Raw genomic sequence first — 72089 nt, 5'->3', positions numbered from 1 at the left:
GGTGAGGGGTACCTCGCAGAGGAGCAGGTGCAGGTGTGGGGTACAGGTGGGGGGACGCATCACAGGAGCAGGTGCAGACATGGAGTACAGGTGAGGGGTACCTAGCAGAGGAGCAGGTGCAGGTATGGGGTACAGGTGGGGTGGGACACATCACAGGAGCAGGTGCAGACATGGAGTACAGGTGAGGGGTACCTCGCAGAGGAGCAGGTGCAGGTGTGGGGTACAGGTGGGGGGACGCATCACAGGAGCAGGTGCAGACAAGGAGTACAGGTGAGGGGTACCTAGCAGAGGAGCAGGTGCAGGTGTGGGGTACAGGTGGGGGGATGCATCACAGGAGCAGGTGCAGACATGGGGTACAGGTGAGGGGTACCTAGCAGAGGGGCAGGTGCAGGTGTGGGGTACAGGTGGGGGGACGCATCACAGGAGCAGGTGCAGACATGAAGTACAGGTGAGGGGTACCTAGCAGAGGAGCAGGTGCAGGTGTGGGGTATAGGTGGGGGGACGTATCACAGGAGCAGGTGCAGACATGGGGTACAGGTGAGGGGTACCTAGCAGAGGGGCAGGTGCAGGTGTGGGGTATAGGTGGGGGGACGCATCACAGGAGCAGGTGCAGACATGGGGTGAGGGTGCATGGGATCCAGCAAAGAGGCAAGTGCAGGGTTCCCCAGAGTAGCTCTGTCCAGGGTGTAGGCATAGCCAGGCACAAGGAACACCACCCTGGCCTGCAGGAGCAGAGGTCAGCAGAGCAGAAGGCTGTGTCAGAATGGTGATGGTGAGACTGGACATGGTCACTTTCCTCCTCTGTTATATGGATATAATGTAACAGCCTCCTAGAGGTAAGGTGAGGAGTAAATGTGTTGTATATAATCGCCAACCTTGCCCCCTCCCTCCACTTCTCCTAGGAAAGAATTCCATATTACATTAGAGTTTCCAGGAACAGGCTCTTATTCAACACCACAAAAATGAGAAACTACTTTTCCACCAGCTGTGTGAGCTGATGAATAAGGCACAATTGTTAAATTGCTTTATTTTACTAAAAACAACATATATATAAGGAAAAAAAACTATACTTCTAATTCTCATTCTTTTTTTTTTTTTTAATTTTTATTTTTAATTTCAGTGTGCTTGTTCATTCTTCTTTGTTTGAAGTACTCCTTTTTTGTTGATTTTCTTCTTTCTCCTGCCGTGCTGGCTGTTTTTGATGTTGTTAGTAGAGACGGGGTCTTACTCTGGCTCACTGCTGTTACATACAGGTCTCGAACCTCTGAGCTCAGGCAATCCACCCGCCTCGGCCTCGCACAGCGCTGGGACTATAAGCGTGAGCCACCACGCCCGGCCCTAATTCGCATTCTTAACAAAACAATTTCAATCCTCTATATTACTTGGCTTAAATATTAACATTTATAGAAAGCATAGAATCAGGGAGGAAGAATTTCAAAGGCAGGTGGTCCTCTGTCTCTCTGTATTAAAAGGCTATGGCAGAAACATGTACCATCCAGTTTCAAAAGAATCCTCAGAAAATGTCTCTCTTGTAGCAGGAGCCGATTTAAAATTGATCTCCTATAGCTTGGCCCACTTTTGTATTCTTAGCCACAGATAAAATACTTGCTCTCAATGGTAAGGCAAACCGCTTTGAGGACTCGGAGTTCAGTCGTGTTGCTATTCTCAGGGTTTACTCCTAGTGTTATCGTATCATTCCTTTGTAATCCCATTGTAGAGAGAAGAGATGCCCCACAAGTTTCATTTAAACTCCAGCTCCAAGCCTTCACCGTTAAGTGATCAGAGTTTTGTAAGCAGATATATTTGCCACGTCAGATGTCAATGCTCACACACAAATGTATTTCTGTGTGTATTTAATTATATTGCACAAGAGACATCATGAGTTTTTAAAGACTATTTTTTAACAGCAGTTTTAGGTTCATAGCAAAATTGAGAAGAAGGTACAGAAATTTCCTATATAACCTCTGCCCCCACACGTGTATAGTTCCCCTCCTCATCAACATTCCCCTACCAGAGTGATACATCTGTTACACTTGAACTAACATTAACCTATAGTTTATTGTTTTATTATGGTTCACTCTTGGTGTTGTATCATCTATGAGTTTGGGCAAATGTGTAATGAGACATATCCATCATTATAGTATATTACAGAGCAGTGTCACTGCCCTGAAAATTCTCTGTGCTCCCTTACTTTTCTCTGTTTGCTCCATAACCTCTGCCAGCCACTGGTCTTTTCACTGTCTCCATAAGTTTGTCTTTTCCTGAGTGTCATATAGTTGGGGTCAGAAGGTATGTAGCCTCTTTGCTTGGCTTCTTTGACTCGGCAACGTGTGTTCACGCTTCCTTTGTGTCTCTTATGGCTTGACAGCTCATTTCTTTTTAGCATTGAATAGTAGTTCATTGTTAGGGTTTACTGAGACATCATCATTTTGAAAGAGAATAATTTGGGAGCCAAGGTCAGAGTGAGAACTGACCAAATTGCTCCCATGGTTCCTATCTGGTAAGTATGATATTTACTTTGGTAAAATTTCCCTGAAAACGTTCAAGCATGCCTTTGTCAAGCAGGAAGTTAGAAATTAGCTAAAATACAGCTTCTGCCTTGAGTTTCTTATGCCCCAAGAGAAGGAGAGAGAAGTTATAGACACAGCCACTGTCTAAGGTAGACACAGGTACAGAGGATGATGGGACGTGGAACCAGCTCTGCAGGTTCTCAGGCTGGGATGGGAGCTTTAGGTTTCCCATACAATGTAAGATTCATCCAGGTGTTTGTGGAAGAGAATTTTTTTTTTTTTTTTTTTTTGAGACAGAGTCTCACTCTGTTGCTGTGGTAGAGTGCCAAGGCATCATCTTAGCTCACAGTAACATCAAATTCCTGGCTCAAGCAATCTTCCTGCCTCAGCCTCTTGAGTACTTGGGACTACCAGCACCTGCCATGATGCCTGGCTAGGGTTTTTCTTCTTTTTTTTTTGCAGTTTTTGGCTGGGGCTGGGTTTGAACCCACCACCTCTGGTATATGGGGCTGGTGCTCTCCTCCTTTGAGCCACAGGTGCCGCCCAGGTTTTTCTATTTTAGTATAGGCAGGGTCTCACTTTTGCTCAGGCTGGTGTCAGTCTTTAATTTAGGCTTGTATTTCACTCATAACTCTCATTTGTTCAGGATTCAGAAAATAATTTGTGAAGATGACTGTCAGATAGTTACCTGTTGGTATTCAAGTATTAGTGAGCAACCTGAGAACTTTTGCAGAACATCATAAATGGCCTAGCTAGGTCAAGATCAGTATTGAGAGGACGATAAGAAAAATAGGATGACAGAGCATAGTGACATGTATTCAGGTGGAAAAACCCATTCATGAAGTATCACAATGTACTTTTCAAGGATACATGATTTTTTTCCTGAAAAATATCAAACACATTAGGGTGGTACCTATGGGTAGAAAATAAGTTAGTGAATTAAGGCATTGGAGAATAAAGGTAAAAAATAAATAATAAAAAAAGAAATTGGACTTTTATGATCACAGCATAATATCAACTATGGAGTATGGTCAACTCTGTACCCTCATTGCAAAGACATTTTTAAAGAAATTAAATAAATTATTGTTAAAGGAAATTCCACAAACTAGTAAGTGTAAACACACATCTGAGTCTCTAATTAAATGAGTTCTGTTTATAGGCTAAAGTTCTGAAGTGGGCTCAGAAACCCACATGTCCCGATGAAGTCAGTCTCCTTTAATGTAGAATACAGGTATGATGAGGCCAGAAATCAGAAATACAAATGCCCACAGGAATCAGGAGCAGGCAGTCTATGTGAGGGATGCTGACCCCTATGAGGTAATAGGGAGTGGTGGGGTCTGTGGCAAACTGAAGAGCACATGTCTCCTCCAAAGCAGGCAGTGCCTGCTTCCTCACTTCCTGCTGTTCATGTATGGGCCCCATTACCACATGGTTAGTCATGTTATCAACAAGCAAGTTATCCTATGCTTAACATAAAATCTTCAAAGTTTTTAAAATAATGGACAGAGCAAAAGGTTCATTTCTGAGAGGCAAATCCAATCCCTGGGTCACACTTACAACCTTTGACACAGACCATTCTTTATCTCCCTATCCTCTTCATCTGAAATCCTGCAAACACTCGAACATTTGACCCATTTCCAATGGGTGCACATAGATTGTGATGAAATATCCACTTTAAAGCACCATCAAACTTAATGCAACTAGACACAGTTTTCCAATAAAATTATTTTTCAATATTTTATTGACAATTTTAATATATAAATATACATTTTGAGATATAGGTAATTTACTTATATCTATGTATGTACTAAAATCACATATTGTGTAATATAACACATGAATTCATATTTTTTGCACTCACATTTCAGGAGTCAATTGATATGCATCTTTGATATCAACATTTTCATTATCATTCTTGGACTCATTAACTCACTCTCACGTGTGAGTTTTTGGAGAAACACCAGGCCATAATATACTGTGACTAAGAATGTGACTGCAACCTTGGTGTTCACCAGCATCCCATCAGGGCAGGTGTCATTATTTCCTTGGGCCTGTAGGTACATGTATATATGTGTAATGCAACTAATCACTGGACAATAGTTTCATGGGATAATGTAATCACATGTTCACAGAAAATCCTCAGGGCATTACCCTGTGAGGTCAAAACTTCAGGGACACATTGAATGGATTTGTTTCTTTTTTTATATTTTGATTCAGTTGACTTCATAAATTTCTAAATCCAATACAGTGGAGCTCGATGTAGGCTGAAGTGTCTTCCTTAGCCAGTGAGTGCTCTGTGAGTCAAAATAATGTCATCATGACGGTACCCCACAGTATTGTGCGGCCGTTCTGAGGAATGATTTCTGGGGAGCACGCACTCACACACTGGATACAAACATTCTTGCATCTCTACACATCACAGCTGATATATTTGGCCCCAGAAAACTCTCAATTTCTTTTTTGATACCAGCATACTGAGATTAGGTCCCATGATTCCCTGACCTTTGAGTGTCACTCATACAAGACTTAGGGGCAGAAAATGAAGCTTAGAAAATCTGGATCTTTGGCAAATATGTTTCCAGTGTTAGGAAAAGGCCACTTGCTCACGGGTACCATATGGTCGTGAATGCATTTTCAGAAGCACATGCCTGATGTATAGTGACAAGCCCTGTATTGCCAGAAGGCACAGTAAGGCTCCTAGTTAATGCCCAGTTCTGGGGGCAGCTGAGTTTCTTGGGAACCTCTGAAGCTCAGCTACCCATACAATTTTTCCCTGAAATGCATGGATGCTCTAAGCATCTAACTATCTGGTGTCCACAGGAGAAGACCATGTCTTACTGAAATTCTGTCTCTTCGTTTTTTCTTTCCTCCTCTCAGCACCCAGTGACTGGGAAACTGTCATAGTTAAGATTTTCATGCTGTGAGGACTTTCTTGTGGATAGAGATCAAATAGAAGACACAGGAATTCCTTTTGATAAACTTTGATGTAAAGTTTACGCTTAAATTATGAGGTGAAATAAATCACTCATCATATTAAACTGAATTCTGAACATTACCAAACAAGACACCTGTCTATAGTGTATGACCCCTGTGTGGCTATGTATACTTCTGAGTATGTTCTCTCTATGCTCTAAGACTTGTGTAAGAGCTCTATATTGTAGAAAAAGCCCTTGTTTCCTGCCAAAGCCCCTCTCGGAGTCTATCCAGCCATATGGTTCTCTTGTGCTAGGACACCAGGGGAGCTTTAAATAAAGAAATCCAACACAGACGCCATGGGAAAGGGTCCCAGGGGTGAAGGATAATGAGGAAGCTGATTTTCTTCACGCAAAGACAAAAGTGACATCTTCTTAAAATTCTTAATTCAATTTGAAGGGAGAAATAATTACCTCCTCTGGCCATCATGTTGAAATATCCATAGAGAGGAAAATGGACTTCACCCTCATTAACTGTATGGGTCAGAGCCAAAAGCTGCATTAGCCAAAAAGGCTTTTTCAAGGGCACAGTTACCCTAGATCAAAGCATTTTCTTGAGAGAATAGACTATGAAGTTTTGTGGGTAACTCCAGTTAGAATTCGATAGGGGAATTTTCTATTTTTAATGAATCTGTCTTGTATTCTAGTAATAAGCAGGTCCACAGTTGGAAACTGGGCAGAGCAAGGATATGGCAACTGAAATGATTTTCTGCGTTCTCATTGATTCTATCCTGTGACTGTGGCTGGCAGCTGTTCCCCTGGTGTTTGTTCATCTTGGAGGCCTATCACACCATTGGCCCTACAACCTTGGTAACTTCATCTTTACTCACTGCTGAGGATATTCAGATGCTTATGCCTTTATTCATTTGTGGCTATAGATAACACCTGGCCAAATTCCAACATTCAAATCCCCACTGATCACAGACAAAGTTAGAAAAGTGCCTCCCTGTACAGCAGGGGACATCCCAGCCTAGGAACACTGTCTCGTGGGGACTAAAGAGCCAATGCAGGGGGGAGGGAGACAAGATGGCGGACTGAAGCCAGCTTTCAACAGAGGCTCCCGTCCAGAAGGAGAGTTAAGGGACAGGAATTTAGTAAGTATCCTGGTGGACTTGAGCCTCACCAAGAGAGAAGGTTGAAGAACGCACATCAACACTGCTGAGGCAAGTTGTGATCACAAGGACGCAAACAAAAGGTACAAAATCCACCACCAAGCAGATGGGAGTCCTCCTCCCCCATGAGACCGGCTCAAGAGCCCCACAATTAAACAAACAGGCAGAAATTAAAGGCCCTCCCACTACACTCCACGGGAGAGACCTTCTAAAAACTGGACCTACCTCCCCTACTGGGGTGTCGTGGCGTTCTCCTGCCAGGCATAAAACTGAATAAAACTTTGGGAATCCTTCGCCAGCAACCCTCCCGGCGGTCCCCTCCCACCCACTGAGGTCTGGAGGCCTGTCCCCCAGGAGTTCGGATCCTTGGGTGATTTCTCAAGGGGAGTGGACAGTCCCCGAGTTGCGACTGGTCAGCATTGACTCTGAGGCGCGGGAGTGAGGAGAGGGCACCGGGCTGAGGGGGAGTCACGCCTCGCGGCACTTCCCTGCGGTGCAGTGCAACAACCCTCCCCGGGCAACATTACGGGGCATAAGACTGAAAAAGACTCTAGCTTCCCCACTGAGAGCTGAGAGCCCCTACTCTCACTCGGGGTCTGAGGGCCTATCCCCCAGGAGTTCGGATCCTTGGGTGATTTCTCGAGGGGAGTGCACAGTGCCTGAGCCGCGTCAGGTCAGCGCTGACTCTGGGACATGTGAGCGAGGAGAGGGCACTCTGCTGAGGGGAAATCAAGCCTTGGCGGCACTTCCCTGCGGTGCAGTCAGGAGCCCTCCCCGGGCCGTAGTGTTGCATAAAACTGAATGAAACTCTAGCTTCCCCCCCCCACTCCCAATCGGGGTCTGGGGGCCCATCCCCCAAGAGTTCTGATTCTTGGGCCATCTCTTGAGGGGTGTGGACCCAGCACAAACTGCGGCCACTTAGTGCTGACTCTGGGGCATGGGACAGAGAAGAAAAGGGCCGGCTGAGTGCCCACACCAGAGCAGCAGTTCCCTGGAGGTAGATCAACAGCCGTTTTTTCTTTAACGGCAGAACGCTCACTTCTGGATATTCTGAGGCCACACCCCCTGTCTCCCTGGGCAACCAGAGGAGGCCACCGGTGACACAGCTCACAAACCCGGAAGCCTCCAGGGCGGGGCCGACCCAGAGAGGTGTTTGGACGCAAATCTCCAGCAACAAAGATGTTTGAACTCAAAACAGCCCGTCTTCTGTAGGCGATTTCCACAGGAACAGAGACAGAACCCTGCAAAGTTGTCTGTTCTGTTCTGTTCTGTTCTGTTAGCAGCATCCATCAGGGATGGGGCTAAGCCTGAGTGAACACCTCCTTCCCATCACCTGCATCAAACACTCAAAGATGTCAGGCCCCATCTCCTCCTGCTAGATAGCGGCAGTCTGCGGGGGCCTGGCAGACTTCCTTGCGATTCAGGCAGGTGCAAACCCCTGGAGTGTCTGTTCACTGCAGGCAACTGGGTTAGCCATCTGCAGAGATACCAGTGACTGGGTCCGACGGAGGGGCAAAGTGGGGAAGGAGACGTCAACCTTCCTAGACTGCTCTGTTTGCTGGGTGGCTCCTCCTGACTCCACGCTGCACTGGGGTGAGCCGTGTCAGAGGAGTCACCAGGCCCCTGTGATCCAGTTCCCAGAGACCTCTTGAACTCTCCCACCCGAGACAGGTGCCGATTGAGACAGTTGATTTGGACCTTTTGAACTGGGCTAATAGACTGAGGACTTTTCAGGCGGTGCCCTGGGCGTGCGATTGTAGGAAGGTTTGATTCTCCTTTTCCAACTGGGGCCAGAGGTGGGCAGGCGGGGTGACTTAATTGCTGATTTTTCCACACAGCTGAGACTTCAAGCCAGAGTAGAAGTTGCAATAGGATCGAACAGAAACCAGCTGAAAACAAGACAGAACCACTTTGCTCCACCACACCAGACAGGGCCCCAGTTTCTCAGGCCACAACACTGTACGGGCCCTCGATAAAACCCCAGGGGAAAAACCAAAGGGAGTAAAATAACCATGGGGTGGAATCAGCGGAAAAACTCTGGTAACATGAATAACCAGAATAGATCAACGCCCCCAAGAAAAGATACGGCAGTGTGATGGAAGATCCCATTCATAAACAACTGGCTGAGATGTCAGAAATCAAATTCAGAATTTGGATTGCAGACAAGATTAATAAAATGGAATTAGGAATTCGAGGAGAAATTCAAAAATTGTCTCAAGAATTTAACGAATTTAAAGACAAAACCACCAAAAACTTAGACACACTGAAGGAAGAACTTACAGCCCTCAAAGATATGAAAAATACAGTAGAATCCCTCAGTAACAGAATGGAGCAAGCAGAAGAAAGGATTTCTGACATTGAAGATAAAGTCTTCGAACGCTCCCAATCTCTCAAAGAGGAAGAGAAATGGAGAGCAAAAACGGATCACTCACTCAGAGAACTCTCAGATAATTCGAAAAAAAGCAACATAAGGATTATAGGAATTTCTGAGAACGATGAAGTCGCCTCCGAGGGCACAGAGGCCCTTCTGCATGAAATTATGAAAGAAAATTTTCCAGACATGCCTAGAGAATCTGAAATTCAGATAGCAGACAGCTTCAGAACCCCAGCACAATTCAACCCCAATAAGTCATCCCCCAGACATATCATAATTAGCTTCACTAAAGTTAACATGAAAGAGAAGATTCTCAAAGCAGTCCGGCGAAAAAAAGCTATTACGTACAAAGGTAAGAATATTAGAATAACTGCAGATCTCTCTGCTGAAACTTTTCAAGCCAGAAGAGGCTGGTCATCAACTTTTAATCTCCTAAAGCAAAAAAACTTTCAACCCAGGATCTTGTATCCAGCTAAACTGAGTTTCATCTATGATGGAGAAATTAAATACTTCAATGACATTCATATGTTGAAAAAATTTGCCATAAGTAAACCAGCTCTTCAGGATGTTCTCAGACCTATCCTCCACAATGACCAACCCAATCCTATACCACAAAAGTAAACTCACTCAGAAACTTCGGATCAAACTCCAACTTCCACACTGGCGAAAGGATTAAAAATGTCCACTGGACCTTTGAAAAACTCGATACCCAAAATTCCACCAGACTTATCAATACTCTCCATCAATGTGAATGGCTTAAACTGTCCTCTAAAGAGGCATAGGTTAGCTGACTGGATACAAAAACTCAAGCCAGATATTTGTTGCATACAAGAGTCACATCTCAACTTAAAAGACAAATGCAGACTCAGGGTGAAAGGATGGTCGTCCATATTTCAGGCAAATGGTAATCAGAAAAAAGCAGGTGTTGCAATTTTATTTTCAGATACAGTAGGCTTTAAACCATCAAAAGTAAGGAAGGACAAGAATGGTCACTTCATATTTGTTAAGGGTAATACTCAATATGATGAGATCTCAATTATTAATATCTATGCACCCAACCAGAATGCACCTCAATTTATAAGAGAAACTCTAACAGACATGAGCAACTTGATTTCCTCCAGCTCCATAATCGTCGGAGATTTCAACACTCCCTTGGCAGTGTTGGATCGATCCTCCAGGAAGAAGCTGAGCAAAGAAATCTTAGATTTAAACCTAACCATCCAATATTTAGATTTAGCAGACATCTGCAGAACATTTCATCCCAACAAAACTGAATACACATACTTCTCATCAGCCCACGGAACTTACTCCAAAATTGACCACATTTTAGGTCACAAGTCTAACCTCAGTAAATTTAAAGGAATAGAAATTATTCCATGCATCTTCTCGGACCACCATGTAATAAAACTTGAATTGAGTAACAACAGGAATCTGCATACCCATACAAAAACATGGAAGTTAAATAACCTTATGCTGAATGATAGCTGGGTCAGAGATGAGATTAAGAAAGAAATCGCCAATTTTTTGGAACAAAACGACAATGAAGACACAAACTATCAGAACCTCTGGGACACTGCAAACGCAGTTCTAAGAGGGAAATTTATAGCACTGCAAGCCTTCCTCAAGAGAACGGAAAGAGAGGAAGTTAACAACTTAATGGGACATCTCATGCAACTGGAAAAGGAAGAACATTCCAACCCCAAACCCAGTAGAAGAAAAGAAATAACCAAAATTAGAGCAGAATTAAATGAAATTGAAAACAAAAGAATAATACAACAGATCAATAAATCAAAAAGCTGGTTTTTTGAAAAGGTCAATAAAATAAATAAACCTCTGGCCAACCTAATCAGGAAAAAAAGAGTAAAATCTCTAATATCATCAATCAGAAACAACAAAGACGAAATAACCACAGACTCATCAGAAATCCAAAAAATCCTTAATGAATATTACAAGAAACTTTATTCTCAGAAATATGAAAATCTGAAGGAAATAGACTATACTTGGAAGCACGCCACCTTCCAAGACTTAACCAGAATCAAGTGGAAATGTTGAACAGACCCATATCAAGTTCAGAAATAGCATCAACTATACAAAACCTCCCTAAAATGAAAAGCCCGGGACCAGATCGCTTCATGTCAGAATTCTACCAAACCTTTAAAGAGGAATTAGTACCTATATTACTCAACCTGTTCCAAAATGTAGAAAAAGAAGGAAGACTACCCAACACGTTCTATGAAGCAAACATCACCCTGATCCCCAAACCAGGAAAAGACCCAACAAGAAAAGAAAATTATAGACCAATATCACTAATGAATATAGATGCAAAAATATTCAACAAGATCCTAACAAACAGAATCCAGCAACACATCAAACAAATTATACATCATGACCAAGTTGGTTTTATCCCAGGGTCTCAAGGCTGGTTCAATATACGTAAATCTATAAATGTAATTCAGCACATAAACAAATTAAAAAACAAAGACCATATGATTCTCTCAATTGATGCAGAAAAAGCTTTTGATAATATCCAGCATCCCTTCATGAACAGAACACTCAAGAAAATTGGTCTAGAAGGGACTTTTCTTAAACTGATAGAGGCTATCTACAGCAAACCCACAGCCAATATCATATTGAATGGAGTTAAATTGGAATCATTTCCACTCAGATCAGGAACCAGACAAGGCTGCCCATTGTCTCCATTGCTTTTCAACATTGTAATGGAAGTTTTAGCCACCACAATTAGGGAAGAAAAGGCGATCAAGGGTATCCATATAGGGTCAGAAGAGATCAAACTCTCGCTCTTCGCAGATGATATGATTGTGTATCTGGAAAACACTAGGGACTCTACTACAAAACTCCTAGAAGTGATCAAGGAATACAGCAGCGTCTCAGGTTACAAAATCAACATTCATAAATCGGTAGCCTTTATATACACCAACAACAGTCAAATTGAAAAAGCAGTTAAGGACTCTATCCCATTCACAGTAGTGCCAAAGAAGATGAAATATTTGGGAATTTACCTAACAAAAGACGTGAAAGATCTCTATAAAGAGAACTATGAAACTCTAAGAAAAGAAATAGCTGAAAATGTTAACAAATGGAAAAACATACCATGCTCTTGGCTGGGAAGAATCAACATTATCAAAATGTCCATACTACCCAAAGCAATATATAATTTCAATGCACTCCCTATTAAAGCTCCACTGTCATATTTTAAAGATCTTGAAAAAACATTACTTCATTTTATATGGAATCAGAAAAAACCTCGAATAGCCAAGACATTACTCAGAAATAAAAACAAAACAGGAGGAATCACACTACCAGACCTCAGACTTTACTACAAATTGATAGTGATCAAAACAGCATGGTACTGGCACAAAAACAGAGAAGTAGATATCTGGAACAGAATAGAGAACCAAGAGATGAATCCAGCTACTTACTGCTATTTGATTTTTGACAAGCCAATTAAAAACATTCAGTGGGGAAAAGATTCCCTATTTAACAAATGGTGCTGGGTGAACTGGCTGGCAACCTGCAGAAGACTGAAATTGGACCCACACCTTTCACCATTAACTAAGATAGACTCTCATTGGATTAAAGATTTAAACTTAAGACATGAAACTATAAAAATACTAGAGGAGAATGCAGGGAAAACCCTTGAAGAAATTGGTCTGGGTGAGTATTTCATGAGGAGAACCCCCCGGGCAATTGAAGCAGTTTCAAAAATACACTACTGGGACTTGATCAAACTAAAAAGCTTCTGCACAGCTAAGAACACAGTAAGCAGAGCAAGCAGACAGCCCTCAGATTGGGAGAAGATATTTGCAGGGTATATCTCTGACAAAGGTTTAATAACCAGAATCCACAGAGAACTCAAACGCATCAGCAAGAAAAAAACAAGGGATCCCATCGCAGGCTGGGCAAGGGATTTGAAGAGAAACTTCTCTGAAGAAGACAGGCTCACGGCCTTCAGACATATGAAAAAATGCTCATCATCTTTAATCATCAGAGAAATGCAAATCAAAACTACTTTGAGATATCATCTAACTCCAGTGAGACTAGCTTATATCACAAAATCTCAAGACCAGAGATCTTGGCGTGGATGCGGAGAAAAGGGAACACTTCTGCACTGCTGGTGGGAATGCAAATTAATACATTCCTTTTGGAAAGATATATGGAGAACACTCAGAGATCTAAAAATAGATCTGCCATTCAATCCTGTAATTCCTCTGCTGAGCATATACCCAGAAGACCAAAAATCACAACATAACAAAGATATTTGTACCAGAATGTTTATTGCAGCCCAATTCATAATAGCTAAGTCATGGAAAAAGCCCAAGTCCCCATCGATCCACAAATGGATTAATAAATAGTGGTATATGTATACCATGGAATACTATGCAGCCTTAAAGAAAGATGGAGACTTTACCTCTTTCATGTTTACATGGATGGAGCTGGAACATATTCTTCTTAGTAAAATATCCCAAGAATGTAAGAAAAAGTACCCAATGTACACAGCCCTACTATGAAACTAATTTGGGACTCTCACATGAAAGCTATAATCCAGCTACAACTTAACAATAGGGGGAAGTGGGAAAGGGGGTTGGTGGGTAGAGGGAGGGGGATCGGTGGGATCACTCCTGTGGTGCATATTACAGGGGTATTTGCGAAACTTGGTAAATGTAGAATGTAAATGTTTTGGCACAGTAACTGAGATAACGCCGGAAAGGCTATGTTAACCACTGTGATAAAAATGTGTCAAATGGTTTATGAAGCGAGTGTATGATGCCCCATGATCATATCAATGTATACAGTTATGATTTAATAAAAAAAAATAAAGAGCCAATGCAGAAACATCACTGCATATACTATTGTGTATACATATTCAAACTCTCCTTTAAAAGAATTCTGCATTTTGTAATAAGAAGTTAATTCCTGCAAGGGGCATGGGTATCATTTTATTTTTTCAAATGCTAGAAAGCAAGCATCCATTTTTTATAATATAGTTTTAGGATGACTGGCATTCATTTGGCTCAAACAAGAAATCTAAATAAACTTCTATTGATTTCAATGATGCTTTCTTGTGACATCTGGTGTGCCCTATTTTGTATGTGTCAAATATGAAAATAGTGAATAAGTTGATGTAGACACATGCTTAATGTGAGGCTCAAATGGCAGCTGGGTGCTTGCAAAGGAGAGTAAGAAATGGTGCCTCCTTAACCTATGTATCCCCTGGGGCACCAGCACAAGCTTCCTAAATATTGGCTGAATAAAGGCATCAGGATGTAATTTAGAAACCAGAAGAAATAAAAGAAACAAGGGGGGAGACACGAGAAAACAGCACAGAGAGGTGTTCTAACGCTGGTTTTCAGACTAACTCACCCTGACCTCAGATAGTATCATATAACCCATCTGGGCTTTAGCTAAATCCTTTACAAAGTGAGGGAACTAGCTCCATGCCCTGGGGAGCTCTGATTCTGGTCTCATGCCTTGAGTCTTGAAGACACCGAGAATCTGTGTTTGGAATATAGAGACAGTCTGATTTGATCTGATTCAGGTAATCTTGTTCTATCATTGCTTTTCAGTTTACCAAAAATCAGGAGTCACTTGGATGCAGACAAATTCCCCTTGTTATTTGCTCAATTAAGAAAGCATCAATGAAAGACAAAGTATATACCACTGGCCAATGGGAAGCTGGCCTGGGGGTCAAGGTGATGATGGCAGAAGATTTCCACTGGGGATAACAGATCCTGGGTTCGTGGAGAACACAGATTAGTAAAGAGAAATAAATCCATCTATCCATTCATACAGCAGCATTGATTCAGCTTCTACTGTGTACAATGAAAAGATGTCCCTCAGTTCTTAGGCAATGACAGCAGCAGATTTTCAGTGGGGAGCCCTCTAATAAGGCATAGTGAGTTCCAGGGATTTCAGAGTTGATCTGACCATATGACCACAAGGTGGCAGCTGCACATAATGAGTTTATTAGGGCACCACTTTGACAGATTTGCATGTAGGAAAAGTCCTCACTACAAGAGACTGTCCAGAGACTGTCCAGAGGCTGCAGTGTAGGGGCCACTACCTACAAGGGGAGAAGGGCAAGGAAACTTTTTACCATCATGCTGAGACATTGCCTTGACACATCAAGGCATGATGGTGGAAAGTCTCTGAGTCAGAGAACTCCAAAAGGCAGGAGCTGCTTGGAACCTTTTATAGTCAAAGAGTTTATTTTGTCTATGATTAGCAGACATTGAACACACTGTTGGGGGGTACACTAAGCAGGGAGGCTCTTTGCAACTTTTAACCAGCATGACTCATAACAGAAACATTAGCACGTATAAATAACAGACATTAGGGTAGAAATTGTTATCTGACCAAAAGGCATTTGTTATTTGTAATAGAGGATAAACAGCATGGTAAGTATCCTGAGAAGGAATGCAAATGAATGTTCTCTCAGCCAATGTTTTCCAAGTGATGAGAAGATTGGGAATGTTGGTATAATAGGGATCCCTATATTAAAGATGAGATTAAATACCTTTAATAATACAATGAGGAATACAGCTGCTTTTTAAATTTACTGTCTTCAATGGATCTTCCATATGTTTCTTGTTGAAACCCCAACTGATACCTGCTATTTGTCCCAAGTAATGCCACCTTCTACTTTTCAGTAAAGTTACAAATGTCCCTTTCTAAATGAATATATTCACATTTTGCATTATCAGACAGGCATTAACCAGAGAAAAGAATCAGTAGGAGATAAAATAAAATATTATTGAAAAAAATTGGCTTATATGACTTGCAGATGGCTAAGCAAATCTGAATCCCTTAGGACAGGGCCTCAGAATGTATAGGCTCAGATTCTTAGTGTGGGAAGAAACTCTTGCTCATAAGCAGAATCTCTTCTCTTTGTGGAATCTTCAACTTTGCTCTTAAGATCTTTCAAATGATTGGATTTGAAAATGATTGGCCCCAGCTAGATTATCTACCATAATCTTCTTTCCTTAAAGTCAATAGCTTTTGGATTAGAATCACCTCTGTAAATCACCTTTATAGCAACGCCTAGGTTAATACTTGCTTGAATAGCTGGAGAAAATCGTTTAACCAACTGTATGCATCCAACATATCGGCACACCATACAGAAATATGCCCAGATATCTTAACAGTGGTTAGAAAATGATAGATTTAAAAACAATGACTTAGTCCAATTAGTTAAGGGTTGTGAAGAAGGATGAAGATATGTACAAGGTAAGCTAGAAAGTTAGTGGTCATTTGACACAGTCAGGACTAGAATGAAACCCTCATGCTTACTAGTTTTTAATATATTCTGTGTTTTTAATTCCAGCCTTGAAGAGATATGCTAGAAAAAAGGTCTGTGTCACCAAACAAGGGGTGAAAGATCATACCAATAGGTTATTGAAGATATTTGTGATGTCTCACAAAATACACTTTTACAAGATGAACAGAACATCACTTATTTTTCATTGTTTAAAAATTCCTGCTTAGAACAAATACTTGTCTCATTTCCCAGGGACACTACAGAAAGCCAGAAAATCTGGAAAACCAGCTCGAAGTCATATCAACAGGAAAATGGGGTACCTTACGGCAGTTTCAGAGGACAAACAAGGCAGCTGAGAACTTTGGTTTCCCCATGAGAGAGAATTCATGGAGCAGAAATCCATAGCTTTCAATCTTAATTGGCTGCTAACACATCTTCTCCCCAATCTTATGTTAAAAAATATCTCCTACCAGGAGACTGTGCAAAAGTAACAAATGAATGGTCAACAGCCAGAATCAGCCTTCAGCCTTATCTTCTTGGTCCATGCTATTTTTTTTTTTTTAACTGTAGCAGCCTTAGTAGCTAATACTAAAAAATTGGAAATATTCACAAAATCTAAATTTTTACAGTCCCTTGAAACTGAAAGATCTATTCCCACATGAGAACAACCAGCTGGGACTAAATGGCTCAATGACTTTACATGTGTAGCAATCTACACCTGAAGCTTTATTTGAGGTTTTCATTAGGTTTCTCTATGCATATGAATTTGAGACCCCAGTAAAAGGAGAATACATGAAATGGCTTGTTGCTCATCCTTTGATCCCTCAGATTCTTGAAGCTCTTGCAATGCTCAGCTCTGGCTAATGATCCATGTTGTCATCAGACCCAGAGGGTGGGTATGTCACCTTGGATGTGCTCTGCTCGGCACCCTTCCTTGTCAGTAACACCCTGGTGGAACATTGCTTCTTTTAGAAAACTTCTCTCTTAAATTTTATCCCTTTCCTTAATAATTGCCTCCCTTTTGTTCTACTTGAGTGAATCTAGTACAATTTCCTAGAACATCTGTAAAGTTAATTCACTCTGTCACCTTATATTTTGAACCAAACCAAAAAACTACACTAATCTTTAATTTATAACAAATCGGTGGTGCATGAATTTCATTAAATCATGTGGGACTGAAGACAGACTTTGTTTTTATCCCAAGATGTATTTGGTGAAACTTACTTAATAGCGCATTTGTTTAGTGAGTTGAATAAAACTAGGTGCTCTTTTTGCTACTGGAGGTATTAAATATACACCTAGTCTTTTCAACGTGTTGTTACTTTTTCCTAATTCTCAGCCGAGAAAACATCTCCTCTGTCAAAAAGAAATATTTAGATTAAATTAATTTCCACCCAGAAAAACAGATGAATTAAAACTTATTTTATCTTGGTGTGTAATTAATTGCACACAATTTACAAATTGTAATAGTTATGTCCACCCAACGATGTGACAGCTGAGTCACGGCAATTATAATCATTACTATAAAACGTTAGGTATTTTATCAGGAAAAATTCACTTCCCTAAAGGTGATCTGTTTCATGAACAAATTGCCCTGTTTATAATGAACAAATTTTGGGTGGTGAATCACAGGAGGCTGAGTTTTAAATATTTGAATCAAGGGCAGGGCCTGTGGCTCAGTGAGTTAGGGTGCTGGCCCCATAAACAGAGGGTAGTGAGTTCAAACCCAGCCCTGGCCAAACTGCAACAAAAAATAGCTGGGCATTGTGGTGGATGCCTGAGTCCCAGCTACTTGGGAAGCTGAGGCAAGAGAATCGCCTAAGCCCAGGAGTTGGAAGTTGCTGAAAGCTGTGACGCCATGGCACTCTACTGAGGATGACAAAGTGAGACTCTGTCTTTAAAATAAATAAATATTTGAATCAGTATATTTTACTATTGCTATTCAGGAGTGAGGACTCCATGGAGGGGGTTAATTGCTAGTCAATCAATTCTCTGCAATGACAACTGGACTTGTCCCCCATTGCTGGGTCCACCTTTGCCAGGAATGTAAGTGTCTCTGTGGTTGACAGAGAACAAACTTAAGGAGTGCAGCTTACATTAAACAAACTTAAGGAGTGCAGCTTACATTAAACAAATAGCTCAGGAAGAAGGGCATTTCTGAAGTCCAAACAATACACATAGGAGACCCCCATGTTTGCTAAACTACATTTTATGACCAAAATGCAAGTAAGTGGTGGCCCTCACTTAACTCTGTCATGAGATTTCAGTTCATATGCCCTGTGCTCATGGTTGCCAGATAAAATATAAGATAAAGGATGCCATTTGGGATATAGCTATTCTAAAAAACAGAGTGGCTGGATAAGATACAGAATAGGCTGAAATTTGGGACATAATTACACTAAAACATATTATTCATGGCTTATCTGAAATTCAAATGTAACTGGATATCCTGTACGTTAACTTACTAAATCCTACAACCCTACCAACACTAGCAGATGCTCAGCCCCTATGTCTCAGCTGGTCCTGGGACAACTTCCTTTCAATGACAAAAGAAAACAGCAAATCCATATTCCATACAGGCTGAATGTTGAAAGGGCTTAGGTTTCTCTTTGTGTGAGAAATAACAGAAAGTAGCTCCAGACACATTCTAAAGCTCCTAAATATGACCTGCATGGATCAAGGAATGGCAACCCTAAACTTTCATGTTTTGAGGAATGTATGGTTTAATTTCTATCACATGGCATCATTGTCTAGTCTCGTGGTTAAGGATATAGTTGAATATTCTGCGTTCTATTTTGTGTCAGTTCATGTGTCAATATGTGTGTTGAATATTTGTCTATGTTTGTGTGAATGGGTGTCTATTTTCAAAGTGTGCATTGAGTGTGTGCATATTTGTGTGTGTTTGTCCATGTGGGCATGTATATATGGGTAAGTGTATGTGTATGTGTGTGCATGTGTGTACATGTAAGTGCACAGTGCATGCATATACACGTGTACATGCATAAATGATTTTGTGTAGTATGTGTATTAGGGTGTGAGCATGTGCATGATTCTTCTGTTTGTATATGTCCATATTTATTTGTGCATGTGTAAATGTGAGTGTGTGTGTGGGCAGTGGTTAGGAAAGAGGGTTTATAGTCAGCCTGCCCCGGGTCAAAATTCCTTTTGCTCCTGACCACACATATATTCTACAGCAGCCACATCAAATGCTTGTGCTTGGATTGTCTCACGTGTTAAAGAATAACAAGCATGTCATGGCATAATTGAAAATATTTAACAAGTTAATAGACCTAATACACTGGTACATACAAAGCACTTAGAACAGTACGTATTACATAATAAATCCTCCATGAATATTGGTTTCATTATTGCTGCTGTTGTTATAATTGGTACTATCAAGTTCGATGAAAATTTTTTCCTCCTGGAAGTCAGTTAACCTCTCTCTACCTCAGTTTTTTTTTTTTTTAAATCTAAACATCAGAGATAATAACAGTACCTACCTCACAGGATTGCTAGGAAGATTAAATACATTAATATACATAAAGCATTTGGGGATAAATGGGAGATATGAATTAGGGCTGGGGACTCTGGAGCCCAGGTTGATGTGTGACTCTTATCAGCAGCATGGGCCTGGGTGACCCTCTGGACCTCTCTGAGCTTCCAGATTCCACATATTAGATATGCAGGGGCAAGGAGGCAGTGCTCTGTGACATCATTCAAAGACTTCCTATGTCGTAGAGTCACAGAGTGAAATGTAAGGCATGAAAAGAGTTAAGGGCAAGACATGATTGCAAGAGGGACTTTACCTAACAATTGCAATCAGTGTAACCTGGCTTATTGTACCCTCAATGAATCCCCAACAATAAAAAAAAAAAAAGAGAAAGAAATGGGAATGATGTAGCCTAAACATGTGTACCCTCATATTCTCATGTTAATCTGAAATAAAAAATTAAAATCTAAAAAAAAAAAGAAAAAAAGAAAAGAGTTAAGGAGAGCACAAAGCTCCAAGGAGAGCACCCCTTCCCATCCCAAGCGCTCCACCAACCCCCCTTCTCCTAGTCCTGTGAGGCCAAGTCTAAGGAGCAGGAAAACTTCTGATGTCTCCAGTGCTAACAAACATGAGCTCACAGGGGCGCCTGGTGGGTGAGACTCCTCCCCTCAGATCCTCAGGTCTCCCCGGACCACACCCATCGGCACCCACCCCACCCACACTGACCCAACTCCACCTTGTCCTCTCTTTTACACTTCTTTTGAGGACTCTCTAGTAATGTCAATGTTCTTTTCAATCCGCAGTGTGGGTGCCGACGTTTCATCTCAAAGATACCAGGTGATGATGACTCACCAGCAGGCAGAGGAAGTGGAGGAAACAGTTTATGTCTCTCGGAACACGAGGTCCTCCCAGTGAGAAGGCTGTCTTCTTTATCAGAGTGTTTTGTTTGGTATCATATGAGCTCAGCACTGCTGCCTGGCGATGAACTTCTCAGAAACATCACCTCCCCAGGGGGTGGGATCCCATATTATGGAGCTAATAGGATGTTGGGGGGGGCAGGGGCGGCGGCACGAGGCAACTTGTTTTCTTTGAGATATTCTTTGCTATCTCTATCAGTCACAGTCTGCTGGCTGCTGTAACAAAAAAAAAAAAAAAAGGACAGAGAGAGAGAAAGCAGTGGTTTTCATTCATAGAGATTTATTTCCTTTACATTACAGTTTCAGGTTGGAGGCAGTGAAGCAGTACTCCATGAAACCATTCAAAGACCCAGGTCTTCCCATACTGTGATGTCACAACACAGGGCTGCCATGGTCACCCTGGAGTCTGGCTGAAGTTCTGCTGCCAGACTCACACCATCTTCATTGGGCAGAGTCAAGTCACATGACCTCCACTAACTGCATGGGATCCCGGGCAAAGTAGTCCAGTCCTGTGGCTGGCAGGAAAAGTGAACAAGTTTGGTAAATGTATCCTTCGTGCTATCACCCAGACTAAATATCTGCTTTCCTATCCAGGTATTAGACTCTCTTGTCTCCCTTAAGTATCTTTGTTCAGGGATGGTACATTTTATGTGTACATATGTACCCTTAGGCTAAGGGTCAGCAAACTGTGGCCTGTGAGCCAACTTCAACAAGCTGTTTGTTTGTTTTTTGAAACACAGTCTCACTCTGTGCCCCAGGGTAGAGTACCACAGTGTCATAGCTCACAGCAATTTCAAGCTTTAGGACTCAAGAGATCCTTCTACCTGAGCCTCCTGAGTAGATGGGACTACAGGCCTGTACCACCACAGCAGGCTTGTTTTTCTATTTTTGGTAGAGACAGGGTCTCACTCTTGCTCAGTATGATTTCAAACTCCTGAGCTCAAGCAAACCACCTGCCTCAGTTTCCCAGAGTGCTAGAATTATAGGTGTGAGCCACCACACCCTACCAGCTGCCTGATTTTATATACCCAGAGGACAGGGCTTGAGTGGCCCAACACTTGTGACTCAGCACTTGTGGCCCAGCACAAACTCGCCCCAATCCCTTTCCATTCTCAGGGCCTCCATCTCAGCTGGCAGCCTGGCACCTGGCTTCCCAGAATTGATGTATTTCAATAATCCATTACAACAGGCTTCATTTTTAAACCTCAAACTTTGCCCACAAGTGCCTTTTATGAAATATTTGTGTTTCTTTAGCATTGCTTTCTTAAAAATTTTTAATTTTTACAGGTACATAATAGTTACATATCTTTGTAGGGTGCATGTGATGTTTTGACACAGGCATACAATGTGAACTAATCAAATCAGAGTAACTGAGGTATCCCTCACTCAGACATTTAATATTTTTATATTTAAAAAATAGTCTTGCTTTCCCAGAAGTATCAACAAGTTGCTGTCACCTTTCCACTTTATTTCTGCCCTAAGGCTTAGAATCAGCCTTAGGAGTCCTAAGGAGTCCTAAATTCTTTCGGCTGAGTTAGTGTTGGAGACCAGAATGTTCAGATCAGATGGGCATTGGTGATGGCTAAATGGATTGCTGATATTACTGGAGAAATTTATTAATTTAGGCTAAAGGTTTACCCTGAAAATTCAAGTTCAACATACTAGGTTTTGTAACCAACTTCCATGTTGATAATGTGAGGAGCTATTTGGTGCCCTCTTGAGAAGCCCAAAATTACATTCTTAGCAATCTCTTAGATTAATTGTTGTCTTTTCTAGTTTTCAGCAGCAACAAGAAGGTAATGTTTCTTATCTAGTAGAATGTCTGGACCACGCATTATTTCCAGAAAAATGCAACCTTTTCAAAAAGGTTCCAACACCTCTCTGAGTTTCTTCTTCAGGCTAAGAAGAGCTGAGAGCCAAACTCCCTTCAGGAATTGCTGCAAAGGAAACACTTTTCAGTTTTATGGAGGGAAGTGGGATGATAAAGACCCATGTTTTGTTTCTTCTCTGCTATTTTCTGATCTCCCCCGGCACTGGAATCCTAACTGCCTTCTTATTCACCCACTGTAGGGATTCTGGCTTTGCCTCTGACCTAAAGACAGAGATCGCTGCTCAAAGGGTTAAAGTGGGTAAAATGGGAAATTACAAATATAAAGCCATCTCTGGAGGAGACTTCCCAAGGCATAGCAGATGCAAAACCTAAATGTAAAGCCAAAGATGTCATAATGGAGGACATCAGTCGTGGAAACCACCTGCAAAACGGTGGCTGTGGCTGCTGAGTTGATTGAAGTGACTCTGCTTCACTGTTCCCCTTTTCTCTTTCTCCCATGGTCCCGTGAAAGAAAGCTATTTCCTCATAAGATTTCCTCAAGCAGAGAATTGGTTCTTATTTCTCCTGGGGAATGTTTTTCTCTTACAAGAAACATGGCTCTTTTCTACTGGAGGGATTTGCAGGGCCACAAACAAGTAACAAAAAGGTATAAACAGACTCCTAAGATTCACTTTTAAGCAGCTTCTGTGGATCCAAAATTAACAAAAAAATTTCCATAAAAATGTGTACTTGGATTCTGATGGCCATTCATCCTAATAATCAGGGGTCTAGGATGCAGACGTTGTGTGGTATGTCCAAAGCTGAGTCAATAGACTCAGAAAGGTTTCATGTAATATTTTTTATGGATATTCACCCTTTGTACAAGAGCACCTGGTGAGAATTTAGGCTTTCTAACAAGGGTGAAGAGAAGGCTGGTAAAGGCAGGGAGAGGGATTTTTACTAGACCACTCAGCAGTAAACCCTCGTTTTGTCTTGCTGATATAATGTGATTGGGAGGCAACAATGCCCACTCACAGTAGAAGGATTTTGGTTGACCTCTTGAGAAGCCCAAAGTTACATTCTTAGCAATCTTTTAGATTAACTTTTGTCTTTTCTAGTTTTCAGCAGCAACAAGAAGGTAATGTTTCTTATCTAGTAGAATCTCCTGACCACTCATTATTTCCAGGAAAATGCGACCTTTTCAAAAAGGTTTCTTCTTCAGGCTAAGAAGAGCTGAGAGCAAAACTCCCTTCAAGTAAGTGCTGCAAAGGAAACACTTTTCAGTTTTATGAAGGGAAGAGTTCTGGTCTCCGACACTAACTCAGCCAAAAGAACCTAGGACTCCTTGGAGAATGGCTGACTCTAAGCCTTGGGGCAAAAATCAAGTGGGAAGGTGATAGCAACTTGTTAATGCTGTTGGAAAGCAAGAATATTTTTTAAATATAAAAATATTAAATGCCTGCAACCTGCTGGCTGTACAAAAGGAAAAAGCTTCATTGCTGATAACAGGGAGATTTCCGGTCAATGCCACTGATAATTAAGCAGCCTTGTCAGAAAGCTGAGATATACACTGATGTGATGTCCACACAGATCCCTTTTATCAGACACTCATTTTCTTGGCCTGTTTTTCATCCAGAGGGGGAACGTCTGCTGAGGAAACCTTCAAGATGAAAGCTACCTTGTCATCAGCTTCCTTCTTGTTCAAGACACAGGTGCAATGCTTGGAGCTGCTCCCACCAGCTTGTCACCATGGAAGAACAGCCAAGAGGAGGCAAGAAAAGTAGAAAGTGGTTGAATTCCATGTGACATCATATCCCATGTCTCATTAACAACGTCACAGTTCCCTAAACATACAAATTCTCTGTGAAGAAAGCAATTCATGATGCCTTTTCGACTAAAGCCACTGTTGGTTGGATATTTATCATAGTAGAGTTGAAACACTCTTAGATAGACATTATTTTTACTGTCTTGTTATTTTTACCAGAAAGCAATACTTCATAATTAGCAGAAACAGAAAAAGGAGGGAAAACCCCACAACTGATTCTAATTCCATAACATTTAAGCAGTTCTTCCTTTCATTCTGATCATTTAATATTCATGCTTTATTAATCTTTGTTCTCCTGATAAAGCAGAAAATACACTTAGTCTTTAATCTATCGCCTCCATCCTCCCCCTTCCCAAACTCTCCAACTCCAAAATTAGAAAACAAAACAACTTAAAACAAACACGTTAGTGTAACTCTCTTAATCCTCTTCCAGTGGATGTCGTCCAGTGGGTGTTAATGTTTCTGGCAGTTCCCAGCACACAGCGGGGTACCAAGTAGCTGCTTGCAGATTAAATAAGTGGAACATTGGACTGTTAGTATTTTTTGAAGAGTAAGGCTGGAGCCTGCCTATGCTTATTTAAACTTACAGAAAGTCACTTGTTTGCTTATCTCTTAAGTTTCTTGCACAGTCTCTTTGGAGGGTTGGCATGCTGAAAGGACCACAGTTTAATAGCCAGATAATCCAGTGACAATGACAAGCAAACCTTCAGAAAGACGAAAATCTCCCAGCACTAGAACTTAGCTCTGAATACCAATTAATATCCATGCAGGAAGCTTTTCAGAGACCTGCTGGCTGTACAAAAGGAAAAAGCCTCAGTGCTGATAAGAGGGAGATTTCCAGTCAATGCCAGTGATAATTAAGCAGCCTTGTCAGAAAGTTGAGATATATGCTGATGTAATTGGGAATATTTTGATTTTCCTAAAAAAGATATAAAAAAACTCAGAGTAATTTTTTTTTAAAGGATTTTAAAGAATTGCCTTCAAGATTATTTTGATGTCAATCAAATTTAAAATACATTGCTACCAAAAGACACTCAATCCTTTATTTTGAGACCCCCTTATGAAAATGTGGCTGGGCTTGACAAAATCTTAAATTGTGCTTTTTTACATTTAAAAAAGGTCTATGTATGTGTGCTGTTGAATTGATTGTTAGTATGTAAATTTGTGTTTGGTAAGGATGAAGACTGCTTATTTTGCAAATGTAGTAATGGAACATTTAAGACAGAATAAAAAGGCACATTTGGCCAACATGAATTCATGTTGATGACAGAAATTGCTTTGTCACTAGACTAGATTTGGGAAACCATAAGTGAGGTTAATAGACAAATGACAAGTTCTTAACAGAAAATGATCCTTGTGAAGTCTGGAATTAGCTGATTAATTAATTTCAAGCATTGGGGTCCTTATCAACAGTCTTTATTGTGATAAATCATGCTTAATAACTAGGAAACATTAGTTCAATATTTTTCTTAAGAATTTGCTGGAGTCTAGGCAACTCTCATAGTAGATTGTTTACTCTCTGTGGGTAAACAATAGTGGTGTGGGGTTGATTAGTCAGCATGAGTGATGTTTTGCTATGGTGACAAACAACCCCATAATCTCAATGGCTTCACATACTCAAGAAAGGTTTGTTTCTCACTTACACTACAATTCCTTCTGTGAATGAAGGATGAAGTCCCCGAGGTCAGGCCCAGACAAAATATGCTCAGGAAGACCCGAAGAAGAAGGGCTCATGTTTGGATATGTAAGGTAAGAACTATGTCTAAGGACTTTTTACCCCCACCCCAAGAAGTCCCACTTGTGATATCAGACTCTTGTCAATTTAAACAAACAAAAGACATCAGAGAAAAATATCTCCATATGTGTTGAATTTGTTCAGGTATAGGAAAAAGGATTATGATACTTTTATGGCACACTAGTGTTGCCTGTCAGTTTGGGTGACTGGATGAGTGGGTCCGTGTTTCTCAGAATCCAGCCACGTAGCATAGTTCGTATGGAAGAGCAAAAGTGGACAACCCCCAATGGCAATCATCTTTCAGTCCTCTGAGTGTACGGCATTTGCTGCTGTCTCATTGGGCAAGGCAAGTCACAACCAGAATAGATTCAAATAGTGGAGAAAGACTTTACCTTTTTTTTTTTTTTGCTGGGGCTGGGTTTGAACCCACCACCTTCGGCATATGGGGCTGGCGCCTTACTCCTTTGAGCCACAGGTGCCGCCCGAAAGACTCCACCTTTTTGATGAGAATAGTTACAAACTCATATCACAAGGGCATAGCTAAGGAATGCAATAGTCCTTTATAACATCCCCCCAGAGATGCATTGGAGCATGGCCAATAGTTTTTATAATTTGAGATTTATCTTTATTAGAAAGCGTGCAAAATTACAAATAGAAAAATGGAAAGAAAAGCAAATATTTATTTAAAAGGCTAGAAGAAATCACATCAAATTAGAAATACACAGTCAACTTTCCTTCCTGAGGATTGAGAGCTCTAAACTCAAGCATGGAAAACCTGCTTCTGTCCAGGTCTGGGAACCCCCAGCAGCTTCACGCAGACTAATTCCTTCTCCGCATCTTCTTCCAGAGGTTCAGCTGAGGAGCAGCCTGGAGGTCTTTTTCATTCCTGTGGTCTTCTCCTCCCCCAGGCAGTTGGAGTAGGCACTATTTTTGAATATGCAAGTCTTTCTGTGTTCATATTAGTAATAAAAGTACCCGATTAAAACTCTGCAATCTTATTCCTGTTTATGTCTTCACAAACTCGACTTGGGTTTTAGGGAAAGCATGTTAGCATCGGGAGGCATCGCAGCCTTGTGAAACCCTGCAGTGGGTGGCACAGAGCGTGCACTCAGGAGCCAGACTGCCTGTGTTCCAGTCTTTGCTCTGCCCCTGGAAATCTGTATACACCCAGACAACTTTGTTAACCTCTTTGGGTCTCACTTTCCTGTTCTGTAACATGGGGATGACAACAGAGCAGTTGCAAGAGTTGAATGAGTCATTGCATGCAGAGAACTTAGCACGGTGCCCAGCCCACACTAAGTGAGTATGTGGTAGATATCACTGTTCCCTAAGATTCAGGCTTTTGTAAGTCAAGTGTCAAAAAGGACAGGGTAATTTCTGTTTTCTTTTTCTTTCTTTCCTTTATTTTTTATTTATTTTTTGAGGCAGAGTCTCACTATGTTACCCTTGGTAGAGTGTCATGGTGTCCCAGCTCACAGCAACCTCAAACCCTTGGGCTTAAGCGATTCTCCTGCCTCAGCCTCCCATGTAGCTGGGACTACAGGAGCCTGCCACAACATCTGGCTTTTTTTTGTTGTTGTTGTTGTTGTAGTTATAGTTGTCGTTGTTTAGCAGGCCCAGGTTTGAACCTGCCAGCCCTGGTGCATGTGTCCAGCGCCCTGACCCCTGGGCTACGGGCACAGAGCCAGTATTTCTGTTTTCTGCTCTTCTTAATGCCTTCCATGAGGCAATGAACAGACAGCCTACTGTTGGGCAGCAAGGGAGAGAAAAAAGAGAAATGACAAGGAGAAAATGAATTTTAAAAATGTTCATATTTCAGAATGCTATTTTAGCTGCAGATAAATGAAAAAAATTCCAACGGAATTTTTATTCTCGCCCACATGTTACCATGCATGACGTTCCATTTTTATGAGAAAAGTTACTTATGTGTCTTGTATTTCCATATATGAAAAGAAGTAAACCAATGTGTTCATTGACTACCTGGGGTGTCTGGGGCTTTTGAGCAACCCTGAGAATTCTTTCAGGGAATTATCCCTCTCTCCCTTTCCCCCTTATTTTTCCTTTCCTTTCTTCCTTCTCCCCTTCCCTCTTTTCCTTCTTCTCCCTCCATGTTTCCTCCTCCATGTCTTCCTCTTTCTGTCTCCCGCTTGCTTTCTTTTGCTGCTATCATTTGATATTCTCCAAGACCCAGTAGTGCTGTCATGAATGCACAGAACAGATTCTTAGGCTTTTTCTCCTAAGACATGATAGATAGCTTTTCTCTCCTCAGTGAAAATCAGAAATTGAAATAGATGAAGCACATCTTGAGCAGTGTGTCATGGCAAAGGCGACTGGCTTGCAGAGTATCTGTCTCTGGACAAATTTGGAGAACTGGGTGGGGGTGGTGTGGTCCACAGCTGTAGGTGAGGCTGTGTCAGCTCTCCCAGGTCTGAGGCACATGCAGAGCTCTCTCTTAATAGCACCCTAACTGCTCTACATGATATTTTATTGGGATTTTGCATTCCCCCCAAAAAACTCATGGTTTGGTTAGTGATAAACAAGTCAATTCAGCGGATTCAGGGAATTTGTAAAGAGAATGGAAGGGGAGGTGTCATCCTCACTGGGAATCCATAAACCAATACATTGTCCAGAATGTTTACTGAAAATGCTTGTGTAATTGCAGATGCAAAATCTATTTCTCTTGGGTGTAACAATGTACTGTGTGTCCAACAGGTACCATGACTCACACAAAAATGGAAGCGACTATCCCAAGACAAAACACAACTAAATGAATTGCATAGCCATGTTCTCTACTATCAGTGTCACTAGTGTCTGATCCCAGAAATATTTTCAACATCCGCTGTCTTGGAGACAGGGTCTCACTCTGTTTCCCAGGCTGGAGTGCAGTAGCACTGTCATGGATCCCTGCAACCTCAAACTCCTGGCCTCAAGCCACCCTCCCATCTTCACTTACTAAAGTGCTGGGATTACAAGTGTGAGCCACTGCAACTTCAGCAGGATTTATGGAGATATTGAGGCAGCTGTTCCCTTGTTTCTTTGGAACCAGTTGTTAAAGACCCGAGATACTGGGCTGGCAGAAGAAATGCAGGTCCATCGGTATACTCAATCCTTAGTAGTTTCCATCCTCTCATTTACATATTACAACTATGTGCCATAATAAGTGAACCACAAGATGTTCAGTGGAGATAGCCTAATAGAAGTTTGTCACTCGTGGAAAGTCCAATGTAGTGTTTTTGTTAGGTGAGTAGATTCTCTAAGTATTGATGGAGAGACCGAGGCTTTGCATGTTGTGTTTCCTCCTTTAACAAGCACCTTCTGAGACTGCAGGTACAGGGCAGGGAGGACCCCCAGCAGGAGGTATTGCAGGCCAGCCCTGGAAGGGATGCCATCATCTCTGATTACTTTCCTCAGCTAGGACCCAGTGACCCCTCTGCAAAGAAGGCTGGACATAAAGCAAGACCCCAACTTCAAGAAAAAAAGGTAATGGATTTTGTAAGTAGCTATTCTCCAGATAGCTGAATAGCTAGTTAGTCTCTGCTGTTATAGTTATAAAAAAAAAATCATGCACAGTATCTTCCAGTAATTAGGGGATGATTTTAGACTTTCAAAGAGATAAAGGAAAAGCATAAATATCTGCAGCCTTATTTCTGTCTGGGTTATGCTATTGAGAACCACAGAGAATAAGCTCTGTTCATTAGGTTTTAGTAAAGAAGCATTCTACATAACAAGAAAGTTACTCATACTGTATGGCAAAAAAAAAAAAAAAAAAGCGCCACTTTCTTTTTCTAAGAGGGAAAGATAAACATAAAATATTTCAAAAGAATTTCCACTGATACACAAAGTATCTTTCAAGGTTCTCTTTTCTGTTACTGCTTTTTCCTTATTCTACAATTACAGACAGCAATATTATTTAAGAAGGGACGATGTGTATATCAACCAAAAATATTGGGAATGTTAAAATCTTCAGCAGGTCCAGAGCTGGTGGTGATTCGGAGGGGCTATGTGGAGTTTATATCATTGCTGTAATGACACAGTAGCATAAGCATGAAACAGAAAATATGACTACTGTATACTGGGCACCATGCCAAGAGCTTCACCTGCGATGTTCCTAACAGTTCTGTGGAACAGGTGTTATTATAATCCCCATGCTACACATGAAGCAATGGATGATGCAGTGAAGTTAAGAAAATTGACCAAGTTTGCACAACTTGGAGGAGAAGTAAGATTGAATATTGTACCTTCTCACCTTACCCCTGACGGGCAAGATGTCCCTTGACCTGGCTTTAGCTTTCCATAGCACATATCACTTCTAACATATGTTCACATTTTAATGTCTGTCTTCTTTGATAAAACGTAATTTCCACATAGACTGAGGTCTTGTTTGGTCCACTTGTGTATACCAGGCTCATTGAATTATTCCTGGCCTGTAACAGTTCCATAAATGTGTAGGAATGCAGGGGCCAGTGCAACCTAATCCCTGGAGATGCTCTTTTCCAACCTTTTCTCCTTCATTTACATTTTGCTTTCACTCTCTGAGTTTCCCCACAGCTTCGGTTATGTTACTTTTCTAAGTAATCCCCAATTGCTTCCTATTTCTTGCAACCAAAGACTCTGAGTGATATAGGAAAATGTATACTTTAAATGCACGGTATATCACTATAGATTTATAGTATAGTCTGAGGTCTGGTAGTGTGATTCCTCCGGATTTTTTTTTGTTTCTGAGTAATGTCTTGGCTATTCAAGATTTTTTCTGGTTCCATGTAAAATGAAGTATTATTTTTTCCAAATCTTTAAAGTATGACAGTGGAGCTTTGATAGGGATTGCATTAAACTTGTATATTGTTTTGTATAGTATGGACATTTTAAAAATGTTGATTCTTCCCAGCCATGAGCATGGTATATTTTTCCATTTGTTAACATCTTCAGCTATTTATGTTCTCAGAGTTTCATAGTTCCCTTTATAGAGATCTTTCACATCTTTTGTTAGGTAAATTCCCAAATATTTCATCTTCTTTGGTGCTACTGTAAAAGGAATAGAGTCCTTGACTGTTTTTTCAGCTTGAGACGCATGAAAAAATGCTCATCATCTTTAATCATCAGAGAAATGCAAATCAAAACCACTTTGATATATCATCTAACTCCAGTAAGATTAGCCCACATCACAAAATCCCCAAACTACAGAAGTTGGCGTGGATGTGGAGAGAAGGAAACACTTCTGCACTGCTGGTGGGAATGCACACTAATACATCCCTTCTGGAAAGAAGTTTGGAAAACACACAGGGAACTAAAAGTAGACCTACTGTTCAATCCTGCAATTCCTCTACTAGGTATATATCCAGATGACCAAAAATCACTTACAACAAAGACATTTGCACCAGAATGTTTATTGCAGCCAAATTCATAATTACCAAGCTTTGGAAGCCGCCCAAGTGCCCATCGACCCATGAATGGATTAACAATTGTGGTATATGTAGGCCATGGAATATTATGCAGCCATAAAAAGATGGAGACTTTACCTCTTTTATGTTTACATGGATGGAGCTCAGTAAAGTATCTCAAGAATGTAAGAAAAAGCATCCAATGTACTCAGCCGTACTATGAAACTAATTTTTGGTTTTCATATGAAAGCTATAACCCAGTTATAACCTAAGAATAGGGGGAAGGGGGAAAGGGAGGGGAGGGGGGGAGGATAGGCAGAGGGAGGGGATTGGTGGGATCACACCTGCGGTGCATCTTACAAGGGTACATGTGAAACTTAGTAAATGTGGAATGTAAATGTCTTAGCACAATAACTAAGAAAGTGCCAGGAAGGCTATGTTAACCAGTGTGATGAAAATGTGTCAAACGGTCTATAAAACCAGTGTATGGTGCCCCGTGATTGCATTAATGTACACAGCTATGATTTAATAATAAAAATAAAATAAAATATAAAAGAATGGAAAAAAATACCCAATGTACTCAATACTATTATGAAGTCAATATATAATCACCTACACTTTCATACGAAAGATGAAACATAATTGTAGCCGAGAAAGAGGGAGAGAAGAGGAGGGGGGCAGATGGGTGAGGGGAGGTGATCTTGGTGGGACCTCACCTACCGTGCATATTGCAAGCATACATGTCAAATATAATAGTAGAGTATAAATGTCTAAACACAACTATTAAATAAGTGGGGTGAAGGCTGTGTTAACCAATTTGATGTAAACCTTCCAAATTGTATATAAGATCAGCACATTGTACCCCATAAATGCAGTAATGTACACAGTTACGATCTAACAACAACAAAAAAAGACACACTGGTGAAAACTACACACAACAGAAAAATCAAAGATGGCTTAAATAAATGGTAGACTCACAAAAAATAAATAAAATGATGAATTTATAGTGTGTTTTGCAAGCATCTGATGAGATGATAGCATCTCGTTGGCTTTTCACTTTCTTTTATCTTTAAAAATTAATTAAGCTACTTTCTTGTTATATGTAAAATTTATAATAAAATGTTTTTTGAAAAATAAACTTTTAAACATTGCACCTATTCTTCGTGGGGGAATGGGTCATTAATTATAGTATAGTTATAAAATGAATCTCCAAATATATGAACTAGAGCCAAATATATCAACATAATAATTGACTGAATGAGACAAGAAAAGCAAGGTGTCATTTGAAAAAAAATTGCATGGTATACATCACTGGGTGTTGTGAACAAAGCCGCTTTCTTTGTGGGCAAGATCTTAATTATTCACAGATTCAGTATGTGCAAATTTGCTTGCTTGCTAAAATTTGTTTGTCACACCAAAATTGATGCTACTGTGCTTTTGTGCTTATTCATGGACACAAACTAAGCAGAAAAACAAACGTCCCCACCTGAAATCCAGCCAGGTAGTATTCTGTTTTCTTATTTCTGCCTTCGTGCTTTTGTCATCTAATGACAAAAATCTTGCATTTTTGTGTTTTTCATTGGTGATTTTGCTGTTCAATATGGTCTGAAAGGTTAGTGGTAAAGCGTCTGCTGCAAGAAGGCAGTGATGCATCTGACAAAGAAAACACGGAGAAGCTTCATTCAGGCATGAGTTACGGTGGTGTTGCCATGAGTTCAACGTAAATGAATCAACAACATATTGAATAGTACCTTAAGAGGAAAGACATACAATAAAAGACCAGGCAATTATTGACTGATGAAAAATACTGTGACAAGAGGCTTGCAAGAACTCATATTTTTCCTAGGATAAAAAAAACGTTCAGTATTTGATAATACAGAGTCAAAGTGACACTATAATGCCAGACGTGATGGCTCACGTCTGTAATCCTAGCACTCTTGGAGGCCTTGGAGGCCGAGGTGGGTGGATTGCTTGAGCTCACAAGTTCAAGACCAGCGTGAGCAAGAGCAAGAACCTGTCTCTAAAAATAGCTGGGTGTTGTGGTGGGCAAGAGGATTGGGCTGCTTGAGCTCAAGAGTTTGAGGTTGCTGTGAGCTATGATGCCACAGAACTCTACCGAGGATGACAAAATGAGATTCTGTCTTAAAACAACAATGACAACAACAACAAAAACCAAAGTGACACTATAGAACATAACTACCATGGGGGTCGTTAGAGAGGTTGGGGAATTGTTAATCAAAGTTACAAGATTTAAGTTAGGAGGAACGAGTTCAGGTGAACTATTTATTGTACAAGGTGGTAACTGTAGTTCATAAGAACATATTGTTGTTCAATTTCAGTATTCTTGAAAATTGCTAAAAGAATAAATTTTAAACATTACCACCACAAAATAATATGTATGTGAGATGAGGGGTATATTGATTAGTTTTAAGTAGTGTACATTCAGAAGAACATGCCATATGGGATAAATGTATATAATTTTTATATTTTAACTATAAAAGTAAATTTTAAAATGCCTAAAAAACCTCTAGATGGTATAATATTAATGTAAAGAAAAGAAAAAGAACTTCTGCAGGTAGTAAGAATTAAATTCTACTTGGGCAAACAACGAATGAGATTATTTTTCTCCACTTCTGCAGATTTTTTTTAATGTAAAGAAATGTTACATAAAACATGGTAGTGTTAGAATTTGTCTCTACTCTTTGGTGGATTCATTCTTTTCAATACTTTGTTATTCCAGACATGGCTTAATTAACAATGTAACAACAAAGTTATGAAAGGTAATTCTATTTCCAGGTTTATGGATAAGATAACCTGTCTTGATCTTGGATGCTTGTAATATTTATCGTTCTTGGTCTGTTGTCATTTTTATGATGCTGTGATTCAAATTTTATAGCAGCTTTATTGGGCTAATTTTCCATGCTTCATTTCAGCAGCCCATCTCAGACACCCATCCAGTTAACTCCCCTCCCCTCTGAATGACTCACTGTGTGATCTGTGCCCCCTCCGCCACAACCAACTTCCAGAAACCCTCTGTGCACCAGGTTGCTTCCCAGTAGTCTGGAAACAGAGGTCAGGGAGGAAAAACCATGCAACATAAGAAGTTTCCCCAGACCTTTTCTCATATAATGACTGGAAGGGAGGTGGGGAAATCTCTCTTTTCATTTTAACTTTTCCAACGGTTGTACCAGCTGTAAAGACTGCCTAAATTAATGGAATAAATGTTAAATTATGCACTGGGTCTCCAACATGATAAATTAACGTGGACAAATTAATAGTCTCTTCTCTCCTGATAAAGGTCCTTTGTTAAATCTCACTGAGATTTGGCCCAGAGTGAGTAGGGCTTTAGGCTTAGGTCGGGAGGCAGAGAAAGGACCGTGGCATTTAGTTCCCAAGTATTTCTCTCAACTCCAAGCCTTGGTGAGCTCCCATCTTCCTCATCGACCTCAACCTAATGAGCTCATTTATTTTTCAATCACACTCTAGTTTGAACTTTGACTATCACTGTCCAGATAAAACAGGCTGGGCTGCTTCTTTTGAACATCTCAAATTCCATTTTCTCTGTTGGAAAATAGTTAAAATGGGGAATTGTAAGCAGTAAGCCTGATCCCTGTGTGTCTGAATGTTTAAAATTTGAACTGAAAATGTCATAAACCTCGGGCGACCACCACCCCTGTGGTCTGGGGACCGTGGATCTTCCTGAGGTGTGTGTGTGTCGGGGGCTGAGGGGTGGTTCAGTGGGAAAGCTGGGAAGACTCAGACAGACGGGAAGAGGTTAGATAGACTGTGAACCCTCCCCTTACAGTGCATGTGATGAGGGCAGCCCATCTTTCCCATCACAAGGGCCGGGGTGGAGTTTTAATGACTGCAGAGAACACAGTTCAATCTTATTTTAAATTCAAGTTCTACTGCAGGCAAACTTGTGAAGGAAGAAAAAAGGTAAAAAAGGAGGAATTGCTTCTCCCTATGCCTCACTCTGCACCATCAATTTCCATCCTCATCTCCTTCTTCAGAAAGCCTTCTCATTATTTTGTTCAACCATCATTTATTGAGTAGCACCTACTATGTAAGAGACAGGTGTGAAACTGTGTTGAGCCCATGTACCGGGCAGAACTCATGTGTCTGATTCCTCCCCACGTCCCTGTTTTTCTCTCCCTCCCATCTCTCTCTGTTTCTCCCCCCATCACCCCTTCAATCTCCACCTCCATCCCTGCCTCTCTCTCCCTCCCCCTCCCTCTCTCTCCCACCCCTCAATCTCCACCTCCATCCCTGCCTCTCTCTCCCTCCCCCTCCCTCTCTCTCTCTCCCACCCCTTTAATCTCCACCTCCATCCCTGCCTCTCTCTCTCTCTCCCACCTCTCTCTCTCCCACCCCTCAATCTCCACCTCCATCCCTGCCTCTCTTTCCCTCCTCCTCCCTCTTTCTGTCCCACCCCTCAATCTCCACCTCCATCCCTGCCTCTCTCTCTCTCCCCCTACCTCTCTCTCTCTCCCACCCCTCAATCTCCACCTCCATCCCTGCCTCTCTCTCCCCTACCTCTCTCTCTCCTACCCCTCAATCTCCACCTCCATCCCTGCCTCTCTCTCCCTCCCCCTCCCTCTCTCTCCCCCCACCCCTTTAATCTCCACCTCCATCCCTGCCTCTCTCTCTCTCCCCCCCTCCCTCTCTCTCTCTCTCCCACCCCCCAGGCTCCATCTCCATCCCTGTCTCTCTCCATGTTCTCTGTGTCCATCAGTCACACATTCTCAAGCTACCTAATCAACTTATCATTTGTCTCTAGCTGGGTTCAGTCTGATGGCACCCAGAATAATCTCATCAACTTTGATGAATGTTAGGAAACACACATTGTATCTGTATAGCACATTGTTTAGTCCTATGTGACCTATTGCTTAATAAATATTCAGTGATAATACATATGTATTTATTAATATGCGTACATTTACATACGTGTATCCCAGCTATACTTTGTCATTCATTTAGAGATGACGAGAAGGAAGAATCTCTTGTTCATGGCGATACCTCAAGAAAAATGGTTCTAACCACTTCAAATCCATATTTTTGAAAGACAATACAATGAAAGATTTATTTTTCAATAAAAATGATTTTCTAAACAATAACAAAAAAGAAAACTACACTCAATCCATCCAGTTGTGATTCTCCCACCTCTTTCTCTTGGAGTGGAGTCTAAACTCCAACAGGCTCACATAGGACTGCGGGGGGGCAGAAAAAGAAGTTCTCAGCTCTTTTTTGTCTGATGCTGGTGTCCACAGACACTCTACCATGTCTGATTTCTTCCCTCCTTAAACTTTCTGAATATGTCTGCATTTCTGTCTGGTCTCTAAATATCATTACATTCGCCCTATATCCATATTGATGTACCTTCATCTCAGTCACAAGGCCCCACCTGTGCAACAGCTCTGGGTGCACAGGACACTATTTGGCTTAGGACTGGGTGGTCGCCCTCTGCTTTGAATTCACATGGGGCCTCATTTATTCTACTGTCTTCAGCCAAGGTGGCACGAGGAACTCTATGACAACCAGATGCGAAGAGGGACCCAGAACTCCTTTATTCCAGATCTGCCAACCACCTGGGAGACCTGTGACCCCATTGTCACCACTTAGGACCCAGCTGAGCAGGTGGGAAAGATTTGCCTTCACCTGTTTTCCTTCCAGACATGCTTTACGCTCAAGGACCTGGGGTCTTTATTCCAGAAAAACTAGGAGAACACATTCTGATAGGTCACATAATTTCTTTGCCCATTGTTTAGTTCAGAGTTAAACTCATAAAGTTTAAGGTTAAAATTTAGGATCTTGTGATTACAAATCTTTTGTTTTTTTGTAAGAGCAGTTGGTCCCTCAGGTTTCAACATTCTACTGTGAAATCCCAAAGCTGAGGACAGACTCATTTACTTTTTTTTTCTTTGCATGTTTTTGGCTCTATCTTTGGCAATAAGACAGAAATTCCCTAGCTCCTAGGTGAACACAGCTACAATGTGTATTAAATGTGATAATACACATTTTTTCTTTTGAGAGAGAGAGTCTCCCTTTGTTACCCCTGGTAGAGTGCTGTGATGTCATAGCTCACAGCAACCTCAAACGCTTGGGCTCCTGCATTCCTCTTGCCTCAGCCTCCCAAATAGCTAAGACTACAGGCTTCTGCCACAATGCCCAGCTATTTTTAGAGACGGAGTCTTGCTCGTGCTCAGGCTGGTCTTGAACCTGTGAACTCAGGCAATCCACTTTGCCTCGGCCTCCCAGAGTGCTGGGATTACAGGCATGAGCCACTGCACCCAGCCCTGGTAATACTCATATTACCCTAATGTGTGGTATGTTGTATGTTTCTGCCTGTATGTAGACCTCAAGTATGTGTGTCAAAATGTCTCCAGTTCTGACTTTCAATACCCTCCTCTCCAGTATCAAGTACAAAGTTGTTTTGTCCCTGGTCTACCTGGGGCTTGGGTGACTTCATTGTGGTCCCTCCAGGATAGGAGGTGGTGCAGTAACTGATGATTGATAAACCAAGAGAGAGAAAACCAACGCTGCTCCTAGGAAATCAACTAGACATAATTAAATAAGTGTCTTCCTCCCCCAGTGAATGTGATATTTAAATATTTACTTCAAGCAAATATATTTAAATAAATTTTCTGTTAAAGTTAAATCAATCCATTAAAACATACTTAAGAAATGAGAAGTGTAAAATCTGCCTCTCTGGCAGCTCCCAGGTCTGTGACTGACTTGTGTTGGGGAAATAAAACTGTTCCACCAACAAAATAGCCCCGCATTCCAATATAGATGAGAGAGAACACACAATTAATTACTGCATTGATATTATGCATTTACATGGATGTCAGTGTAGTGCAAAAACGTCTGCAAAGTCTGGGAAAAATTTTAGACAAACGTATAAAAGTGGAAGAAAGAAAAATTAATACTTCTTTTACATTCTTGGGTAACAAATGAACACCCCTGTGATTGTCTTCTGTGTAACGTATCTTGAGAGAGACCGTTGAGGTAATTCTTGAGCTGAATGCAAGTCCCATGAATCAGAAGGCTCATGACCTTGTCTTGTGACAGCAAAATGTCGGGCATTCTGTTGGGTTGATTATGTTTTCAAGGAGGCACCTAAAGGGAAGGCAGGAGACTGTCACCTCTCTCCTCCTTATTAAACAAAGAAGACTTTCACCTTACCCTGACTCTTTGAAAGCTTCACCATATCCCCTTATGCTTGAAGTCAGGTAAAAATAGTCCCTCACTATTCCTTACTGCCTATGTGAGGAAAGGGGCTCTTTTCCTTGGCACGGATGACTCTTCTGTGCAAGGCGTTTTAATATCCTGCACCCAAACAATCCCAGCAACAGTGTAGGTAGTGAGTGAAGCAAGCGTGATGGTTTCCACTTTTCTTTTTTTTTTTATTTTATTAAGTATTTTGGACATAGATCATAAGTACATTTATGCCATTTTAAATGTGTTGATTATTTGTACAAATTAGAGTGCTTACATCATACTAATCAACATAGCTTTCACCTCATTTACCCAATTATAGCATTAGGACATTTGTGTTCTACACATGATGGAACCAACTTGTACTTGCAATGTGCTCCATAGTTGTGGTCCCCCTACTATCCCTCCCACCCCTCACCTCCTCTCGCCCTCCCCTTCCCTCCTTCATCTTAGGCTAAAGTTGTGTTTCACTTTTCATATGAAAGTGTGAGTTATTATAAATTGGTTTCACAGTAGTGCTGAGTACATTGGGTACTTTTTTTCCATTCCTGAGAAACTTTGTTAAGAAGAATATTTTCCAGCTCCATCCATGTAAACATAAAGGAGGTAAAGTCTCCATTTTTTTTTTACTGCTGCATAGTATTCCATGGTACACATATACCACAATTTATTAATCCATTCATGGGTCAATGGGCACTTGGGCTTCTTCCATGACTTGGCAATTATGAGTTGAGCTGCAACGAACAACCTGGTGCAGATATTTTTATCGCCAAATGATTTTTGGTCCTTTGGATATACACCTAGAAGAGGAATTGCAGGATGAAATGGCAGGTCGACATTTAGATCCCTGAGTGTTCTCCAAACTTCCTTCCAAAAGGAACGTACTAGCTTACATTCCCCCCAGCAGTGCAGAAGTGTTCCCTTTTCTCCACATCCATGCCAACATCTGTTGTTTTGGGATTTTGTGATGTGGGCTACTCTTACTGGAGTTAAATGGTAGATCAGAGTGGTTTTGGTTTGCATTTCTCTGATGTTTAAAGATGATGAGCATTTTTTCATGTGTCTGTAGGCCATGCGCCTGTCTTCTTCAGAGAAGCTTCTGTTCTTGCCCACAATGAAATGGGACCACTTGTTTTTCGCTTAGTAATAAGTTTGAGTTCTCTGTGGATTCTGCTTATTAGACCTTTGTCAGTAGTATAACTTGCAAGAATCCTGTCCCATTCTGAGGGCTATTTGCTTTACTTAGTGTGTTCTTGGCAGTGCAGAAGCTTTTTAATTTGATCGGATCCCAGTAATGTATTTTTGATGTTGCTTCAATTGCCTGGGGTGTCTTCCTCATGAAGTATTCTCCCAAGCCAATTTTTTGAATAGATATAGTTTAAAGAATAGTTATAGTTTCGTGTCTTAAGTTTAAGTCCTTTAACCAGTAAGAGTCAATTTTTGTTAGAGGAGAAAGGTGTGGGTCCAGTTTCAGTCTTCTACAAGTTGCCAGCCAATTCATCCAGCACCATTTATTGAATAAGGAATCTTTCCCCCAATTTATATTTTTAATAGGCTTATAGAAAATCAAATGATGATAAGTGTCTGGGTTCACCTCTTGGTCTTCATTTCTGTTTCATACATCTACCTCTCTATTTTTGTGCCAGTACCATGCGGTTTTGATCACTATCGATTTATAGGTTGGTTTCCACTTTTCAAGAGAGAGATGCACTTCAGAAAAGTGAGAGAACTTGCCCTGGGATGCTCACCTCATGACTGGTGGAGGTGGGAGGGAGCACACGTTTCACAGATCCATCACACGGTGCACCTGTGTTCACTTACGTGTCCCTGGGTGATCCATTTCAGGAAGATTGTTTCCAGAATCTTTTGTATCTAGATGGTTCCTCAGGTGATTCTTTGGCAGTGGAGAGCCTGGGAAACTAGCAAAGGCAGCCAGTCTTCTGATTCATTCTATGCCGAGACCTCTGGAGAAGAGCCAGGGAGAAGCCAGGGCTCTGGCCCCTGTGCCTTATGTCCTCATAGCCCCGTGTAGCCACAAGTCTTTCCCAACAACTTCTTCTTTTCTCAGATGCCCAGCCATTGTGCTGTGGGTCTTGTGGGCACTGTGTTGACTTTCCTGTGATTAATAATTCTGAAACTACGGTATTTTTGAACTAAGGCTGTAAAAAAACCTCAGTGTGCATTTCTTTTTCAGATTCTGGTATTTATTTTTAACTTATAAAATTAAAAAAAAATGGTTACAACATCTGTTGTTTGCTTACTAAAAGGGTACCACCGTGCATAAATGTATAGATAGTGAAATGTCTCCAATGATTTTGTTTTCCCATCACACATCCTGATGAAGTGCTTGCAATGTGGAATATATCCTTTCAGAGTGGTGTGTGTGCACAGCAGGCGTGTGCATATTAATAGGGGTGTTGTGGGTGAGTGGTCAAATACGTTGTTTACCTCGTGTTTATGTGACTGTCTCTTGGTTCAGCTAACCCTATTACGTTTGTTCTAAAGACTGCAATGCATGCTGTTTTGCGGCTTTGCCATAGGTAATTTCATTAATTTAACTTACCTCTAGTGATACACATTTTGTGATGAGCCAATTTATCTTTTCCTCAACAGTGCTCCCACAGACATGGTTTTGCATACAGCTTTGTACATGTCGTCACAAATAACAGCTGAAGAATACATTTCTAGAAGTGCAATTGTGAGTCCAAATAATATGACAATTTGGTATACATCACATATACATATATTTAAATAATCATCATTTTGACCTCCAAATGATTGTTAGTAGTTAAATCCTATCAACACCGTCTCCCTCTACAGGCTGGGTGAAAACAAGTAATCGCTGTCTGTGTTTACATACACCTCTTGCATGCTAAGCCATGAAGCCCTCCTGTAGCCCAGGTCACGGCATCATCAGCCCTTCAGCCTGCAGCCCCTGTTACCCACACCTCCATTCATGCTGCACCCATGTTTCTCCCTTTATGTTTTCAGCTTTCCTGGGTATTTTCTTTCTTTCTTCCTATTCTCCTTCCCACCCCTATCTTTCCACCTTTGCCCATGTTAGTACCTAACTGCTCCTCACCTTTCAGGCACCTTCTTAAAAGTCACTCTCCCAGGGAACCTCTCCTCCATCTATAAGCTGCATGCCCCGTTATGCACTCCACACCCCATCATACCTGCTTTTTGTGGAATCCAATATACTCGTATTGATTTGCTTGATGTATCTGTCTTCTGTACGCAACATGGGGACAGAGACTGCCTTCAATGGACTTTGATTAGAACACGTGTGTCTGTAAGGATAAAACCCCCCAGAGGCCACTGCAGGTCACATGTGTAAGGGATAGGTGCATGACCATGTCTGATGAATTGCTATCAGTCCTTCCAAAGTCTCTCATTGACTCTCTATCACATTTGGAAACAACTTAAAAGGTTTGAATTTGGATATTTAGTGAATAAAATTGGTAACCTAAATAATTGACAGAGAGTCTTCAGTTTATTGAGAAGTAAACAGAGGATTGGCAAATCTGGGACACACAGGCTGTGCAGACCACAGGCATATCCAAAGAGGCTGAGGTCACGAGAAGCTTTTAAAGGTGAAAAGAAAAAGTACGCATGACTGGTTTTGAAACAAGGAGAACATTGGCTGCCCAGGCTTAGCTCAGGAGTTGACACCAGTTCATTTGTGGAGACAGCACGTCAGGCAGGTGCTTTTGTGCACCCAGCTGGCTGTCCTCGGGAGTCATGTAGTGATCTGCAGTTTGAGAAGTCTTTGGTAAAAGTTCCTGGTACAGAGGTAAGTGCTTAGGAGCCCTTTGGAGAGTCCTTGTCATCGTTCTTGTCACAGACATATGTGTGAGTCCCTTCCTTCTGAGCATCCCTGCTTTATTGGCTTATTTAAATTGTTAGGGTTTGATGAAAGTGACTCCCTTTGGATTCCGACAACTTTCACATGAGCTACTAGCCAAAAGGCCTTTCTGGTCTCCCGTGATAAACACTGACCTGGTCTGTGCTTCCCTCCTGCAGTAACATTTGTTTGCTACCTCATAGGAGGTGGTTCCAATTTGGAATGGAAGCTATTCACTGTGTAGAGCTGAGAGTCTGATTGGTTGCTGGTCCAGGAGTCTGCCTCCAGTTCCTGGAGAACCAACTCAGTCACATGGCAGCTCCCTTTCTCTCTGGAATCTTCTGTTTCCTAAACTAAATACCATAGAGGTCAGTCTTCCTATGACTTGGCCCTGACAATATGAATCTGGGCGGAAGCCACCCTAATTTGGTCAAACCTCACTCACATGTAACACTCGGAATGGCTGGCACTGGACTGTCTGGTCATCTCCACTGTGGTGGACATTTGCTGTTTGGTGATAGTCTCAACAGTGGTACTTTCCTTTAGTATCAGACTCAGAGGAAATGGTGCTTTTCTGGAGGAAACACTTCTCTCTTACTCTTTGTGGCGGTAGGAAGTGGGGGAGGGTCTCTCCTTTCTGTTTGGGAGAAGGATTATGTAAACCTGGCCTGGCCAATCAGAAACTCAATTCCTTGGGCTCAGTGATTAGCTTATGAATGGAAACATAATTCCATCAGGATTAAAGAGTAAGAAAAGGTTTGTGTGGAAATGTGAAAGGTGGGAGGACATCCTTTTATTCAACAAACTAGAATATGTAAAGGTACAAAGCTGGAACCACTGTAGTCATGACGGGTTCTCTATAGATGAAACCAACCAGGGAGAAGGAAATGGAAACAAGAAATGGAAAAAGAGAATCCATGTTGCCTGGATCAAGCCACACCCGAAACTATTCCTGGCAGTTTCTGGCAGATAACTGACCTTTATACTTACCACTTATAACCAAGAAAAAAAAACAAAAAACAAGAAAACCTCTAGAAATGTTTTGCCTTGCCTCTCTCGCCCTCCACCCAACACTTGTATCATGAGCTTTGTGTTTTGTACTGTACAACAAAAATGGCAACCAGGAGCGTGGCCAACAACGGCGCCATCATGCATTTGTTCTAATAATACACGGGCCCACTTGCTGGGTCTGCCAAATGTCAGTGATGGGCAACTCCAGGTCCTCACTTGTTCCGTTACCACATTTCTGACACTACCAATGCACACAGACAGTGTGGGCCACATGGGTTTGTGATCCTTTTGTCCAGTGACAGTGGGTGCTTCTCTTTGCTCTGCAAAAAAAGGCATCTACCTTCTCTTTAGTCCCCAGTGGGAAAGCAAATTCTCTCTAAGCTAGACTAGATACCATAATAATAGTCACCATCTGGATTCAAGTCAATCCCGTAAAGAAGATGATTAAATGGTGAGAGTAATCCCAAGAAACTGGTGATAAATAGGCAGAGTTGGTACCTGTAGGAAAGTTTATTTCTTCTCTAAGAATATGGTTTAACCTTTTCCTTGGTGGGAGCAGGGGTAGCAAAGTGGTTAAGAGCTGAGCTCTGAGATCAGAGGAGACCTGGGTCAACTTGCCACTTTCTAGTAGGGAGTTCTTGAAAAGGTCACTTAACCCAAAGCTACTTAACCTCTCGGAGACTCAGTGTCCTTATTCTCAAGAGTTTCTGGCTGAGGAGTTACTAATTTAAGACTCAACCACCTTCAAAGCTTGGTCTCATTAGTGGCTACATTTGAACAGACTCGGATGGGCACAACTTGTTAATATTCTCACTCACATACTTTGGTTTTAAATAATATATGATCTTGAATATTTCCCAGGTAATTTTATTTTGTAATCACATATTTTATCCAAACTTCTTTAAATTATTCAGTTATAATTAAAATGGCAGTAATCATGCCGTTTGCCTCTTCTTCTTTTTTTTTTTTTGTATCTTGAATTATCTATCTTAAAAACTATCTCCAATAGGTTTTACCCACAACAGAAATAAATAAAAGGTCATATATAAAATTTAGTTCACATCAAGATTTTCTGACCTAATACAAGTAATGGTTGTTTAAAAAAATTCCTTCCAAGCAATTACAAGTATGTCAAAATAATGTAAAAGTGTGACATTTGAGATTAAGTCCAGGGTAATCATTTGAAAACAGTTATCAATGTATTATATTTATAATCAAATACATGCTTAAATATATATGCTATGATAAACTGAAAAAAGCAAAATTTAATTTTGAGAAACTCTTTAGAAAATAAGGGAATGGTTTGCTAGGCAAGGTTTTGAAGGAGATCGGGAAATTAAACACAATAATAATAATTACGAAAATATGAGTTTCATCGAGTTATGGGAAATCATGCAGGGGGCATCCCTTCCAGCTCTCAAATTCTCAGATTATGGGATTTGTCAGACCAGTCTATGAAGCCCTTGGGTTTTACATTTAATATTTATGGATTCATCATAATGACAATATTTAAAGTGGGATTAATAAAGAAAATTTCCATGTCAGTGAATTTTAACACACAGTGCAACCCTTTGTCTTTCATGAGTGGCGGTTAGGGGATTTCAAGGGTCATAATTTATAGAAACACCTATATGCTATAACTTTTTATTGAATTTCTTACAAATACAACTGAAATATAGCCAACCTTTTCTTCAGTGCCCATGAGAAACTAAAGATTTTCACTCTATTCATGCCCCGGCTGTACCTCACAAATTCATTTTTTAAAAAAAAATTTCAGATCACTGGAAGAGTACATACGATTAGATTATATTGTTTGCATTTGTTAGGTAAAGGCCAAGTTGTAGTTGAACCCTTTACCCCTTTACCTTAAGGACATTTGCACTAGAATGTTTATTGCAGCTCAATTTATAATCACCGGGATGTGGAAATGCCCGAAGTGCTCAAACTTACGAATGAATAAATAAATTATGGTATACATATACTATTCAGTCATAAAGAAAGATGAGACTTTACATCTTTTGTATTTACCTGAATGGATTTGGAGAACATCCTTCTAAGTATCGCAAGAATGGAAAAGCAAGCATCCAATGTACTCATTACTAATGTGAAACAGATTCTTATCTAATTTATGAGGAGAGGAGTCCAGGCATAGGGGAATTCGTCAAGTTTCCCAGATACCCTGGGCTAAGAACCACTCCTGGTGACAAATCCCTGTGAGCTGGGATGACTCCACTGAGAAATTATCTGTGCCTTGTTTTCTCAGCAGGAAGTTGATCCTGAGCAAATGGAAGATGTGTTTTGATTCTCTCAAAACACAAGCTCACACTGTAGCTTTCTCTCCTAGAAGAGTACATTTTTCTTCCCTCAGAGAATAGATAAGAAAAGATGTCTTTCAAAAGTCTAAATTCTTGGTGGTGGATTTTCCTAGAAAAGGAGGCTTCTAGGTGTGCAACTGAGGGGAGTGGCCACCAGGGTGGTTTTCATGGAAAGTGACCCAATTGGAGGAGGACGAAAGAGTTGTGGATAGGGTGACCCACCTGTCCGGGTTTATGCAGGAGTAGGAGGTTTCTTGGGAAGTTGGGCTTTTATGATGAAATAAAAATAGTCCTAGGCAAACTGGGATGGTTGGCCACTTACTCTCCCAACTCCAGGACAGCATCCTAAGGGGCAGGACGGTCATCACATGGGGGCAGGTGAGAACCTTCCCAGGCACAGAGGGCACCAGGTCTGACACAGCCTTGCTGAGAGGGCGGGGCCTGCCACCTCTGAATGGATCTTGTGAATATATTTTGAGAGCCCATGGAGCAGGAGCTGGGATACACTGGGGACCTCAGTTTTGGATTTTGCAAGAACCAGAAAGTTCTACGATGGGAGGGTGATGGTTAAGAGCCTCTAGAAAATTATCAGGATGGATTTGCTGCCAAACCGGATGATTAGGTGACACTAAGATAAATCAAGAAATGTGAAATGTGTTTCCCTTTAGTACACTCATAAGACAAGTAAGCCCTAAATACAGCTTGTATGGGGAAAAGAGAATTAACACGCTCTCCAAAGACAACTTAGAAAACGAAATGGAAGAGAATGCAACTAAACCATCCTAACTCCTTCTCCCTGTGTTAAGAAATCCTGGGACAGAGCACAGTCATTGTGATGCTTGTTCCCAGAAAGTGCCTGTTCTTGAAAGATAAGTCTGTGAATTGACTAAACAGCTTACTTATCACGACCAATACACAGCCTGCCCAGGGAGACCTGCTTCTGGACCTCCCGTTGCTGTGCCCACCAGTCCAAAGTTATGACACTCTCAGGACTCCCAGAGCCATGATCTGCTTATTCTTGGGTCTTAGTGAGGCCCGTGCTGGAATTATCAATGAGCCTATTCTTCTCTGAACAGCACAAGGGCTTGGGAAATAATCATTACTTATTTTCTCTTCATTTGACTGGAACTTAGGGAATAAAAGACTCATTGAATTCAACTGTATCATGCAGAGAAATGATACAATTTCATTTTCGTTTTAAAAGAAGCTACAGAAATTTTAACTTTTGCTTTTTCATTGATACGTAATAATTAGACATATTTATAGGGTGCGGGGGATGGTCTGGTACTGACATACAATGTGTAATGATCAATTCAGGGTATTTGGAATATGCCTCACCTTAAACACTTATTATTTCTCTGTGTTGGGGATATTTCAAATCTTCTACACATTTTGAAATATACAATAAATTATTCTTAGAGACGGTCACCCTGCTGTGCAATTGAACACTAGAATTTATTCCCTCCATCTAGCTGTACATTTGTACTTATTAACCAGCCTTACTTCATCCCGGCTCCTCCCCAGCCTCCGGTGACTATCATTTGCTCTCTGCAGTTTTAGCTCCCACATGTGGGTGAGAACATGTGATGTTTGTCATTCTTATTTAAATAATACTCTCTAGTTACATCTGTGTTGCTGAAAATGACTGGATTTAATACTTTTTTCATGGCTAAATAGTATTCCACTGTGCATATGTACCCTATTTTCTTTATTCATTAATCCATGGAAGGACACTTAGGTTGTCTAAAATGGCATAAGGACATATGTAAAGGTGAAATTACTGGGGATTATATTATAATGTTGATATCGTTTTTTTCTTTATGACAGCTTTGGTTTCTTTTCCATTTATAAGCCAAAGTCAGATTCCTGAGCTCATTCTGTTTTCTTTTCAATGCTGAGACAGAATTTATTGCACAAAGTTTAGATGAATGGAATTTTGATATGCTAGTGAGGCCAGTCTGACAACAGGTCTAGGAAATTTATTCCTGTATCCAAATGTGCTTCCTGACTGAGCATGGAGCCAGCACTGCCTATTTGAATTTTCATATGTATAAATCATCCTGGTTTTGCACAAGCATGTGATGATTTATTGATTTTTAAAATCAGCATTGAACTTTAAAAAGAAGCACTGACTTTGTATTTAATTATCTGCAACCTCCTATGTGTGTAAAAAAAAAAAAAAAAAAAGTCTTGTATTAGTTACTCTGTTTCCCAGGCAATCTTTTTATCTTTTTGCTACCATTTTTTACTGCATTTTAAGTCCTGTCTGGGAGAGAAGCTTATAATTAAAATGATTGGTAATTGCGTTTTTAATTAGCTATTGCCTAATGAGAAATTGCAGAATAATTTGGTCCCGGCAGGGAGATGAGTGACCAGAAAATAATTGCTATTTGGGGGCAGTGTTCTTTAGTTTCCGTCCTAAAAACAAGAGCTCAAGTTTATATCAATTAAGCTTATAGCCTGTTTAGAAAGAGAATGGGTAAAAGCAAGAAAGGAAATAAGGCAGTGAGGTTTTGACTGCTGGTTCTCAAATTTAGAAAATGCCAGGAAAACCCAAAAAGGGTCTGTGCCATCTGCCTGGGGCCCAAATTCAGCCTGGTCAGTCACCCCCATGCAGATATTAGCCCCCATAGACACCTGGAGACAGTGTCAACAAACCAAGTTTCAGAGGTCATTTGAAGGTCATGTTTGAAGGTGGTTTCTTGGCCTTGTTGGTTTTCTGTACTGTTACTAACACTATAAAATATTTGCTTCGTTCTTTTAAATGTTCTCCTTCCCAGCCAGCAACAGTCCTTATTAGCTGGGGTCCTTTCCTATAAGATGATAAATGAGAGGAGAATCCATCTGAAATGAATGAACATTATCAAGACACACAGCATTTAATGACTCGCCTACAAATGTGTGTCTGTGCATGCAAGGCCTTCATTAGAGGAGTCAGTTTAATTTAGTCTCGTCAATACAAGAGTCACACCTTACCTACCAAGGCAGAAAGAGATCCCAGGTGGGAATTACTGAGCACCTGAGGTCATCATGAGTCCTGCCTGATTCCCTGGAGGTTTCTGTCTTCTGTGGACCTGGCCACAGTCACTTTTGTTAAGAGCAACATGTGGGTTGCATTCTGTCGTGCTGTTATTTTAATTACTTGCTTGTGAAGAAACTGTCATTGGTGGTTCTCACATCAGAGTCACCTGCAAGGCTTTTGAAACCAAAGTTTGCTGGAACTGGGGCCTGGGAAGTTGTGGTCCACAAGCTCCTCTGTGTGCTGCTGCTCCAGGGACCATCCTGGAAACCACTGTTACAGATTGTAGAGGATGTTTCTGGAAATTGTGAATTATTCTTTCTGGCAGATATGGGAGCTCCAGTATTTTTTTTTTTTGGCTATTACTATTGTCGCAGATCTAAAAGGAGTATCTGCAGCTGTGATGAACACAGCCTGTTTTAGGTGGGGATATATAAGAGAGGAGAGAAAAGGCAGGGAGGCTGGTGTTTCTTGTAGGCCTTCAAATTTACAAAAGGCAGTGGCAATCGCCAGTTAGTGTTTTGTGTACCACAGAGAAAGATGAGTGGGAGGTGCCTCTTAGGCTTGGCTTGTGGATGTGGTCACAGGAGTGGATTGCCATTTCCTGGAGTTGCCCACCACTCTAATTCTGAAATTTGAGATCCAGTGAATTGGGAAGCTCTGATTTTGCCCAGGTGGAAGGTGGGCGAGGTGAGGGTTTCTTTGGACAGCAGTAAATGGTTATTTGAAGACCCATTGTTTTATTCCTAGTGACTGATTTTCAGACCACAGTTGTGCAGAGTTGGGATAATATCCCCAGTAAATCCTTCTGGGCATTGCAGTTCTCTTCATGGCTCTAGACACAGTCTGTTCTTGCTGGGATTTTCCTATCTTCTCCACCCTCCATCTGTGATGCTATTTCTTTCTGCTGTGGGCACCTACATATGGTTGCCTTGTGTGCTCTCCACGCCTTACACTTGTATTTACACATTTGTGTGTCCCAGACCACAGAGGATACTGTGGGGAGAATGTGCATTGATTAATAGCAGTAGCTTCATACCAATATTTTATTCTACTTAATTTTTCTCTCAATAATCTTATTGGCCATTTATTCATGGCCAGATGTGCAGATCTGATTTATTCCTTGTGGGGGCTGGTGATTAACACAGACCCTGTGGGTTCAGATGTGTTATGGAGCCTAAAAGCTTCGGAGTTTAGGCAGGTAATACATTCCTGAACACAACCATTGGTTAATTGGGGTAGTACTTCATAACCCCACACATTAATTTTGGGAGCAGAAATGTATATGGCAATTTACACTCGATGGCCTAAATAATGACAATAAATAGCCTTATGCTAAGTCAGGTCAGATTTTGCTACCAAATGAGTTTTAGCATCAAATCAAAAGCTCCAACCCCTTCTGGTATTCAGAGATGTTTGAAATTAGGAGAGTGAGAAGGGATTGTAAATGTCTATTTCATTTTATGTTTGTCCCACGTTTTCTTCAGGCCCCTGTTGATGGACAGGCATCTGCTGGCCAGAGTTTTGTCATCGTGAACAATGTGTCAGTGGACACGCTCATGTCTGTTGCTTCGTGTCCCTATGGGTGGGGGAGGGGTCGTTCTCAGGGTAAAACTTCAGGTCTCACACAGGAGCTCAGATGGGTGACTCATTCCTGTATACAGTAATTTAAAGAGGAGAGTAATTTAGGGTTTTGGTTTTGGTTCACAGCTGTCTATTGTAACTTTTCATGGTGATTATTGGAGGCTGGGGGTACCTGTTCCCTGAACCCCCTTGACCTGGCTGGATTACTCAGCTGATCTGAGTAAGTTTAACCCAGGCACTGCAGTAACCACAAGCAAAAGTGACTGGAGCGGCACAGGCAGCGTGGATAGAGAGCAAAAGTAACCTGAATAAGTTTTAGGGTAACAAAGATTTTATTTAGGAAGAACAAAGAGAAAATTTAGAGTACTTCCAAAGAAGAGTTGGAAGTAGGTTCCTCTCATGAGGGAGAAAAGGTGAGAGAGAAACAAGACACAAAGGCCTGCAGGGGTATAAATATTCTATTTGAAATTGGCTCTCAGTCTTTCATTGGCCTCTCTGCGCCTCCGGGCAGTATTGCCCTTTTCTACTGGTCATTGATCCTCTCTTTCTATTGGTCGTTGGTTACCTAGGTTACTTCACATCCACATTCTGATAGGTGTTTCAGACTTCCTGGTTCAGTAGGCCAGATTTTCCTCCCTTCCCTCTTAAAACCCCTTTCTTCTGTCCCTTCTCAGTGATGGAAATATTTTATTGTCTATCCTGTCTAATATAGTAACTACTAGCCACATAAAACTATTAAGCCGTTGAAATGATGCTAGCTTAATGGAGGAAGTGAATTTTTAATTTTATTTAATTTGAATCCATTTAAATTTAAATAGCCATATATCACCTGGAACTTTTTCTGTATGAAAGAATATATTATATATATATATATATATTTTAAGTGAATGGAAAAATAAGACTATTCTGAAAACAATGCAAAGCTTTAATTTCTTATCTAAACTTGAAAGTGGAAATTGATTCTTTAATGAATAATTAACTGGGTTGGGGAATCCATCTTTCTCTTATTTAGAAAAAAATAACTCCTTGACACCATAAATAAATCCAAAGATTAAAAAGAAAAAATAAAGTTTAAATCCAAGGAGTCAATTCCATCTTAGTGTCAATGAATGTGTTGGTACCTACCTCCCTTGCAATACATATTCTATAAAAAGTATTAAAAGAAAAATATTTCATAGTGTAATTTTCAGAAAATATGACATTTTTTGTTTTAACAAAAGTCACTGGAATTGCTGTTTGAATTTTCAGATATGATGATGTGAAAGATGTTCTTGAAGAAACTTTCGGAAACCCTCAAATCATATCCAGCAGAAAACCACAAAATCTGACAAGGAGCACAGAGAAAATTTGCTGAAAGGAGATTCCTGACCCATAATGTGAAGGTCCAACAGAACTGAACATAATAAGAAAGTGGGACAGGGGTTCTAGAGAGAAAGAACAGTGACCAGCAAGGTCTTAGATATGTCCCCACATTCTGGGCATAGCAAAGCAGTAGTGAAAACAAGAGTCTTAACACAGGAAAGTAAGAAGAGACATTCAGTTTTTGATCAGTGTCCCCTCCAAAATAATAAGTATACACTGAGCTGTGCACAGTGGTGACACCTAAACTTGGCCTCCAATGTATTGGCAATCTTTTCCTTTTGTGGATCCATTCCCTTTCAAACCCTACCCCAACATTCAGATTCTCAAGGGACATGGGCCACTAGCATACTGATTTTATGCAAAATCTTTATTCCTGTCCCAATATCCATCAGGTCTTTCTATAGAGATGATCTGGTGCAGATAATAAATTATATCTTTTTTAACTAAATCTGGCTCCCCTGGAGAATGCCTGGGGGCTTAGCCACTTCCATATTCTTGGGGGAGAACAAGAGGGAAGAATGAAGTTTGATGTTTCCCTTCCTATCCACATACCACTCACCTTCCAGCCAGGAGCCAGTCTTTTTGCAGGGGCTTATTCAAAGGCAGATTTTTGCTTTTATGCTGAATTACACAGAAGATCTATGGCTGTCAGCAGGAAAAGTGAGAATTTAATTAAGGAAATGATATTCATTCCTTTGAAAGAATATTTGAAAATAAATAGGAAGAAGGTAATAGCATATCAGCCCTGGATTTGCAATGGAATTATCTCATGGATCTGTGAATCAGGTGGGTCTATAAACTTGATCAAAGTTTTAAGAAATCTTCAGTCCCAGTTCCTACTATATAAAATAGAAATAATAATGTTATCTATGTTGTAGAAGTTAGTGTTGGTATTCAATAAAACACTTTGCTTAACAGATAGTAAGAGTTCTAGAAAAGTTAGGTAAAATCAGTATCATTATAATCCAGATACTAGGAGGAAATATAGGCAAATTTGTTTATAAACTTGAGAGTTAGGAAGGCTTTATAATATTAGTGAGGAAAAAATTTTCTATTACAAAGTAGAAATCTATTTATTCCAGAGTACATAGGAAAGATAATTTTTGGATAGATTTTACTTGGTTTTAAAATAGACCATTTATTTACTTACTCAACAAATACTCATTAGTCACATAATCATGCTAATGAATAAAAAAATACACAAAGAGATATGTTTTCTGAACAACAACAAGATAAATGAAGTTCTTTGAGTATTTACAATATGGGAAAAATGGCCCATACAAAGGGTGAGATTTTCTAAGAATAAAGTACAAAAGAGAGTGGCATTGACGAGAAATCCTAACAATTGGTGGCTAATTACAGGTGGGTAAACCTGCAATTTTGAACCTACAATTGAGATCACTATGTCATGGCCTAAGAGTTCAGGAAAAACCCAAGGGAGTAAAAATTAAAGTATGTGTGTGTGTATGTAATGTTTTAAGAAATTTGAAAAGGATGATCATAAACTTTTGTTAAATGCTATTAAAATATAACATAAATCTTGATTTGATTGAAATATACATTTTGGATTTGGCAACATGGGAATCTTAGCCAAGAGGAAGAGCTTCAAGGAGTGGGGAAGAACTGTAGTAGCCAGACCACAATGGCTTGGGGAAAGAGAACAAGGTCAGGAAATGGAGAAACACTGTGCACAAATTTTTGTCCAGAGGTTCATTTGTGAATGGGCAGGAAAAAAAGAAAAGCAGATGGACAGGGGACATGAAGTTTAAGATAACTTACAGGGATTTGTTGTTTGCTGAGAATGGGAGAGATATTTCAGATGGGAAGGCTTGATTGAGAAGGAGTTGCTGACCACAGGATAAAGGAGGAAGGACCATACTGTCAGCTACAAGGGAGGCAGTAGGGGATGGAAATCCTTAATCTGAATAACTAGGTCTAGAGGGAAGGAGAGGTCCTTTTTATTTCAACAGGCAGAACAAAAAGGAGAACACCGACTTTTGAAAGCCAGTTCTCTCTGTGCAACAAAAGCAACACTATCATCTGCCAAGAATAAGTGAGAAATTGAGGTTTTCAGAAGAAAAGAGAATTAGTTGAAGTAGCTCTTGCAGAAAGTTGAAGAGCAGAAAAATATAAACAGATTTCAAAAAAGTATTGAAAGTCCAGTCATTTAAAGTGATACTACCTCTCTGTTGTGGAACTTTGTCCAGAATGTTTTACTGCTTAGGTATTGACAAAGAAGTGGATGACAATGTCCATCCAGGGTTGTTGATGTGCCAGGTAGATGTGCATTGTCAACAGAGACAGAGTGAGTTTAGAAAAGTTAAAATATTTTTATGAATGCTTTAGAATAACTGATGTAAGGCACATACTATATTTTTATCCAGGTACCCCTTTTACCTGACAGTGAGTCAAGACAAATAAAGATACTCAGGTCAAAGTGTCAGATATTCTGTTTAGAAATGTGCACAGCTGAATTTTAGAAGGTAGAATTTATCTTTTCAGAGACTATCATAAATGCCTTAACTTAAAACTAAGATCAAAGGAGCATCTCTGTGAGGAATGTATTTAAATGTTTCCAGGCTTTCTTTTGTTACGCAGAAAACAGCCAACAAATTAGGGTCTTCTTTGTTCAGAGAAAAATACACTTGGTTGTCTCTTTTATATAAATTCTCATTGTCTAAAAAGTGCCATTTAGCAAGAATTGGATGATTTACTCATTTATTAATTTAATAATCTGGGTTTCCACTGTCTGCCATGCTGTTGATGAAAATGTAAAAAGATGATAAAAGATTCCAACAATGATGGTTGCTTGAATTCTAATGGCTTAGCAAAATATCTCACCCATCATCCTCCCAAATTGATACTGTAGTCCAAGATTTGTGGTTAGAGAGATCAGGGCCATGCAGATTAAGATCCTGTTAGAGGAAAGAACAATTAATTTCACACAAAAAAGGGAAAATTGTAGAGTAGATAGATCTAGGTTGGCAAACTAGTTCAATGCAAGGACATACAGGTTTGTGGGTTCTGCACTGTGTGTGGCTGGTTGATGGGGGGTATTTCAGAGAATACTCCAGCACAACGTAATAGCTAAAGTACTAAATTATTTTTGTTCATGTATTACAAAGCACTCTAACTTCTCATTCAATATGTCCTGGACAGGTATTTCAATAGCAAATCTTTACAGCTACAGCTACAGAACTGCACAGGACCACTTGCAACAGTGACAGCATGTGGCAATATAGAACAATGACAGCATTGGACTGATTAGAGGACATTTCCTTTCTGTCAGGCATTTAAAGGGAAATTGATTTCCTTTAGACTATTTTAACCTCCATGAGTATTGAACAATTTGGTGTAGGAGGAATATCCAAAAAGAAGATTCTGGAATTTCTGCTAATAAGGTTGGTGACTATATAAACAGTATTATAAGGAAATGATAATTTAGAAAACATGTAACACATGGCTACTTCATTCATGCAGACAGTACCCTGACTTTATTCAGGTCCTGAATTGGCAGATAAATGCCCACAGAAGATATGTCCCTCATGAAGCTCTGCTGTACTTAGTTGGAGTGAGTCTATGAACCTCATTCTGGTCAATGAGATGGATGGGGGAGTTTGGGGCAGTTTTGTCCCCTGAGAAGAGATGAAGGTCCATTTTCTCCCTACTATATCCTCTTTGCTTGGAATATGTGCTACCGTGGAAAGATATAATGCTTGGATCCATGAAGTCATTTGTAGCCAGTAGAAAAAAAGCCAGGAAAATTGCAAATATAAGGACACCTTATGCTGTCAGAGCTGCTGAACAACCCCCAGCACTGACTGTGTCCTCACATTCTGTTGAGTGATTACCCGTCTTTAGTATTTTATATGTTAGTAGTGATATACACTATTGTTTTAGCAGAAGTCTTTCTAAATGGCCATGCTGTTGTTCCATCACCGTAATATAGAAGCATACAATTTTCACCTCAAAGCACCACATACGTGCAGGGTAGATCTCATTATAACTGTGGTTAAGTCATTAATTTTGTAGGGAGTCCTGTACCATCAATATTTCAGATCCATAGTAAATTCCATGAAGATGAAGAAACTTAGTCTGAAACCCAGACTCTCATAGATTATACCCACTTTGTGAAAATATGTGCAACTAAAAATTCTAAAGATAGGGCGGCGCCTGTGGCTCAGTGAGTAGGGCACCGGCCCCATATGCCGAGGGTGGCAGGTTCAAACCCAGCCCCGGCCAAACTGCAACAACAAAAATAAATAGCCGGGCGTTGTGGCGGGCACCTGTAGTCCCAGCTGCTCGGGAGGCTGAGGCAAGAGAATCACTTAAGCCCAGGAGTTGGAGGTTGCTGTGAGCTGTGTGACACCACGGCACTCTACCCGAGGGCAGTACAGTGAGACTCTGTCTCTACAAAAAAAAAAAAAAAAATCTAAAGATAAACTAAATTGTTGTTTTTCTGGTTAAATTAAATGCTTTAAAAAAAAAAGTGTTACTGAATAGAAATGCAGGAAACGCAGGCCAATTTCTCACCAAAGGCATGGTAAAAATTGTAGGGACATTAATCTCAGAATTGAAGTAATTTTTAACACATCATCAAAAATCCCTGCACAGATTCCTCCAAACTTTCATTGTTTAAGAAACAAATGGTCGATACAGCCTACAGCAATCACTCATGTTTGATTGATTATGTGTCTTTGAGGGTGAAAAAGTACAAATAGCTGAAAGAAAAAAACACACTGAGAGCTATTGACCTGCTTTATGTGTTCCGACTGCTTCTGGGCTGGACCTCTCAGCAGGCAGCACTGCCCACCCCTCCAGCCCACTGGCTGCTTCCTCTGAGAGCAAAATATCATCCTTAACATTTTCCTTTTGTATCTTGTACATATATTGAATTGGCCAGTTGCCAAATTATGGATTGAGCAACAGCATTTAATAGACAGGGTAACTTTGATTCCACCAAGTGTAACAACTATGCGAAGGTATTTCTTTGCATGGGTGGGTGCCAAGGGGGAGATCAGTCAGTAGATCATTGTCAATAACTTATTTGGGTTCACTTTCCATAATGGAAGATCCAAGATATTTCACCAGAGTAAAAAGAGCATCTTTCTGAAAGAGGGGGGGGAAAAAGGTGATGCATTGAATACCTGCTTTATGACATTTCCCCATGTAAACATAATTTTTGCTATTTTTCATATGAGGAAACTGAGGCTCATAGGAGTTTCGTTACTTACTGAAGATCCCCCAGTTAGTAAGGAATGAGCAGGACTGGCAGAGAATTCAGGATTCTTTTACCTGCATGAGAATGGATAGAAAATCAATTTCGTCTCATGTATCCATTCCCATAAACTGGGTGTAGCTGCCCAGAGCACTTTGAGTTGGTTTCTAAGGGTATATCTGATCATTGAAGAAAAGCTGCTCATGATTGATTTGTAACTTCTGTCCTAGGTTATTTTCTGTAACAACTTCAATCCAAAATGAGTTGAGTCCACCTGTTGGTGATCCAAATTTATGTTAGCAAGAATTATGTATGTTTATTGATAACAGTGGATGTCAGTTTTTATTGACACCCAATATCTGTTTACCTATTGTTTCCAAGGAGGAAATATTCTTTGAATCTATTCCAGGAAAAGGCAAGTGACTCAGGCCAAAGAAATGAAAGCATCTCATTCTTTTGCCACAGTGCTTACTACAGGGATGGGCACATTACTATGAAAACCAAGGAGATCCAACCCTGTGGTCTTCTTTGAAGAGAAATACATGCACCCTCCCACCCTTTGCTATACACAGCTGGATTTGCTGGAAGCCAATTTGCTATAATCTATAATAAAGCTAAGGTTAAGAATATAGCAAGTAAGAGAGAAAGCTAGAGACCAAGTAGTCCTGGTATCATTGTTTGATTTTGTTTTGACTAAAACAGTTCTTTCACTAGATGGTTTTGTAAGTCAATAAATGCATCTATTGACTTAAGCCATTTTGAGTTAGGGTTTCTGTGTTATTTGTTGGAAGAAAAGGCAGCAAAAGGAGCTATTCTTCTTAAACAATATACAGATCACTTTGAATTTGTATTTACAGATGCAATCATTTTGCATTTAACCAGGTGCATGTCTCTCATTCTGTTCATCAAAATCTGAAAAGCTGCTCTATGTAAACATACATAAGCTGATGACAGGAACGTGGATGTAAATAATGCACGCACTCTGATGACTTCAGTGCCCAGTGTCACCTCCCTGTAACATATTTATGGTTTCACTCCCAGCTGCTGGGGCCAGGTCCAGCTGTAATCAGGCTTGAAGTCAGTATCCCACCTTGAGGTGTCTGCTACACATCTTTCCAGTTTTTGCCTCTAGATTTTTCCCAAAGACATGGGACCATACTCAGCTCCTATTTAAGTCTAAATTTCAAGTGCATAAAATATAGCTCCTCCAGATGTGACCCCCTACTAATGGGGAATATAGAGCAATTAAACAAATATCCGACCTCTTGTCCTGTATGCAAACTGTTCTGGGGGGTTCTCTATGAGTATTGAGCTTTCTCTTCCTACAGCAGTGACATTTATAATTTGTCCTTTTTCTACTTTCCTATTTAACTTTCCCAATTCCTTCTTTCATGCATCCCTAGACCACCTGACTCACTAAATTACCTGCATCTAAGTCCTAGTCTCGGGCTCAAGTTTTCTGAGAATAGATCCTGCTCTTAGAATATTAGGAAATGGGGAACTGGATGGGCGGAGCAAGATGGCAGCCGAGTAACAGCTTCCTTGCATCTGGGCACCGTGAGTCTGGGGAGATAGGACTCCAGGCATCTCTGGCTGGTGGGAACTGCCTATCATCACTCCTATGAGGATACAGGGAGTCAGCGAGAGACTTCTGGACCCCAAGAGGAGGACTAAAACAGTGGAAAACCGGCAAGTGGTCGCGTGTGTTCAACCCGTCTAAACCCGCCCACAACTGTAAGTTCAGTAGCAGCGAGACTGCAAACCAGAAAGGCCTTACCTGTGAACTCTTTTGATGTCCTTGGACTTGGCACTGAGTTGAACTGCCTTGGGGAAGGCCTGAGTGGGAGTGCGGAGAACTTTGGCCGTTGTCTAGGGCCCCAGTCTGAGCCGCTGAGCCAGACGGAGCTAATAGTGTTTGGCGGTGGGTCACACGGATCCATTGTCAGTGATCTGCCCCGGCAAGCTCCGCCCTCAGGGTAGCAGAGCTAGAAACGGGTGGGAGCTGGTAACCCAGCAACCAAGTAGCCTGAGGGTGGGGTCTGAGCCGCCTTGCAGCCCTAACCCTCAGGGGCAGAGTGAGACCGATTTTGGCACACTGAGTAAGTGGATAGCCACTTCAGCAGTGATTCCAGCGAGAAAGCTGGGAAAGCTTCTGCTCAGCAAGTTTACAAGTTCAAAGTGCCTTTTAAGTGGGCTGAAGAGAGATTTAGGGTGTCTACCTGCTGGGGTTTGAGAAATCAGCAGCCTCCAGTCGTATCAGAACTGTGACTAACATCTCATACCCCAAAAGACCACGTGTTGCCCAGACAATATTCAACAACATATACAAACTGCTTTGTTTTTGGTTGTGTATTTTTTTTTCTTTTTTTTTTGTTTGGTTGGGTTTTTTTGTTTGATTATTTTGACGTTGTTGATGTTCTTTTGTTTCTTAATTTCAATCTTTTCCATACAGATCCCTTTTTCTTTCTCAATTTTTCTAGTTTAATTATAATTTCCCATTGCTGCCTTTTTTAATAACTACAACTTCATTTTTGCTAGTGTTTCTACCACTATCACTTGGTTTTTCACCCAATTTTATCGCCATAAAGTTTTCTGTTTGCTTGTTTTAGTTTGATTTATAGCATTTTTGTCTTTCCTCTCTACTTGGTGGAGGTGGGGTACTGTGTCTGACCAGGTTAGCAAAGAGCTGCTGACCTCAAGGGAACCACCCAACTGGGCACCCAACCCCCAGAAGGTGGGGTTTTGTAAGGTTGTGTCAAAGTACCCTACTGTACACCTATATTGCCCTGTCTCCCTCTTTCTGTGCCTCTCTTCTTTTTGTCAATATTCCTTATCCCTACCCACTCTCCTTTCTCTATCTTTCTTTTTTTTTCTTATCACTCGGTCCTCCTTTCTTTCATCCCTTTTTTGCTCTTCAACCTTCTCACCTTTCTGGTCCTGTAACCCTTAGTCCACAGGCACAAGAACTTAAAGAGCAAGAGGAAGTGAAAGGAAAATTAGGGCAAGGAAACAGATAAAAGAAATCACTCATGAGGAAGAATCAGCAGAAAACTCCAGGCAACATGAAGAACCAGTCCAGAACAACCCTGCCAAGGGACCATGAGGTAGCTACTGCAGAGGATTCCACCTATACAGAAATGTTAGGAATGACAGAAAGGGAATTTAGAATACACATGTTGAAAACAATGAAAGAAATGATGGAAACAATGAAGGAAACTGCTAATAAAGTGGAAAATAACCAAAAGGAAATCCAAAAACAGAATCAAATCAGAGATGAACGATATGAAGAATATAAAAAGGATATAGCAGAGCTGAAGGAAATGAAACAGTCAATCAGGGAACTTAAAGATGCAATGGAAAGTATCAGCAACAGGTTAGACCATGCAGAAGAAAGAATTTCAGAGGTAGAAGACAAAGTTTTTGAGATAACTCAGATAGTAAAAGAGGCAGAAAAGAAGAGAGAGAAAGCAGAACATTCACTGTCAGAATTATGGGACTTTATGAAACGTTCCAACATACGAGTTATAGGAATTCCAGAAGGGGAAGAAGAATGCCCCAGAGGAATGGAAGCCATACTAGAGAATATTATAAAAGAAAATTTCCCAAACATCACCAAAGATTCTGACACACTGCTTTCAGAGGGCTATCGGACCCCAGGTCGCCTCAACTCTAACCGAGCTTCTCCAAGACACATTGTGATGAACCTGTCCAAAGTCAAGACAAAAGAAAAGATTCTGCAAGCTGCCAGGAGTAAGCGCCAGTTGACCTACAGGGGCAAATCCATCAGAGTGACCTCAGACTTCTCTAATGAAACTTTCCAAGCAAGAAGACAATGGTCATCTACCTTTAATCTACTTAAACAGAACAATTTTCAGCCCAGAATTCTGTACCCTGCTAAGCTAAGCTTCAAAATTGATGGAGAAATCAAATCATTTACGGATATACAAACATTGAGGAAATTCGCCACAACAAGACCAGCTCTACAGGGAATACTTCAACCTGTTCTGCACACTGACCACCACAATGGATCAGCAGCAAAGTAAGAACTCAGAAATCAAAGGACAGAACCTAACCTCCACACTGATGCAAAAGATAAAACTAAGCAATGGACTCTCACCAAATAAGACGAATAGAATACTACCACACTTATCAATTATCTCCATAAATGTTAATGGCTTGAATTCCCCACTGAAGAGACATAGATTGGCTGACTGGATTAAAAAACACAAGCCATCCATTTGCTGTCTGCAAGAAACACACCTGGCTTCAAAAGACAAATTAAAGCTCCGAGTCAAGGGTTGGAAGACAATTTTTCAGGCAAATGGAATTCAGAAGAAAAGAGGAGTTGCAATCTTATTTTCAGATACATGTGGATTTAAAGCAACTAAAGTCAAAAAAGACAAAGATGGTCACTTTATATTGGTCAAGGGAAAACTACAACAAGAAGACATTTCAATTCTAAATATCTATGCACCAAATTTAAATGCTCCCAGATTCTTGAAACAGACCTTACTCAGTCTGAGCAATATGATATCTGATAATACCATCATAACAGGGGACTTTAACACACCTCTTACAGAGCTGGACAGATCCTCTAAACAGAAATTAAACAAAGATATAAGAGATTTAAATGAGACCCTAGAACAATTATGCTTGATAGACGCATATAGAACACTCCACCCCAAAGATAAAGAATATACATTCTTCTCATCACCCCATGGAACATTCTCCAAAATTGATCATATCCTGGGACACAAAACAAATATCAACAGAATCAAAAGAATTGAAATTTTACCTTGTATCTTTTCAGACCATAAGGCACTAAAGGTGGAACTCAACTCTAACAAAAATGCTCGACCCCATCCAAAGGCATGGAAATTAAACAATCTTCTGTTGAATAACAGATGGGTGCAGGAAGAAATCAAACAGGAAATCACTAACTTCCTTAAGCATAACAACAATGAAGACACAAGCTACCAAAACCTGTGGGATACTGCAAAAGCAGTTTTGAGAGGAAAATTCATCTTTAGATGCCTACATTCGAAAAACAGACAGAGAGCACATCAACAATCTCACAAGAGACCTTATGGAATTGGAAAAAGAAGAACAATCTAAGCCTAAACTCAGTAGAAGAAAAGAAATCTCCAAAATCAAATCAGAGATCAATGAAATTGAAAACAAAAGAATCATTCAGAAAATTAATGAAACAAGGAGTTGGTTTTTTGAAAAAATAAATAAAATAGATAAACCATTGGCCAGACTAACTAGAAATAGAAAAGTAAAATCTCTAGTAACCTCAATCAGAAATGATAAAGGGGAAATAACAACTGATCCCACAGAGATACAAGAGATCATCTCTGAATACTACCAGAAACTGTATGCCCAGAAATTTGACAATGTGAAGGAAATGGATCAATATTTGGAATCACACCCTCTCCCTAGACTTGGCCAGGAAGAAATAGACCTCCTGAACAGACCAATTTCAAGCACTGAGATCAAAGAAACAATAAAAAAGCTTCCAACTAAAAAATGCCCTGGTCCAGATGGCTTCACTCCAGAATTCTATCAAACCTTCAAGGAAGAGCTTATTCCTGTACTGCAGAAATTATTCCAAAAAATTGAGGAAGAAGGAATCTTCCCCAACACATTCTATGAAGCAAACATCACCCTGATACCAAAACCAGGAAAAGACCCAAACAAAAAGGAGAATTTCAGACCAATCTCACTCATGAATATAGATGGAAAAATTCTCAACAAAATCCTAGCCAATAGATTATAGCTTATCATCAAAAAAGTCATTCATCATGATCAAGCAGGCTTCATCCCAGGGATGCAAGGCTGGTTCAACATACGCAAGTCCATAAACGTTATCCACCATATTAACAGAGGCAAAAATAAAGATCACATGATCCTCTCAATAGATGCAGAAAAAGCATTTGATAAAATCCAGCATCCTTTTCTAATTAGAACACTGAAGAGTATAGGCATAGGTGGCACATTTCTAAAACTGATTGAAGCTATCTATGACAAACCCACAGCCAATATTTTACTGAATGGAGTAAAACTGAAAGCTTTTCCTCTTAGAACTGGAACCAGACAAGGTTGTCCTCTGTCACCTTTACTATTCAACATAGTGCTGGAAGTTCTAGCCAATACAATTAGGCAAGACAAGGAAATAAAGGGAATCCAAATGGGAGCAGAGGAGGTCAAACTCTCCCTCTTTGCTGACGACATGATCTTATACTTAGAGAACCCCAAAGACTCAACCACAAGACTACTAGAAGTCATCAAAAAATACAGTAATGTTTCAGGATATAAAATCAATGTCCACAAGTCAGTAGCCTTTGTATACACCAATAACAGTCAAGAGGAGAAGCTAATTAAGGACACAACTCCCTTCACCATAGTTTCAAAGAAAATGAAATACCTAGGAATATACCTAACGAAGGAGGTGAAGGACCTCTATAAAGAAAACTATGAACTCCTCAGAAAGGAAATAGCAGAGGATATTAACAAATGGAAGAACATACCATGCTCATGGATGGGAAGAATCAACATTGTTAAAATGTCTATACTTCCCAAAGCAATCTACCTATTCAATGCCATTCCTATCAAAGTACCTACATCGTACTTTCAAGATTTGGAAAAAATGATTCTGCGTTTTGTATGGAACCGGAAAAAACCCCGTATAGCTAAGGCAGTTCTTAGTAACAAAAATAAAGCTGGGGGCATCAGCATACCAGATTTTAGTCTGTACTACAAAGCCATAGTGCTCAAGACAGCATGGTACTGGCACAAAAACAGAGACATAGACACTTGGAATCGAATTGAACACCAAGAAATGAAACTAACATCTTACAACCACCTAATCTTCGATAAACCAAACAAGAACTTACCTTGGGGGAAAGACTCCCTATTCAATAAATGGTGTTGGGAGAATTGGATGTCTGCGTGTAAAAGACTGAAACTGGACCCACACCTTTCCCCACTCACAAAAATTGATTCAAGATGGATAAAGGACTTAAATTTAAGGCACGAAACAATAAAAATCCTCAAAGAAAGCATAGGAAAAACACTGGAAGACATTGGCCTGGGGGAAGACTTCATGAAGAAGACTGCCATGGCAATTGCAACAACAACAAAAATAAACAAATGGGACTTCATTAAACTGAAAAGCTTCTGTACAGCTAAGGTGACGATAACCAAAGCAAAGAGACAACCCACACAATGGGAAAGGATATTTGCATATTTTCAATCAGACAAAAGCTTGATAACCAGGATCTATAGAGAACTCAAATTAATCCACATGAAAAAAGCCAACAATCCCTTATATCAATGGGCAAGAGACATGAATAGAACTTTCTCTAAAGACGACAGACGAATGGCTAACAAACACATGAAAAAATGTTCATCATCTCTATATATTAGAGAAATGCAAATCAAAACATCCCTGAGATATCATCTAACCCCAGAGAGAATGGCCCACATCACAAAATCTCAAAACTGCAGATGCTGGCGTGGATGTGGAGAGAAGGGAACACTTTTACACTGCTGGTGGGACTGCAAACTAGTACAACCTTTCTGGAAGGAAGTATGGAGAAACCTCAAAGCACTCAAGCTAGACCTCCCATTCGATCCTGCAATCCCATTACTGGGCATCTACCCAGAAGGAAAAAAATCCTTTTATCATAAGGACACTTGTACTAGACTGTTTATTGCAGCTCAATTTACAATCGCCAAAATGTGGAAACAGCCTAAATGCCCACCAACCCAGGAATGGATTAACAAGCTGTGGTATATGTATACCATGGAATACTATTCAGCCATTAAAAAAAATGGAGACTTTACATCCTTCGTATTAACCTGGATGGAAGTGGAAGACATTATTCTTAGTAAAGCATCACAAGAATGGAGAAGCATGAATCCTATGTACTCAATCTTGATATGAGGACAATTAATGACAATTAAGGTTATCGGGGGGGGGGGAAGCAGAAAGAGAGAGGGAGGGAGTGGGGTGGGGCCTTAGTGTGTGTCACACTTTATGGGGGCAAGACATGATTGCAAGAGGGACTTTACCTAACAATTGCAATCAGTGTAACTGGCTTATTGTACCCTCAATGAATCCCCAACAATAAAAAAAAAAGAAAAAAAAAAAAAGAATATTAGGAAATGGAAGGATAGATTAGAAAAATACAAAAACCATTAGTACAGACAAGAAGAGATTGATCAGTGCTTCATGAAAGAATGTGCTGAGATTACTTTCATCTCAGATGACTGGCATCTAAGCCAGGTGCTATTTTTATCCCCAATTTATTGGGGAAGAAAATGAGCCCTTTTTCGGTGGGGTGCCCTTGTGTTCTCTGGTGTATTTTTCTCCTATTGACTCATGTGCTAGGCTCCACCTGAACTGAAGCTGTCTTGAGATTGGGAACAGGGTCCACATCTGAAGCCACCATAAGTTAGTTTCATAGAAACCTTGAACTTAAATCCCTGGGGGTTGGACAACTTTAAATCCATTAAAGATTACTGTATTGCTGCTTTTTAGGCTTGCCTTTGCAGTGTCACAAACAACAGTCATTACTGGTAGTTAAATTTGTCCTAACATATTCATTTGGTGATTAAGTGATGACTTATGTTAAAGTGATGACTTATATTAAAAATATGTGATGCTGAATGTCTTTGGACAGGGTACACACTCTGCAAGTAGAACCCACTTTCTAATGGCCTCAAGTTCAACCAGGGTTATGATCCTTCCTGGCCTCTGAAAAAAAGTGAGTTTTCAACCCCTAGCTTAAGGACCTCTGCTTACCCTGCTTCCTTATTGACTGTGCCCATAACACTCCAGTAGTTTATCAAAAAAAGTAGTTGAAGTCTAGGATCCAGAGATCAGCTGGACTTTGTGACAGAGCTGGTTAAAATTCTTTCTTTCACTGTATTTTTACTGTAAACAGCCAGGCATTGCAATGCCACCCAAGGTCCCAGCCACCAATGCTCTCAGCCTGGGGCTTTATTCACCTACTAATAGTACAGTCACTGTGAAATAATCACCAAAAAAAAAGAAAAAAAAAACACACACACAGTGGAATCTCAGTTCTGAACTATTGAATTTGCAAAGCCACAAAGCCAATGGAATATTTTATTTTAATTTTTCTGTGGCACAACAACCTTGGATCTCCAAGTTCACGGTGGTATGACAATTACTAGAATCTACTTTGTTATTCTCTTTAGCTCATCTATCTGATCCCTTTTTTTCTGTGTCTCACCCTCTTCCTCTTACTTTTTGCAGCCACCAGTACAGTTTGACGGCCTGGGAAAATGTCAAGAAATCCCTGTGATACCAAAGCAAGAACTAGTTAATAACATTGTTGCTAATAGCAACAAAGTGGAAACACACCAACCAAATGCCCATCCACTGATAATGAATAAATAAATGTGGTCTATCCATACAGCAGAATGCACTTCTATAATAAAAAGGAGGGAGTTCTGATACCTGCTACAACATGAGTGGACCTGAAGAACATTACGTGTATGATTCCATTTATATTACATGTCCTAAATCGGCAAATGTGTAGGGACAGAAAGTAGATTAGTGGTTGTCAGGGGCTGTGGGGATCAGCTGGGGGCAAACAAGGTGTGACTACAAAAGGGTTTCTTTCCAAGGCCAAGAAAATGTTCTAAAACTGATTGTGGTGATGGATGTACTTCTCTGAATATGCTAAAAGCCATTGCATGGCAGGATTTAAATGATGACTTGTATGGTATGTTAAATATATCTCAGTAAGGCTGTTTACACATGCTTAGTTCATCTTGCGTAGGTACGGCAGGTGCACGTGCTGGGCATGCTTCATTCTACCGTGCCGTGTGTCCTGAGAGGTGGAGCCCCTCTGGTGTGCATTACTTGGGTCTTGCTTTCTAGTGAGGTACAGGGGAGGAGGCCTCTCCAGCAGGCCTATTATGGAGGGAGAGAAAGGCCTGTCTCCTCCCCGCAGAGCTGCACTTCGATCCTGCTGACATTCCTCTCCGTAAGGCCATGTGTTGCTGGACAGCTCTGTTCCACGGCTTGGATCCTCAGCAGGTCCGAGGATGGACTCCCTCCTTCTGCTCCTTCAGACCTCTTCATTATTCCTGAAGGTGAGCCACTTGTTTCTCTGCAGCACCTGAAAAGTACCTTTCTTTTCAATCACCTCTAAAATCCTGCAGTGTGCTTTGCTGCTTTCTCCTTGATCTGGGCCCAGAGGTAGCATCTGGTGATGCTTTCTGCCCATTCTCCAGTGGCATTTCCATTTGGCGTCTCTGGCTCACAGTGGAGTTAGGTAATCTCTGAGAGGATCAAATCACCCGATCAGGGGTGCACACAGACCCGGAGGAGCCATACACTTCGGACAAAGAGATGAGGGTGGCCTTTCTCTGGTGGAAGCAACAAAACCAGCCCTGCCTTCTCTGTGGCTCTCTGCTCTCTCCCTCAAAGACTCAGTCATGTTTCAGACCAGTGCTGGTATCTTCTGACCACATAGAATGTCTGTGTAAGGGAATAATTTGAATGGCATTAACCCATAAACACTGCTTGTAGGCTTATGTCTGTCCAGTTTGAGCATCTCCTTGGAGGAATCCCTTCCAGACAATCTGTGGAGAGCTCTCTGCTGTGTTGATGCCGGCAACGTGGTGATCTGCTGAGGCCAATGTATGCACCAGCTGAGGCAGATGGTTGTAAAGAGATGGTAAAACATCCCAGGATCACATTTCCACTTGATAATGAAGGACATGGATATCTCATAGAGCAAAGCCAGTTCTAGTGGAGACACCAGAGTCACCAGGCAGCAGCAGGCTGCGTGTCCATGTAGTCTGGGTCTCGTTAAAACCAAATCACCCAGGGTACTGAATTAAATGTCTTTCTTAATTTTTACAAAATATTGATTGCATTCATAATTTTGCAACTTTTGGGGAGGTAGACCTTACTTAAAGTATTGTGGAGTAAGGTTTTGTCTTAGCACATCACTTCATCCCAAATTACTGGTGTTTCTTTTTAAAAAGGAACTCTCTTGTCTGCTTTTGCTATTACTGAGAGGCAGCACCATAGAATGATCACAGGAGTAGGGAATCAAATTTATCCAGATAAAGCAACCAGACAAACAGCATTTAAATCCTTCTCATGTTTTTTTTTTTTTATTTGTGGACTATGAGCTACTTACTTCCCCTCCTGTACTTCTGTTTTGAAATAGCAGGAGCTACATCACAGAGTTACTGTGAAGATTAAACAAGCACACACATAGAAAGTGCTTAGGGCAATGCTCGGCGCACAGGACACTATTATAACTATCTTAAGAAGTTTTCTTTCTCTTGGGACTTAATATTAGAAACCCCCCAGGCCAAAAGTCTCACTGTTTACTTGAGGTTAACTTGTCCAAATAGTCTCCTAATAAATACTGATCCCTACCTTGGAGGAATGGCAGTACAATACTTTAGAATAATAACCAGTGAATTTCCCCCCATATTTCTTTATTATTTCACCTTTCTCCTATTTGGGCAGCTACATTCTATGGTATGAAGTTGTTTCAGATAAGTGTCGTTACAGCCCAAAGAAAAGGCTTTTGAAACTCAAAAGTCTAGCACCTAAAGAGTTTATCAGAGAGGATTCTCTGGTGTGCTGCACCAGCTGACACCTGTGATTATTCAGGCTTCTGTGTTGACCTATGAGTGCTCATACAATACCAGAGCTCAGTATTTTGAGAAAATCCATAGTGGGTCAGAGCAAACCTTCTTGCCTAGGAAACAGATCCTCTAGTTGAAGGAAGGTGGGGAGAGTTTGAAGGTGAGTAAGAACAGTGTAGATGTTTACCTAACCAGGGCAGGGGGCCAGAGCTCTGTTTCCCCATATGCTGGGAACAATGAGGGTAGGTTTGTAGAATTTGAGGGCTCATGGAAACTGCCTGGTCCTCTAAGTAGAGCCCAAGGAGAAAACCCCATATAGTTATGTCTTGAAAAATGTATTTGAGACTGCTTTTTTTTTTTTTTTTTGAGACAGAGTTTTACTCTATCCCCTGGGTAGAGTGCCATGGTGACATCATAGCTTGCAGAAACCTCAAACTCTTGGGCTCAAGTGATCCTATTGCTTCCTTCTCCCAGATAGCTGGGACTACAGGTATCTTTCTTGATGCCTGGCTAAATTTTCTATTTTTAGTAGAGATGAAGTCTTGGTCTTGCTTGGCTGGTCTTGAACTCCTGAGCTCAAGGGATTTTTCCACCTTGGCTTCCAAGAGCGCTGGGATTACAGCTGTGAGCCACCACATCCTGCCCGCTGAGACTGCTCCATGAGGTGACCCATGTGAACATGGGGTGGCAGCAGCAGAAGTGCATAGAAACAAATGGGAGGGGTCTTCCCATCCTACGGAGCTTCCTGAGCAGAAATAATTATCATGCCCCAAGGCAAATACAGATTTAGAAAGAGAGTCGCGGGACTTGAAGACAAGTGCAAGAAACAACAACCACACCGATTGTACAATGGTATTAAATTCTCCAAGGATTCTGCCATGATGAGGCTACTCACAGCTCACACACACTCCCTGAGCACTTTATCAATGTCCTGCAATTATGATATAAGCCAATCAAAAATTAAGTGTGGGCAAACATTTAATACACTGAGATTTTCTCAAACATTCTGAGCAATAGAAACTCAAGAGAGAACTTGAGGTAAAGTCTCCTTCTTTCTTTAAGGCTGCGTAATATTCCATGGTGTACATATACCACAGTTTATTAATCCATTCATGGATTGATGGGAACTTGGGCTTTTTCCATGACTTAGCAATTATGAATTGGGCTGTGATAAACATTCTGGTACAAATATCTTTGTTATGATGTGATTTTTGGTCTTCTGGGTATATACCTAGTAGAGGAATTATAGGATTGAATGGCAGATCTATTTTTAGATCTCTAAGTGTTCTCCAAACATCTTTCCAAAAGGAATGTATTAATTGGCATTCCCACCAGCAATGTAGAAGTGTTCCCTTTTCTCCATATCCACGCCAACAGCTCTGGCCTTGGGATTTTGTGATATGGGCTAATCTTACTGGAGTTAGATGATATCTCAAAGTAGTTTTGATTTGCATTTCTCTGATGATTAAAGATGATGAGCATTTTTTCATATGTCTGTAGGCTGTGCGCCTGTCTTCTTCAGAGAATTTTCTTTTCAAGTCCCTTGCCCAGCCTGCGATGGGATCACTTGTTCTTTTCTTGCTTATGCGTTTGAGTTCTCTGTGGATTCTGGTTATTAAGCCTTTGTCGGAGACATAACCTGCAAATATCTTCTCCCGTTGGAGACTTTACCTCTTTCATGTTTACATGGATAGAGCTGGAACATATTCTTCTTAGTAAAGTATCTCAAGAATGGAAGAAAAAATATCCAATGTACTCAGCCCTTCTATGAAACAATTTATGGCTTTCACATGAAAGCTATAACCCAGTTATAACCCAAGAATAGGGGGAAGGGGGAAAAGGAGGGGAGGGGGGTGGAGGGAGGGTGATTGGTGGAATTACACCTGTGGTGCATCTTACAAGGGTATATGTGAAACTTAATAAATGTAGAATGTAAATGTCTTAACACAATAACTAAGAAAATGCCAGGAAGGCTATGCTAACCAGTGTTATGAAAATGTGTCAAATGGTCTATAAAATCAGTGTATGGTGCCCCATGATTGCATTAATGTACACATCTATGATTTAATAATAATAATAAAAAGACTTAGGGAACAATATATTATGCTATTTGGGGCTAAGTGGATCAACTCTGAAACAGTTGAACACTACGGTTCCCTAAAATGTATTCAAAACATCAATATAGAAGTTAGGCAAATCACTAGGTTAGAAAGTTCCAACTACTTTGGAAAAAATAAACAAAGACAAGCAACCACGTTAAAAAAAAAAAAAAAGAGAGAGAGAGAGAGAGAACCTGAGTCATGCAGTCATATATAAATAAAGAAGTTTCCATTTCTTCCAGAGCTGAGTTCATGGACCAAGATTCATACATACTATGGAGAAATTCTAGGAGCAGCTGTTAAAATAATATTTTCTTCAGCACGCCACAAATCCATCAAATTAATATATGGCTCATGCAACCAAGATAGGTTATGAAAATAACCTTTAACATGGCAGTGGGATGAAACACTGCTCACGACTGGTGATGGAGACAGTTTTAAATTATATGTTTGTATACAGTCACCTTGTCCAAGAATAGTTCAGAGCTTGACAATGGTACTGATTAATGGCCATCGACTGGGGACTTAGTCTGCACCAGGTGAGGCCTGTGCTCAGACGTGGGCATCCTCTGTCTTGCTTCACCCTCACGGACATACAGACAGCGCCTTCCACTCCTGCGAATGATGTTTCATGGGCCTCCCACCGAAGAGACCACTGTGGAGAGGGTGCAGAGGTCTTGTGTTTGTATTTGCTGAATGGAGTACCAATTTTAATAACCTTAATACCACATTATAACTAAAGATGAGGCTGAAAGAAGGTAGGACAGGGACCAGAAGGGCAAGGAAAGGAAGCAGAACAGGATACTGGTTGCTCAGGCGCCTTCACGTCCTAGAGAGGGACATGTTTGTGCTGTTTACAGGTGAAGGAACGAGCAATAGGGATATTAACATCCAGTGCAGAATTATGAGCCACAACTATAAGAACTAATAGCAATTCTCTCACTCGCTAGAGCTTTGGGGGAATGTGAATAAAGAAAATCCTCTGCCATAGCAGGGGATCCACAGGGAGTGCTTAAAGATGAGAAATGAGGAAATACCTGTGTGTCCTTTATATGTTATCTGAAAGAGCAATACCAAAACTCTAAAGACTTAAAATTATTTTAAAAAGAACTTGTTTTTTTTTCTAGAAAGGGAATTAAAGATAGGGAAGGATAATAATGTAGGCATGGTGATCATTTTCACGATTAATTCATTTATAATATGATTCGTGGCATGTGCATTTCACAATAATAAATTAAACATGATATTTTATGTAGGCAGAAAGCATTAACTTGTAAGGATGGTACCCAAATTGAAAGTGATACGTGTTATTGGAAGATTAAAATCCTCTTTATTCAGAAATACATCATATTCCAAAATTCTAAATTAATA

Source organism: Nycticebus coucang, chromosome 4 (assembly GCF_027406575.1).
Source record: "Nycticebus coucang isolate mNycCou1 chromosome 4, mNycCou1.pri, whole genome shotgun sequence".
Taxonomy (NCBI): domain Eukaryota; kingdom Metazoa; phylum Chordata; class Mammalia; order Primates; family Lorisidae; genus Nycticebus; species Nycticebus coucang.
The sequence above is the reverse complement of the archived record's forward strand: the minus strand, read 5'-3'. Positions refer to the sequence as shown.